Below are 72089 nucleotides of genomic sequence, written 5' to 3'. Positions count from 1 at the left end.
TAATCATTCAACAAGAATTCATAAAACGCTAAATATCAATTTCAGGTAGAAGGGATTGCGAAGAATAAAATTTTGCTAAAGTTATGATGACAAGGGTCAAATCATCCCAGCTCATCTGTAGTAAGTGATGCACTCTGAAACAAACATTAAAACAAGATGCGGTCTCAGAACTTCCACTACGAGACACAATGCCCTCATTAGAGTCGAACAAACATAGGAGTGATCCTAGAATTTGTCAGCCACATTACTCTATTTTTGTTTGTTTCTAACTCTAGTTCCAAAACATGACAGTAACTCTAATTAAACATAGAGATAATACAGACGCCAGTACAGGTAGATGTCTGTTTTACAATCAGCTTCTAAGTTGTTTTTAGACCGACCATACGATATTGATCTTACAGGTTTTACATGAGTCAATGACACAAATAAAACTATAAAAACCACGACGTGATGTTTCTTGCATACATCCATATCTTAATAAAAATCAAGAGTTGACAATTAACTTCACCATATCAAATCCGTGCTCTTTCCTATATTTATTTTTTCTTTCTAATAAGGCAGGAAAGTGCTATCTGATTCATTGTATTAAAAGTGATATCTGATAAGGTTTACCTTTCTGTCAGCTCTAGCATACCCAAAATATGGAATCACTGCAGTAATGGTCTTGGCTGATGCTCTTCTGCACGCATCAATCATTATCAGAAGCTCCATAAGATTCTCATTTGCTGGAGGGCATGTAGGTTGCACTAAAAATACATCACATCCCCTGACACTCTCTCGTAATTGAACATATATCTCTCCATCAGCAAACCGTTTTATCTTGATCTTTCCAAGCTCTAAACCCATGTAGCATGCAATTTCCTGCAAAATAAAGAAACATATGGTCATACATAATAGGCCTCACATGGTTTTCAGTGCCAAAGGGGAGGAGTTTGAGGTTTGAATTCTCAATCCCATTATTCAACTAAACCAGTAAAACTATTCGCAAAGGTACCAACAAACCAATTTTCCAGCAGTCATGTAAAACCAGCAGATCATGATATTCATACCCTACTTGAAGCTTGTAACCAGCAATGGGTAAACAACGGGATAATATTTTAAATAGACGGGGTAATGGGGCACTGAGGTCTCTGTGTCAGCACATAGTCCTGAGATTACAATTTTCCAGACAGTCATATAAACTTGGTACTATTCATAGACTCCTTGACCCAGCAATAAGCCAACAATGGCATGAACTTGTAAAGCACACGACGTACTATGGCAATGTGGGCTCTGCTTGTCCACCCTTCTATCCCCATATTTGAACCCAATAAACTAGAATTCCATATTATCAACCATTCCAAACCAATGAGTTCTTGAACTGATTTCACAAGAACCCATATTATAACACACACACTGGTCATACAAAATCCCAAGATTTTTCAGTATCAAACAAAACGAATGAGTTGAATTTCTCAATCCATCACTCTACTAAACAGGAACAATTATTCACCCGAGTAAGACCAACACTACAAAATACCATTCAGTCAAATAAACCCGAAGTATCCACGCTATTCACACCCTACTTGACCCGGAGCCAGCAATTAGCAAACAATGAGACAAATCTTTAAACACAATCAAGAAAATACAAAAATGTGGGATACTCTTGTCGCCCCCTGTATCCCCACTCCAGGTTAACATAAGTACAAATAGCATTTCTGAACCCATGAAACCACTACTTAATCTTGTAATTAGCTCTACTACAAACAATCTGTTCCATACAATCAACCAATTCAAATCACTAAGTTCCCGAACTGATTCAACAAGACCCAATCCAGTCAACTAAATCCAGAAATGAAAAAATTAAGCAGTAAAATTTCACCTGAGAAAGAGCAGGATTGGCGGTACCAGAAAAAATCCTCAACCGCGTATCATTCTGATTAGCTAGAGTTTGCGGATATCTTGAATTTGATGCCAAGTAATTTGGTAAAGACTGTTCATTAAGTACCGGTATAAATGGTTTCCCATTCTCAAATCCCAATGGCTCTATCAAATTACACCTCTTTAAACACAAAATTAAATCAATATTAGTATCAGAATATGAAACCCTAGATTGTCAAGTGAAATGAAAAAGCCCTAAAAATGAAATTACTCACCACAGAGTTATTATGACTACCAGTACTTCGAGTAGAGATACTGAAACGGGGCTGCTCGTACGAGAATGATTTAGAAGAAGAAGAAGAAGAAGAAGGAAATACGAGTGAAGACGATGATGAGAATGATAGAGCAGCAGCCATTGAAATGGAGGAATCGATTTTCAGAGAGAGAAATCGGATTAGGGTTTTTTATTTGGGGGCGTCATTGTTATTTGGGGTTTGATGGGTTTCGGGGGTTTTACAGATAATTCTGATATTTTTGTTGGCCTTTGATTTTGTTGGCTTTTGACTCTTTGACTTGTGGAGTGGACCAATGAGAGAGGAGGTGGAAGCCGGTACGGTGTGTATTTTCTTGCCGTATCATTATCATATAAACTCTCACATGGGTGGTTGTCCACCACTTGCATTTGTGGCAAGTAATTTGGTCGCATCACCCTTATAAAGCATAAGTTTGGACAACTCAGGTAAATTAAAGAGCCGCCAAGATTCATCTTTGACAAAGTTAAATCCATGACTCTGATTGTTCACATCATTATTGTAATCTTAATAAATATTTTATTAATCTCTTATCATAAACGATGTATCATAAATGTCTTATAATTATCTTAATAAATATACTTTCGTTAGATAATTAATAAATGTGTTAATAAAGAATCATAATACCTTTTAAAATTCTTTTCAACCCATTACATTTTTCTAAATATATTTTTTTGTAGTCTTATAATTATCTTAATAAATATACTTTCTTTAGATAAATAATAAATTTTTTAATAAAGAATCAGAATAATTTTTAAAATTCTTTTCAACCTATTACTTTTTCTAAATATATTTTTATTAAATAAATAATAAATTTATTAATATTCATATACATAGAAATTAGGGATGACTCAGGTGGTGTTTGAGATTGGAGATGCATGGAGTCGGTGACAACAATGATGGTGGTGGAAAAGGTAGTGGTAATTAGTGGTTTTGGTGGTGGGTTGCCATATGAAATGGCTCACATTTATCTTTTCAGGGTCGAATGGGTTTCCATCTGAAATGTCTCGACGTTTTATGATATAGTGGCTTAGATAAATGAATTAGTATTTATTTGTGTTATTCAAAATATAAGAACATACGATGTAATATGTACCGTAGAGTCCATTCAACATTTTAATCTTTTTGGACCATTTTAGAATGGGACAAAATAAACAAGGATTCTAAGCGAGTGGATAATAGTAGTAGATAATAATAGTTTTTTCTTGTTAGTGAGTTTTATTGACCGAGTAAAAAAAAATCTTCACAAAACATGCAACATTGAATTGTGAAAGATGTAATTGGTTGTTTTTAGCACGATTGATAAGGACATAAACCAAATATTTCGAGGATGATACTAGAACGTATAAGACAATATGGTCATGACTGTTGGATCACCGAAACGGTATCCGTAAGAGAACATTATCGCTCTCTCAAGTACTATTACATTCTTTTTCCTGAAAGACCTTCAATGTCGAGTTGTTTCGCGATAACTACCTACAAAGACAACAACTTTCACTCAATTCCCGATATAAAACCTTATTGACCGAGAAAATGTATTTGCATTCTAAAATATTTTTTTTTGAAAATTATGTTTGTTCATCAAAAAATCATCATAAAAAACTCTAAATCATAAATCTAAATTTCGCCTCCGATGTTTATAGAATATTTTTTATATTTTACATTCTCAAATCATGCGACCTCTTGATTACAAATCAACAATATCAAATTACGGATCAATATGTATAGGTTTCATTCACTAGATTAGAAGGTATAGTAGATACAGATGGATAGATCACACAAAGCAGAACATGGATGAGAATACTTCAATAATTTGGTCAAGAAATAAAGTCAAAAATTTAAGATTAACTTTCTATAGGACTAATTAGATCGGCTTCGATAGGAGCTGACTAAAATATGGATTAATAATAATTTCCACGTAAGACAATTGCAAAACATAGTTTGGCTAACTCTGCCCATGTAAAGAATGGTCAAGATTTGTCCTTCCTTAATTGCTATGTTATGTGAGAAGAAGGTGATAACTAAGATTGAGGTACAATTCAAATCTATTATATTCGTACCATTTACAACTGGACGCCTTAAAAAAATTGACGTGTTATTATTATTATTACAGGTAAGGGATACATTGACCACATTTGCACAAATAGCTTTAAACTTTGTAAATAATTGGTGTTGCATGTACTGTCTAGAATGCAACGAGGAATTTGAGGAAACAATGCACCAGATGCAGTGTCCAGAGTATTTTGGATATAGTCACTTAGACCCGATGTAATACTTATGTTTTTTTTTTAGTTTTTCCACAATCTATTTATTTAAGAAAAATGAACATTGCAAATACATAACATCAACAAAAATTAGACAGATTGCGTTTGACAATAATGGCTACTGATGGTCCGGAAACGGAAAAAAAAAAGGAATTGTTATAGAAGAATTGTTGGGATATACAAGGGATTACTTGATACAAATGAAAGAGGTATAACTATTTCAATTCTGAAATCACATAAAGTTCACAGTAGAAGATGACATCAAGTTTAAAGTTAGTAACAAACATAATATGGCTAACTAAAATGTTAAAAACAAACAGGATATATAAACTTAGAAAGCCGAGGGACTTGAAGAGGCCAATTTTGAAAAATACAATCTTAGAAAGCAGCGATCCACAATACCATAATTTTCTTTTATAAATATTCAACGTAGAAGATGTCAACTTTTGGTAAAGGATCTATTGACAACGTACCTATTAATTTGAAATAGAATCATGGAGTACAATATATGTCCAAGGTTCTTTATGAGGTAATGTGTCGCCAGATTGTATTCCAAGTGAAGGTAGGAACATATAGAAGTGACAAAATATCCAAGACTTTTGAAGTTACCAAAGCCTTCGTTAAGACGAACTGCTGGGCGCAATACTTTGTTGAAGATTTAATGGCAGAGGTTTGCATATATACAATCCCTTCGAAAAAGTAATGTATAGACATTTTAAACATTGTCATCTAATGAGTGTTGAAAAATTACAGGAAAATCATGTCACATTGGAGATTTTGTATCATCCGTTCGATGCAAAAAAAATACTATTTTCTGCCTATTTGGAGGATTGACAACATGACCATGATAGATGAGTCAGCTGGAGCGAAATAAGAGCATGGGGAGACTTTTATGGACGATATATTAGTTGATTTCACTGAGATGAGCGCTGCTGACGACATATTTCCAAAAAATATTTAAACTTCCATGTTCATGTAGAGCATTATCTCATTATAAGCAATGAACCTAAATAAAAAAGTGTCTGCAAGTTAAATTATATTTCTTTCGTTTGAGCAAATCTCCGGCGGTAAAATATTAAAGGAAAAAAACAAGAAAAAAAGAGAGGAAAATCCCAACTATTTTTATGACAAACCCATATTAATAAGGAGTTGATTAGTATTCGGGACACAAATTATACTATATATTAAAAATGAACCAACATCATGGCCCGTGCCGTAAGGGCTAGTTATGTTTATAAAAATATGATTTGATATTGGTATTGTATTTATATAGGAAATATAAAAGATATGATATGATATTTTGTTTGTGTAGAAACTAGTTATTTGACATGATATTTATCTATAAATTAATAAGTATTAATTTATCAGTTAATTAATATCTCACTTAATTAATAAGTTTTGATGGTCCCGACAACATTAATATATAGAGTTTCTACTTGCTAAGATTTTCATCATTTATATCGGTCTTTAAGGTGTTTCATCAATTTAGGGAAACAAATATAGCTAATTAAAGGAAGGGCTGAATAAGAACGTAAATCTATATGATAATTTGATTGCAAATTGTCCATATAAAGAAGGATAGATGTCGACATCTGATTAATCCCTCATGTCCCCTTCAAATATTGCCCGCATCAAAAATTTCTCCGCTTTCATTGGGTTATATATTCAATCTGGGAAAGTGATTACAAAAAAAATGTATAGTATTTAACATCATAAATATGTACACATCCCAATGTAGAATTTAGAAAATAAAAATATCTTTTGGAAAGTGATTACAAAAAAAAAACACATTGCATCCAATTGCATTTTTAGCTCCCATTTTGATAGCATAGTAGGAATTCTTTCGGTCATCCAACAATAATGTCAGCAAAGTATGGCAAAGTTGTGAGTCGTCTCAAAGAAATAATCAGAAAGTTAGCCTAGATATATGTCCATTTCGCCCGAGTTAGTACTCACACATCAAGCTAGATAGATCCTTGTAAGACCAACTTTTCACGCTCAACTCGGAAACGCTTGGTACCCCAGAACTTTCCTTCAAAACCTTCCCATGGTGTGTTGCTTTCCTGTTGGTTCAGCCGGGATCCATCACTTTCCAAAAATATATATCACTTCCAGATGAAGAGTTTAGATGGGAGTCAGGTATGATGTATTAGGGAAATAAATGAGAAAACGATTTAGGGTCTCAAGCAAAGTCGATATATTCACCTTGTTGCATGGTTTCCCCATATATAGACACTGCCGCCACCGCATGTTCGAAAATTAGTAGCTCTAGCTCTTCTAATCTCTCTGTTTCTGCTTTAATTGGATATACAAATAAATCGATGGTTGCATCCATTATTGCGATCATCATTAAAATCATCCTTTAGCTACTTCAAGTATCAAGTTTCTTCTACAACTTGCTGGAGAAGGTATATCTAAAGCAACAACAATTGATTACATATCTCGAACTGATCAGTTTACTTCTGACTAATACTCTTATGGGTTTTTTTTTTGTCAAGGTTTCAACGAGGCCACACATGCGTACCAACACCATACCACTCTAAGAATCTTAGATGTTCTTATCTTTTTGTTTTGTTTGTTTTTATCCCATTCATGTAATAACTTTTAATGTAAACAAAATTATTCATAAAAACCCAAGGTGACCGAACTTGTGGTACAAAAACCCTACTCAAATGTTGAGATCGATTAAAACCCCATCTTAAACAAAATTGATACAAAAACGTCAAATTTTTAAAAATTGATACAAAAACCCCAAATTTCAAAATTGGTTTCATCAAATTTTATGATGTTTCACCAAATTTTATAATGAAACCAAAATCGGTTTCATCAAATTCTTTGGTTTTTTTTGTGTTACTTTTGTTTTTTGAGGTTTTTGTGTTACTTTTGTTTTGACGGGTTTTTTGTGGATGGATATGACACCTCTAGAGTTATAACTCGCGGACCGTAATGTAAATTGAATATTCCAATAAAAGGAATCCTACGACTCTTTTGTGAAGACTAACAATTTGTATTTTCATGTGTGAAAATAACAGCTAATAGTAAACTTTGAATGGCCAAGACCTACAAAGCCACAATAAAAGTGTGGACAAATCCATAGAGCCTCCGATAAAAAGAAAAAAACCATAGAGCCTTAAATGAGTGATACTTGTTCCCTATACGATTTCAGTTATAATACAGATTCTGGAAGGGGTAATTTGTGTTACCTCCCTCGCAAAGATCATAATTTGAGTGACCTCCCCTACAGAGATAAAATTAGTGAAACCTCCACTAGTTACATTTTTCGTCCAAGGCTGGTTATTTGAGTCAGCAGCTTTGTATACGTGGACCAATTTATACACGTAGACCTTGAATTTTCGAAAATACCCTTCTATTTTTTGTTTTTACAGAAAGTATGACCGGAACAAAACAACGACCATAGATGAACCCTAAATTTCATATTGGCAAATCTTACAGAGATTAATCTCAAAAATTAATCTCAGAAACCTTGTTTTCAATCTTACAGAATTTACCTGATGAAAAACTTGGTATTGTTTCAGTTCATAACGACATCTTTTGCCTATCCACAACCCAAATGAAGCTCAGCTACACACTATTTTCAGCTTCTTATCCGTGCACCAATTCAGCTGTAATCATCCACCACATAAATTCCAACACTTCACCTACAACTGCAATCACAGACCTTCTTGTTTCACAATCAAATTAAACTCATCATTCAGTTATTGTTTTCAACTTTCAATCCAAACCCTAGAATTATGATCCATCAATCAATTCAAACAATTATGTTACCGATTTCAGATTCTAATTTCAATAATACCAGAGATATCAATTTTCAATGACAGTAAAACCATCTTCTAATTCCTAATTTCATCTACATCTTCACTTCCATTCGAACCCCAAACTCCATTTCTTATCCCTGATTTTTCAATAGAGAACTCAACTAAGCTATTATAGAATCAACATTACCAGACCCGTATGAATCTTCTCATAACTCGTAGGAAACTCGAGTTTAAACAAAACCCATATTCTGAAATATTTTTTGCATGTTATTATGAAGACCGACATCGATGGAGATAAAAGAAGAAGACGATTCTGGCACGTTCTTCAATATGATTTCTCAGTTCTAATCTAATAACAAACTTTGACTTCTTCTCAGTTCATCGATCTGATTTCTAATCTAATAAAAAGCTTTGACAACCATATCAATGGAAGCAGTAGCTCATCCTGGTGGCAAACCTTTACCGAAATTCTAATCGCCCATCCATGGATGTTGCTGATGGTTTGGAGAAGAAAGTGATTATATTTTTAATTTTTTCAAAAATAAAGAAGAAGGCGGAGATTGACAAGTTATGGGTATTTTTGACAGCTGAGCACCGCGTGTATAATTTAGGCCACTTGTACAAAGCTGTTGACTCGGATAATCAATTTTGGACGGAAAATGTAATGAGGGGGAGGTTTCACTAATTTAATCTCTGTAGGGGAGGTAACTCAAATTATGATCTTCACTAGGAGAGGAAACACAAGTTACCTGATAGACGCATTTATGTGTCTAATATGTCTCAATTGTATGTATTGTTAGTGCTCGATTTTGTATTTATATTGTTATTTTATATCTTTGTAGGTATTTATAGAGAAATAAGCTCTTGCAGCAAAATTGACTCGAAAAGTGGTGTTTTACACCCCAGGATAAAGTACTAAAGAAACCCCAGAAATATTACTATTTATGCCCAAAAATTACTATTTGCACCCCATAAGGCAAGTGCTAATGGGAAACCCGTACAGGATTAGGGGGAGGAAATCTTCTTCTCAAATTCAAAACCAATTTTGGCGGGAAAACATTTCACTTCACTGGAAGAATTTCGATCGAATGTTTGGAGGAGTTTTTGTGTGATTCAATCGCTGAAACTTCATGGGTGTTTGTTTCGATCAAATTTGGATGGATTACTTGGTTTAATCCAAACAGGTAGTTGGAGGAAAAACATGAGCTTGCACGAGTTGTGAGGAATTTAAACGTGTACCGCACGTGTTTGGAAGAGTTGACCGATATTCTGGAGCATGAAGAAGATATAGAAGGAAAGAAATACAGCTGCAGACGCGTAGGAAAACGATTTTTGGAAACAATATATTTTCGAGAATAAAAGAAATAAGGGGATTAAATAAAGAGATTTTGGGAGATTCAATGTGGTAATGATGTATAAATAGGTTCCTAGGATCACATAGAAGGGGACGGAGAGTTTGGGGTCGAGAGGAGAGCTCAGGCAGCGTGAATTAAGAGTTTTCAGAACTCTGTTGCTGCTGCTCGTGAAGAACAAGGAAACAACGACGGTTTCTTCATCCGTCGTATCGGTTTCTTCAAATGTTTGTCACAGTTTCTTCAACTGGTTTGCAACATTTATCTTCATTGTAACAGTTTCTTCAACTGGTTTGCAAAATTTATTTTCATTGTAACAGTTTCTTCATCCTCTTCTGCAACATTTATCTTCATATTTGTAACGGTTATCTTCATCATAACTGTTGAGAGTTGAAACAGTCGGTCTGCAACGCGCATATGATGTTGCAGATTTCATGTTTCACTATTTTCTCTTCTTGTAAACTCTCTTTGAGCTACGAATACATATTTTGAGTGTGTTTCCAACATGATGATCTAAACCCAATCTTTCGGGGCGATGGAGGAAGCCATTCTTCCAAAAGTTATGTGGTAAAATTTATTTGAATTTATTTATGCTATTCTTTTATGATTATTTGGACCGAATGAAAATTGAGTAATGATTTTTATTAATTAGTTATGTTTTCTCTTGATGAAGTATGATTAGTTTAGGTCTTTGGATACTTCATTCTTGCGATTAACAATTGGTGTTTTGAAAATCTAATTTAGGCAATGATTAGAATCACAATTTCTTTTGATTGGAGTTATATTGTCTAGAATTGCATGATAAAAATTAACATTAAAATTACATGAATTTTGGTGAATGGTGAAATCCTGAGCCCCGGTCTCTCTAATATAATCAGTTTTAATTTGCTTTATTTTCTTTAGTTTTAAAATTTAAATCTAAAAGAACAACCTTCTCAAGTCTCGAACGAACTCTATTATTTATTACTACAACAACTTTGAAATTACATCAAATTTTTGGCGCCGCCGACGGGGACTTGTCTTTAGGCTAGAGTTTTTAGATTTTTTTTTATTTGTTCTTCTTTACGTTTTTGGGTTTTTGTCTTTTTCTTTCAGATTTTGGAATTTGGAGCGAAAGAAAATTTTGCCAAAGCTTTTGGTGAATACTTAAAGACTGGAGTAAAAGGCAAGGCGAAAGGAGCGAAAGAAGAAGATTTTTTTTATATAAAAAAAAGAGAGAAAAAAAAGATATAGACATTTTTATTTTTGTAGATTTTTTTTTCCAGACTTTCTTTTTCTTTTGCACTTTATATTTTTGGACTTGGGACTTTAAATTTTGGGACATTATTTTTTAAACCCTACGGAAGAGTAGTTTAAATATAAACTGTTTGCAGAGAAGGACGTTGATTACAATATCACCTCGGCCCCTCGGGTTCGTACATGACATAGGAGTCGTGGCCCGAGTCGACTACAAAGGTTCATCCCCCGTCTGGTACGGGAGGTAAGTTTGTCGAAACACTCGTGAATCCCCTGTCAGCGAGTTACTGTCTTCCTTCGTATGCATATATGTTGAGGACTTGAAAACGACTGCTTTAATTTCCTAGTAAAGGGCAAGGACTGGCCATACAAGATAAGGGTTCGGATTTCATCACCGTTCTCTTCTTGCCCGCCTTTGGAAAACGACACCAAACGCGAACCTAAGCCTAAAATTTTGACTAGAACGAGACCGATAAGATAACGATCTTAACAGGAAAGTCATTCGAAAAATATTGGTTACTATTTTAAGCATACTTCGAAGTTCTTGACGGTTTCTGTAAGTTGAATGCGTGACTGCGCCTCCTTGTAATACCGGTGAGGCCTTGGGTATCAAAGCTCCACCGATCTTCCCTAGCCTCTATTCAACTTACTTTGACTCGGATTGATTCCAGAGGGGTTTGCTTAAATTGTAACGAATTCCCGTTCGAAGGATTCGAAGCTGGTCTTGAAACAATCTAAGTGGATCCATCATGCTTTTTGTTTGTTAGAATCAGTTGGTTTGTTGTGGTGGAGTCATCCTTGATTGTGTTTGCATAGAACATCCCTTCCTTTTTAGGACTTTTCTTTTTTATTTTATTTTTCTAGTGTATGCCCGAAGTTTTTAAACGGGCTTGGAAAAGAAACACTCTAGGTCGTTTGATTAGTGAGAAACCTAGTAGTTCTTCTTGTGAAAGCGGGGAGCTCGAAGACTCTTCTTTTGAGAGCCTCGTTTTTGGAAACTTCAGTTTTGAGAATCTGTCTCTTCGTGAGGAAAGTACCCCTAGTACTCCTAGTCCTTTGGTAGTGCCAGAAATGGCAACTTTGAAAGCTTTGCTAAACCCAACTAGGACCTCTCGTCCGTCTTTTATCAAGTTAGCTGAAATTGAGGAAAATTATGAACTGAAACCTGGGACTTTACAGATTCTCCTAATGTTTTTAGGGAAGGAGAATGAGAACCCCTATTTTCATGTTAGGGAATTTGAGGAAGTTTGTAGTACTCTTAAAATTAAAAACCTAAGTGATGATGCGTTGAAACTTAGGTTATTCCCCTTTTCCATAAAAGATAAAGCCAAATCTTGGATGTATAGTTTGGACTTTGAGTCAATTGAAACCTATGACCAACTTACTTCTGCCTTTATATATAAGTTTTTCCCAAGGCATAAAACATCGTCTATTAGAACACGAATATGTACTTTTGACCAACAAGAGGGAGAATCTTTATATAGGTACTTAGAAAGGTTCAATGACTTGATATCTCAATGTCCTCATCATGGTTTGGAGAAGGTTAGTTTAGTTCAGATCCTCTACGAGGGTTTAGATTATTCAACAACAACCATGGTTGAGTCCTTATGCACATGTGGTTTTGAGAATAAAACTGTTGATGAAACGATGACATTTTTGAATGTAATCGCCGATAAGACCCAATAATGGGAAAATAGTAGGGAACCCCAGAAAACAACTCTTCTAAGTAGAGGAAATGTTAATAGGGTAAAAGGATCTCATGAGTCAGATGCCAAAATAACAGCTATAGTCAAAAGGTTAGAAGCCTTAGAATTAGGTCATTTTAGTGGTAGTAGTGGAAGCAATGAGCCTTTTTGGGAAGGCCATGTTGTTGAAGAGCAAGCCAATGCTCTTTATAACAACACTAGGTTTGATAACCGACAGAAGTTTGACCCATATTCAGAAACCTATAACCCTGGCTGGAGAAACCATCCAAACCTTTCTTGGTCCAAGGGCCAGAATCAAGGTCAGTCTAGTAATGCTCAGGTTCCCCCAGGTTTTGGTTATACTAAGAATCCTTCAGCTCCGGCACAGTTTCAGAACCCTTCGGATAAGAAGATTATGAGTTTAGAAGAGTTTCTTGCTTTGTTAAATCGTAACACTGTGCAATTTCAGCAATCTGTTGCTCAAGGTTTAGAAGAAAATAAGAGAATAGTTCAGGCTAGCTCCCAGGCTATTTCCGAGTTGAAAAACCAGGTTAGTCACATAAATGAGTCTTTAAGAGAAAGAGGTAAGTTTCCTAGTCAGACTCAAACTAACCCTAGAGGAATTAATGAAATAGGTGAAAGACCATCTGATCATGTGAATGCTATTAAAACCCTTAGGAGTGGTAGAGAGATAGACAACAAGGTTTCCATGCCTGATAGTGAACATGTTGTAGTTCACCCTTCTGAACCAGAAAATGAGGAGACTGATAGAGTCTCTAAAGAGACCAATGAGGGTCATATTGAGCACGTCTTTGTCCCTAGAGCCCAATTCCCACAGCTGCTAGTTCCAACTAAGAGGGAGTCCAATTTTAATGATATATTGGAGGCTTTTAAGCAGCTAACTATCAACCTTCCACTATTAGATGTAATTAAGCAGATTCCCTCTTATGCCAAGTTTCTCAAGGATATGTGTACGCGAAAGCGAAAGCTTAATGTCCAGAAGAAAGCCTTTCTAGCTAGTCACGTGAGTTCTATTATTCAGAATACCACTACTCCTAAGTATAAAGACTCAGGGTCACCTACCATTTCTTGCACAATAGGTAAATACCGTGTTGAGAAAGCGTTGCTTGACTTAGGAGCTAGTGTGAACTTATTACCATATCATATGTACCTTAAGCTAGGACTTGGTGAGATGAAACCTACCCAGATGACACTTCAGTTAGCTGATAGGTCCGTTAAAATTCCTCGTGGTGTGATCGAGGATTTTCTCATAGAGGTTGAAAAGTTTATTTATCCAGTGGATTTTGTTATCCTAGATACCCAACCTGTCCCTGACCTAGAGACCCAGATACTGGTAATTTTAGGTCGCCCGTTTTTATCTACATCCAATGCGATCATTAACTGTCGAAATGGTATTATGAAATTGTCTTTTGGTAATATGACTATTGAGCTGAACATTTTTAATATTAGTAAGCTACCCTCCGAACTAGATGACTCGAACATAGAAGAGGTGAACATGATAGGAACATTAATCGAGGAGTCATTACCAAACACTTTGTTAGAAGATCCATTAGAGAAATGCCTAGCTCACTTTGGGATTGATTTTGATGATGATAATGTGATTAATGAGGTGAATGCTTTGTTAGATTCAACCCCTTTGTTAGATACTAGTAATGGATGGAAACCTAAAGTCGAACCACTACCAGTTTCTGAGTCTACCCTAGTTCCTTCGTTAGAAGAGCCTCCTAAGTTGGACCTAAAACCATTGCCAGATTCCCTGAAATATAGGTTTTTAGGCCCGTCTGAGACTTTACCTGTGATTATTTCTTCCGTCTTGGATAGTGACCAGGAAAGTAGGCTAGTAACCGTCCTTCAAAACAACAAGGAAGCTTTAGGGTGGACCATAGCTGACATTAAGGGTATAAGTCCCACTGTTTGTATGCATCAGATCTATTTAGAGAGTGATACCAAACCTTCTAGGGAGATGCAACGTCGACTAAACCCTAATATGAAAGAGGTAGTTCGAAACGAGGTCCTTAAGTTGTTAGATGCAGACATTATCTACCCCATTTCAGACAGTAAGTGGGTCAGCCCCGTTCAGGTTGTTCCCAAGAAATCCGGTATTACTGTAGTCCAGAATGATAACAATGAGTTAATCCCGACCCGAGTGACCACGGGTTGGCGTGTTTGTATTGACTATAGGAAATTGAACAAGGTCACTAGGAAGGACCACTTTCCCCTTCCCTTCATCGACCAGATGCTAGAGAGATTAGCTGGATAGTAAGTCACTACTGCTTTTTAGATGGCTATTCTGGATATAATCAGATCGTTATTGCCCCAGAAGACCAGGAGAAAACCACTTTTACCTGTCCCTTTGGTACCTTTGCGTATAGACGCATGCCTTTTGGGCTTTGTAATGCCCCTGCGACTTTTCAGCGTTGCATGATGAGCATATTTTCTGACATGGTAGAACGGTTCTTAGAGGTCTTTATGGATGATTTTTCAGTGTTTGGTTCGTCTTTCGATGAGTGCTTGCATCATTTGTCACTAGTGTTGGCTAGGTGTAAGGAAAAGAATTTAGTGCTTAATTGGGAGAAATGTCACTTCATGGTTCGTTCAGGAATTGTTTTAGGGCATATCGTATCTTCTAAGGGTGTAGAGGTAGATAAAGTCAAAGTTTACCTGATTAAAACTTTACAGGTCCCAAAAACCGTAAGAGATATTAGGTCATTCTTAGGGCATGCAGGTTTTTATCGTCGATTCATTAAGGATTTTAGCTTAATTTCTGGACCTCTTTGCAATTTGCTTGCAAAAGATGTTAAGTTTGTCTTTGATGATGCTTGTTTAGAGGATTTTGAGAAGCTTAAGAATTTACTCACTACCGCCCCCATAGTCCAGGCACCCAACTGGAACCTACCCTTTGAGATCATGTGTGATGCTTCAGATTATGCTATTGGTGTAGTGCTAGGTCAGCGAGAAACCAAATTACTTCATGTTATTTACTATGCTAGCAAAACTCTGAATGATGCCCAGTTAAACTATACCACTACTGAGAAGGAACTGTTAGCCATTGTGTTTGTCTTAGATAAGTTTAGACCCTATCTCTTAGGTTCTAAGATCATCATATATACTGATCATGCTGCTTTGAAATATCTTTTGACTAAGAAGGATACAAAACCTAGATTGATTAGGTGGATCCTTTTGTTGCAAGATTTTTCTCCAGACATTAGAGACAAAAAGGGTGCCGAAAATGTTGTAGCAGACCACTTGTCTAGGCTAGTTGTTAGTTCCCTTGATGATTCCCTTCCTATAAGGGATAGCTTTCCTGATGAGAATTGTTCTTTGTTACCAAATTACCTTGGTATGCGAATATAGTGAATTATCTTGTTACTGGTCGAATGCCCCAACATTAGGGTAAACAAGATCGTTCTAGGTTTTTAGATGAGGTTCAACACTTCTTCTGGGATGATCCTTATTTGTTTAAGTATTGTCCAGACCAAATTATTAGGATATGTATACCTGAGAGTGACCAGTCCAGTATTATTTCCTTTTGTCATGATCATGCTTGTGGGGGTCACTTTAGTGCTAGGCAAACTGCTGCTAAGATATTGCAGTGTGGATTGTATTGGCCTTCATTGTTTAAAGACTCCCATAGTTACTGTGTGACTTGTGAACGTTGCCAGAAATTAGGAACCATTTCCCGTAGGAACATGATTCCCTTGAACCCTATTTTAGTTGTGGAGGTATTTGATGTATGGGGTATTGACTTTATGGGTCAGTTTCCTAATTCTTTTGGTAACATATACATCCTTTTCGTTGTAGACTATGTCTCTAAGTGGATTGAGGCGGCTGCGTGTAAAACCAATGACCATAGGGTTGTGATTGAGTTCTTGAAAAATAATATACTTACACGTTTTGGTACACCGCGAGCTATAATTAGTGATGGAGGGTCGCACTTTTGTAATGGACCTTTTAGGCTTTTGATGAAGAAATATGGTATTACACATAAGGTAGCTACCCCGTATCATCCACAGACTAGTGTTCAGGTAGAAGTTTCCAATATGGAGATAAAACGTAAATTAGAGAAAACAGTTAATCCTAATCGGAAAGACTGGTCGTCTAGGCTTTCTGATGCCTTATGGGCTTACCGAACTGCGTTTAAGACCCCCACTGGAATGTCACCTTATCGACTTGTGTATGGCAAGGCATGTCACTTACCTGTTGAGTTAGAACATAGAGCTTATTGGCTGTTAAGCATCTAAATTTTTCACTTGACAAGGCAGGAGCCCATAGGAAACTCCAGCTCAATGAGTTGGAAAAGATTCGTAGAGATGCATACGATAGTGCTAAGGAGTATAAGAACAAAATGAAACTTGTGCATGATATAAATATCTTAAGAAAATCATTTTCTCCAGGTCAAAAAGTTCTTCTGTATGATACCCGCTTGCATCTTTTCCCTGGGAAGTTACGTTCTCGGTGGACGGGTCCTTTTATTGTTCGCACTGTCTTTCCTCATGGAGTTGTTGAGATCGAGATACCGGATGGTAGTAGTTCTTCAAAGGTTAACGGTCAGAGATTGAAACCCTTTTTAGAGCCCTTTCCTACAGATGATATTGAGGAGGTCCCTCTGGAGGACCCTGTTTACCCTTGATTGACCATCGAGGCGATTGTATGTTGTTGTATATTAGTTTTTGATTTCTCTCTTCACCCAGGTACTATCTTTCCGACTTCTCTCTTTACTAATTCCTCATGTTACTTTACTGTTTGATATTGCTCTTTCATTATAAACATTGAGGACAATGTTAGATTTAAGTTCGGGGGTAGGGAAGAAACTTTTTGTTAGCTTTTAGTTGCAATGAATAAACTCCAGAGCCTAGAAATTTATGCCTATTAAGGATGGCACTAACTATAAGTGGATGGAAGCATTTTGGTTATAGGAGTTGAGGAACCAATCTGACTAGATGGCAACATCTAAAGAGTCTATTCATAAAAGCACAGAGCTCAGGTGTTAGAAATAACATGATAGTTTCACGATATCTCGTTGAGTCCTTTTCACTTCTGTTTTTATTTTGTTTTGTTTTTAAACTATGTTTCTCTAAGTGATTAGGTGGGGCTCACGATTCAAGTTGTTACTAATGCTAGGGTGAATTAGAGTGATTGAGATACAAAAATAAAAAAAAAAGAAAAAGAAAAGAAAAAGAGACCAGACCATTAGACCAACTGGAATAAATTCAATAAAGTCGACCACTGGAACCCTTGTATATGCCAGTTATGTTGACCTAGAGCTAGGATTATCGACCACTGGTACCCTTGTATATGCCAATGTGCTGATATTAGTCAGATCGGTATCTCAGTCCATCAGGATAGGTTCATTTTGGCGGAGGCCTTCAGACAGATATGAGAAACACCGTTCACCTAGTAAACATCAAAACCATCTATGTTTTTCTATATCCATCTTCTTGATCTATCCATGTGATTAGTTTTGACTCCGTATATTGATGTCCATGGTGCGACTATCTGAGTAGATCTCTGTCACTTCATATGAATTTTAGTATGCTTGAGTGCAAACTCGTGTACAACAATTGGAATTTCGCATCAGGGTACTTCCTCCTGTAATCAATAAGTATGCCAACCAAGGAGATTCTTTAGTGCCTTCCAAGGTTCTGCGTAGATAGCTAGGGTCTAGAGTAAAGGTTTTGTGGGTACACCTCTGGTAAACCCTCCGGAGACAACACTCCGCCGCTAGGGCCACCTAGCGGTTTAACGGCTTTCTGCACGTGCTAAGTGTAGTCATTTTTATTTTGTAGTTTTGATTTGCTCGAGGACTAGCAAATAATAAGTTTGGGGGTGTTGATAGACGCATTTATGTGGCTAATATGTCTCAATTATATGTTTTGTTAGTGCTCAATTTTGTATTTATTTTGTTATTTTATGTCTTTGTAGGTATTTATAGATAAATAAGCTCTTGCAGCAAAATTGGCTCGAAAAGTGGTGTTTTACACCCCAGGATAAAGTACTAAAGGCACCCCACAAATGCACCGGAAGCACCCCAAAATGTTCCGGAGAAACCCCAGAAAAATTACTATTTACGCTCAAAAATTACTATTTGCACCCCATAAGGCAAGTGTTAAAGGGAAACCCGTACAGGATTAGGGGGAGGACATCTTCTTCTCAAATTCAAAACCAATTTTGGCTGGAAAACATTTCACTTCACTGGAAGAATTTCGATCGAATGTTTGGAGGAGTTTTGGTGTGATTCAATCGCTGAAACTTCATGGGTAGTTGTGATATGTCCTAACAGAGCTAGTATGGGTGTTTGTTTCGATCAAATTTGGATGGATAACTTGGTTTAATCCAAACAGGGAGTTGGAGGAAAAACATGAGCTTGCATGAGTTGTGAGGAATTTAAACGTGTACTGCACATGTTTGGAAGAGTTGACCGATATTCTGGAGCGTGAAGAAGGTATAAAAGGAAAGAAATACAGCTGCATACGCGTAGGAAAATGATTTTTGGAAACAATATATTTTCGAGAATAAAAGAAATAATGGGATTAAATAAAGAGATTTTGGGAGATTCAATGTGGTAGTGATGTATAAATAGGTTCCTAGGATCACATAGACGGGGAGGGGAGAGTTTGGGGTCGAGAGGAGAGCTCAGGAAGCGTGAATCAAGAGTTTTCAGAACTCTGTTGCTGCTGCTCGTGAAGAACAAGGAAACAACGACGGTTTCTTCACCCGTCGTATCGGTTTCTTCAAATGCTTGTCACAGTTTCTTCAACTGGTTTGCAACATTTATCTTCATTGTAACAGTTTCTTCAACTGGTTTGCAACATTTATCTTCATTGTAACAGTTGCTTCAACCTCTTCTGCAACATTTATCTTCATATTTGTAACGGTTATCTTCATCATAACTGTTGAGAGTTGAGACAGTCGGTCTGAACGCGCATGTGATGTTGCAGATTTCCTGTTTCACTATTTTCTCTTCTTGTAAACTCTTTTTGAGTTATGAATACATATTTTGAGTGTGTTTCCAACATGATGAGCTAAACCCAATCCTCCGGGGCGATGGAGGAAGCCATTCTTCCAAAAGTTATGTGGTAAAATTTATTTGAATTTATTTATGCAATTCTTTTATGATTATTTGCACCGAATGAAAATTGAGTAATGATTTTTATTAATTAGTTGTGTTTTCTCTTGATGAAGTATGCTTAGTTTAGGACTTTTGATACTTCATTCTTCCGATTAACAATCGATGTTTTGAAAATCTAATTTAGGCAATGATTAGAATCACAATTTTTTTTTGATTGGAGTTATATTTTCTAGAATTGCATGATAAAAATTAACATTAAATTACATGAGTTTTGGTGAATGGTGAAATCCTGAAACCCGATCTCTCTAATATAATCAGTTTTAATTTGCTTTATTTTCTTTAGTTTTAAAATTTAATCTAAAAGCACAACCTTCACAAGTCTGGAACGAACTCTATTATTTATTACTACAACAACTTTGAAATTACATCATTACCCAAAAAAAATTTGTAGACTTTAGACTTCCAATATTATAACAATGACTTATATAAGATATATCTTCCTAATGTGAGTATCCTGTAAATACTCTATTTCTTGATTGATGCACGGGTTTTTTTTGTTTTCCACATGGATCCCTAGACTTAAGCAAAGAAAGTTGTTTTGAGGCATATTTAATAAGAAACTAAATAGACCCACTAGGTAGCAAAACTAATATACATTTATGATTAATACTACAGCTAATAATACATTCTTTTTGTATTATTAGTAAAACTAATAATACAAAATAAAGTCACTAGGTAGTAAGACTAACTACCTCTCTACCATATTTCAATTATTACAGTAATATACATTTATGCTTAAATTTCTATAATTGTTTCTTTGTTTATAAAAGCTTATGTGGTGACTAATCCAAATACATAGTATAATTATCTTAAAAACTCCGTCTCTCTCTGGAGCATAATTCTCACTTTATAGGCAAAAACTGATATGAAGGTACTGTACACGTGCTCCTAATGTTTTTTGTAACAAGGCTCTTGTCATTAGGAGTACAAGTATACTATTACAGTGAGGTTTATTTAGGCAACTACTAATCATCTTTTGAGGGCAGTTTGGTTGTGCCACGACATTGTCAATGGTGGATTCTACTTAGCGTTACCCGAAACCCCCATTGTAGTGTCTTCGGCTCGTACCGAATCCGGATGCTTACACTATACACTATACGAGTTCCTTCTTCGAAACACTTTAAAAGCTTAAATCAAACTTCACTGTGGCTGGTTGTATATAAACTACATTCTCCGTTGTCATTTTTGGCATCAATCAATCCGACCTCCTTCACCTTCTTCAGTACTATTTTCTCTTACTTCTAGACTAGTGGTCCCTAAACTACATCCAAACTCCTTAAATTGGAGTGGATTTTGGCAATTACAGGATTCAAACCTCTACTTCCGCAATGGGAGGGAGCATGTCAACCATCAGATCACTTAGCTTCACTGTATTTCCTATTAATCGATTTCATTGAAAAATAGTCTTATCGGGCACCCCCACACACTTACAAAATTGCACTAGATTGTTGGTTTGTATAAATGATTTTTTTTGAGTCGTGTTATTGGGAGGGAAAAAATGGATCTGAGGAGCGAAAGATTATGAGGTGGGCATTAAAATGTTTGGGAAAGGATTGACTTCCTGAAATAGAGATAAAATGGCAATCACGTCCCTAAATGAAAAATTCATCTTCTTCAATAAAATCACGAAGCTATGTTCTTCTCGATGCAAGCAGTAAAGCAAGTGCGAAGAAAAGGTATAGAAATGAAAGAACCAAGGAACCTATATCACAATTTTAACCGTAATTCATCTATTATGTAACTGCTGATGTTATCATCTCCACTATAAAAAGAATCAATCCCTTTGATGGAGATCATGAAATTGAGGAGATTTTTTTCACTCATACGTTATTCAAAAACCGAAATTCTTTTTGATATTATTACCGGATCGACAACTCAAAGGTTTGATTAATAATTCTTAGGCTCTGAATTAGATTCTAAAAGTTCAACCCTTAACGATTGAATTAAAGATTTAATATTTGGTTGTAAAGGAAAACATGAAACCAGCTTCATCTAATGTGAATTTGGAAAAGGGATTTTAGTGTTTGGATGTAGACTTGTAAATGAATTTGTTCAGGTTTTTGAGGGTATCATTGGTATTTCAAAAATAATATTTTCTTATAATTTCGTTTGACCTTGACTTAACAAAGACCAGAATTTAGTTAATTTTTTCCCTCCTCGAATCCATTCTTTCCCTGCTATTAACATGACTCTTTTGTTTTAATCGAGTTTGAGTTATCTCTAAAACTTACTACGAGGATGAAAACAAACATGAGCGCTGAAAACATGTGAAAGAGTCCATATTCATGTCTTCCACGGCCCACAATTATTTTCTCACATATTTTAAGGCCAGTGACAACTCAGACTTTTTTCGACCACTTATCAAGGAGAAACATCTTATATCCTCCGATGCTTCAAAGAAATAAATAATCATAATCTTATATCCTATTTGCAAGCAATCCGAATATACAACTCGTTTCAGTGGTTCAGCCATTGTTTCGTTATATACAAAGGGTAACCTGCCTTCTCCCTTTATTCATCGTGATATTACCCATCTCATGCGGACAATCTGGAAAAGTACCTAATATGGTATCATACTTCATTTGGGGACTTTTACAACATATGTAAACTCCATTAGGCCTGTCTCTTTTGACATCATTTCGACCTTCACCTTCCTCACTACAATTCCCTCACACTCAATCTGTTAATTAAAATAATTAGGTGACTCATACATCATATTAGGTGGAACATGCATGCACAATGATATTCTCCCTATAAAAACATGTTTACTGTAGAAACGGAGTTCATAAAGAGAGGCAAAGCCAAAGAAAGATACTACTAATTTGGAAGGCTAATAAATGATGTTATTTGCTCTGTACATCCCACCTTGTTCAACCTAAATTCATCATAAATTGAATTCTATGTATCTGTATTATAAGTTTTCCGCCTCCAATAAAATTTCACAAATGTTTGGGTTATATGTGAGTGATCAAAGACATAGAAGAGGCTCTCCTAAGACCAGAATTGGTTCAATTATTTCAGGTATTTATTTATTTCATTTTCTTATTACATTTAATCTTTTCCCTTAAGTCTTATTCTTCAACCATTATTTTAACGTATTTGTTGTAATAATTTCAGATATTAAGATATGCTGCTTTGCTTTGAGATGTTGGTGAAAACTAAAACTTGTGATCGTATGTTAGTGATTGTACCATCTTGTCGCAGATAGGCTAAGCATGAAGGAAAAGAGAAGAAACTTTAGGAGATACAGAAATTGTATAATCTCTTTAAAAGGGAGTGAACGTGGAGATGATTATAATCACTGGCGAATCTAGAACAAATAGGAATATAACACTACGGGAAAAATCATCATTGACGACACAAGATAAGAGTTGTAGTACCCCCACGACAACTCCATTTCATGCATTGTGGAACGGGGGTATTGTAGAAAGTCCAAGATTTTCTACAATGGTTGACAAGTGTTGTAAAGGATGATGTGATTCATGGTTCGACAATAGTTTGTCAATGTTGTGATTCTCTTTCGATTTTTTTTGATAACCTAACACAAATCTTGCTTGTATTGTAGAACAATCGTGGACAACATAAGTAGCATATCGTAGAAACATATGCAACAACAATTACCAGTATTATGAATAATATTTGCACATCACTTGTATGAATTGTCGAACTATCTTGGACAACACAAACTTATGTTGTAAAGCAACTGTTTCGTAGTCGAAAACTTGAAGACAACATCGATTAGTATTGTGAATACTACTATCATTACACTTCCTAGAGTTGTACAACTATACTAAACAACTCCTACTTATGTTGCAAGATTTGTTTTTACAATACCCTTAACAGTTGTAATATTTGAAGTAACAACTTCTGTTTTCTGTAAATGAATGTGTAACTACAACTTTTATTAAAAGTTGTGTGCATAAAACTATTTTGAAAAAAAAAATTACAGCTGAAACTGGCAAAAGTATTTCACATTCACATTAACCTGCCAGTGCAATACACTTACGTTCATTCAAGTTAACCTACTAGTGTTAACCACATACATTCAGTGATACAAAAGTTTAGTTTTCTAAACACACTCCAAAAAGATTATGAAGATGTCTATGGGAACACTAATCGATCCTTGGGCCATGTAATAAAACTTCCGACAACATTACTAACATACTTGAACTCTGAAGTTGGCATGTAGACATAAGCATCATCCACATGAGCAGTAATCACACACTGTATGCCAGATCATAATAAATCTGGAAACCGCATCCCATTCAAGTTACTATCATTTGTGTGGGAACTGCCATTTCTATTTCGGTAGGAGCCATCATTGAAGGCCTGAAGAAGTCTTCTTCAACCTTAGGTTGGTGGATGGTAACATCAGGCAATGAAGTCATTGGACCATTCTTTCCTTTAGGATCCTAATCCAACATGCCCTGCCATTTAAGCTTCATGTAAGCTGCAGTATCTATCATCCATTCCTCATCTCCACCAGTCCTCCTACAACAAAACAGTAAAGGTCAAACACAGCTTCTTCACCCATACTGAAATAAGCACAACATCATTGCACAAAGCAATACTAGCTCCCTTAGCAGTATCATTGTCCTAGAAGTGGTTATGTAACTAAGTTGTATTGTTGCCGTAACTCTTGAGCATGTAAGATTGGCAGGAAGAATCAACTATAAGTTGAAATTAGTAATCTAAAGAACTAAGAGAAAGAGAGAGACAGAGTGAGTTACCTAAATTCCTTTTTCTTAACTGTCGTTTCCTCGCAATCATGTTTTCATGCGCCACATCCTGAAAATTGGGACTATATGTAGCCATGCAAAATCCTCTTATCTTCTCCTAAATTCTCAGATTACACATGATCAGTAACTCTAATTCCAAAACTTTGTACCTACAAACATTTTCCAACATATCTGGTAAGTAGTACGAAAGAGTAACACAAAAATATCAGAACATAACATATTTAATTCAGCTGTCTCACTATACTGAGTTGTATGCTTCTATACTAGATGAAGGAGACAACTTACATGGTCTACCAAGATGGGAACTGCATCAGTTGGCTCCGAATAAAGCTCCTAAATCAAAGACCATTGGTTGCAGTGAGTAGAGAATACGATTCTCTTTAGCAGGCCCAAACCTGTACATTATAATCTACATTTTCTTGTTCTGCTGTATTTATCTCAATTGTTGATCTACAAAAGACATATCCCTAAAACCATTAAAACACAACTATATGGTTCAGTGAAAGCCCAAATTTTTCTACATAACCCCTAATTTCACAACAACAAAGAAAAAATCCCATTGCCTGTTAATAACCAAAGAAAATAATAAATTCTAGCAGTTACATTGAGATACCTGTGCAGGGAATTGAGTTTGCTTGACCACCTTCACTCCATCCATATGTGCTGATATTTATTTCCCCATTGCTTGCAGCTTCATATATTCCATGGATTTTTCGATCAGAGTAATTGAACAAGAATATTGGCAAGCCAGGCTTGACGTAAAAGCATCAGTTGCACTGGTTTTGTCTTCTCTTGCTTATCTCGCAGCTGTAAAAGCATCCATTAATCCCGCGAAGAACTCTTCTAACTCTCGGTCAATATCCACCACTACTGCATCACGCCAATAATCACAACAACATCCTCCTTTTCATCTGCACATTATCCAACTTCCATTCTCAGTACCACCATTTCAGCATATAACCAGTACCACTTGCATCAACATTACATTCTTCCATGTCTTCTTGTTCATATCCTGCTGCTATAAACACTACATTACCATCATCTTTCACAGCTTTAACCTTAATATCAACCTCTCTAGAGATTCTTGAACATAACCAAGCCCCTACTGCCTATTTCATATCCATCTTATTCTTTGCATCAAGTTAATATCCTGTAACAGCAACATTCCATTCATGCACATATTTGACCATGGCTATCACTCAGCTAACTCCATTATTTGTTTCAAACAACAACAACATGCCCTCAACATGCTCAAGTCGAACACCAAAATCAGCTAACTCCATTCACTTCTTCATTTCTTCATCACCAGTTCTGTCATTTACATCCTGAATCTCCAAAACTTGTTGTTTTTGTTCTCAACTGATGGCAACAGTTAACACCACCAGTTACATTCATCTATAGCAGCAACAGTCTTCAAAACTTCAATATCAAACCGAAACCATGAATATCAACATTATACTTCTTTATCTGAACCCTAACAACAAGCACACAACCACACAATTACCACAAAACCCATCTTCTTATGATTGAAATCGAGCTCAGCTTCCCTTTTAAGCAATTCAAATCTTCAAATCTATCACAGAATCATACATCCAACACAAACCCTAGATCTGATTTTATCAATCCTCCAACACAATAGAACCCTAGTTCTTCATAAATCTGCTCATGTCTTATATCTATCTGAGGAAATCAATCGAACCCATCTCTGTTTTCAGTTGAAGCTCAAAAACCCTCATTTCGATTTCCATCTCCTCCCTGAGTTCTTCATCTGCGTCTATGCTTGAATTAACTTCAAAAACTCTTGTCTTCTCTCAAACAGAACCTCACAGACCAATGGTACCATTTACTGCCAGAATTCATCCAAATCACCCATAGAATTTCACTATTTCGGTTGTCTACTCAGACTCTACCCAGCTAAAACATCAACCATTCAACCACAAACTCATCGTCCCCAATTGAGCTCAGAGATTTTGATTTTGAAATTTAGGGTTTGTTTTTTTCAGCTCAACAGTGAGATTCGGGGGGTTTTTTATTTTTGTTTTGAAATCTAGGGTTCGGTCATGGGAATTGGGATGAGGTTCTAGATTGAGAAGAATACTTTGATGAATCGAGAACTTCTAGAGATGGAAGAATTGAGTTATGTGATGAAGATTTTAAGGAAACTTGAGTTAGGGCCGCCGTTGATTGTTACCGAGAAGAAATTTGGTTTTGTGTAACTTGAATCAGTGATGAGGTTGATTAGAATTTGGTTCAGATCTGGATTTGATGAGCTGCTACTATTGACTGTTGCGGATGAGAGAAAGAGGGAGTTAAAGAGAGAGATTGAGAGAAGATGATGAAGATAGGGGTGATGGAGCGTCGCCGTCATCTGTGGAGTAGAGGTGTTCTTAAGCGGTGGTGATTAAGAGAAAAACAGATAGGAATTGGGTTCGAGTGGTTGAAGGAGGGTTATGCTTCGGAAAAAAAAGAAAGAAGAAAAGAGTGAATCCGAATGAAAATGATGGACGGTTGAGATTGTATTTGAGATGCTCATACGGATTAAGAAAAGATCTTGACGGTTGAGATTGTATTTAGGATGCTCATGCGGATTGAGAAGTATGTGTTTCATTTTGTGCTAATACGAGCTCATGTATTCGGTTTGATTATCAACCTTCGACACGAAAAAAATCCAAAAAAAATATGAATAAATGTAGCACATTCTTATCGACATTTTGATATAAAAAAATCCAAAAAATGTATAAGAATAAAGTTGAAAAATAAGAAATCAATCTAATAATTGGTGTGTTTCTTTGTGCTTTTGTGCTTCCGGTTTGAATTTCGACTAGTTACATAGGTCATGAAGTAATTTTGACTAGTCATACATGTCATGAAGTAGCTTTAGTTTACATTAATAGCATGATATATCATCGAAATCGATAAATATGAAGCTCAATGTCGATTCAAACTTCAAATGTGGTATAACGACATACAAACTATGAACCAAGAAGCTCTGAGAGGGTTCTCACTTCAAACTTAGCATGATACATCATCAAAATCGATAAATATGAAGCTCAATGTCGATTTGAACTTAAAACTTGGTATAATGGCCTATAATCTATGAACCACGAAGCTCTGAGAGGGTTCTGACTTCAAAATTAGCATGATACATCATCGAAATTGATGAATATGAAGCTCAGTGTCGATCCAAACTTCAAGTTCGGTATAACGACTTACAAACTATGAACAAGAAGTCTGAAAGTCCACAAAAACGATGAATCCAACCATTTACTGGTAAGATTCCATGGAAATATTCTACGAAATCTTAAACACACACAAAACTTGGTAAGAACGATGAATCCATCCATTTACAGGTAAGATTCCTTCGGAATATTCTACGAAACCTTAAACATACCCTATTTCTGCACATTGGATGCAAACCAGACTCCGAGATCGAAACCTGGCAGTGAGTGGACTACTCTAAGTCAGAAACTTGGTAAGAACGACGAATCCATCGATTTACAGGTAAGATTCCTTCGGAATATTCTACGAAACCTTAAACAAACCCTATTTCTACATATTGTATGCATACAAGTCTCCGAGATCGAAACCTGGCCGTGAGTTGACTACTCTAAGTCAGAAACTTGGTAAGAACGACGAATCCATCCATTTACAGGTAAGATTCCTTCGGAATATTCTAAGAAACCTTAAACAAACCCTATTTCTGCATATTGTATGCAAACCAGGCTCCGAGAACGAAACCTGGCTGGGAGTGGACTACTCTGAGTCAGAAACTTGGTAAGAACGACGAATCCATCAATTTACAGGTAAGATTCCTTCGGAATATTCTACGAAACCTTATACAAACCCTATTTCTGCATATTAGATGCAAACCAGGCTCCGAGATCGAAACCTGGCCGTGAGTGGACTACTATAAGTCAGAAACTTGGTAAGAACGACGAATCCATCCATTTACAGGTAAGATTCCTTCGGAATATTCTACGAAACCTTAAACAAACCCTATTTATGCATATTGGATGCAAACCAGGCTCCGAGATCGAAACCTGGCCGCGAGTGGGCTACTCTAAGTCAGAAACTTGGTAAGAACGACGAATCCATCCATTTACAGGTAAGATTCCTTGGGGGTATTCTACGAAACCTTAAACAAACCCTATTTCTGCATATTGTATGCGTACCAGGATCCGAGATCGAAACCTGGCCGTGAGTTAACTACTATAAGTCAGAAACTTAGTAAGACGACGAATCCATCTATTTACAGGTAAGATTCATTCGGCATATTCTACGAAACCTTAAACAAACCATATTTCTGCATATTGTATGCAAACCAGTCTCCGAGATCGAAACCTGGCCGGGAGTAGACTACTATAAGTCAGAAACTTGGTAAGAACGACGAATTCATCCATTTACAGATAATATACCTTCGGAATATTCTACGAAACCTTAAACAAACCATATTTCTGCATATTGTATGCATACCAGGCTCCGAGATCGAAACCTGGCCAGGAGTGGACTACTCTAAGTCAGAAACTTGTTACGAACGACCAATTCATTTACAGGTAATATTCTTTCGGAATATTCTAGGAAACCCTAAAAAAAACCTTATTTATGAATATTGCATGCAAACCAGGCTCGGAGATCGAAACCTGGCTGCGAGTTGACTACTCTAAGTCAGAAACTTGGTAAGAACGACGAATCCATCAATTTACAGGTAAGCTTCCTTCGGAATATTCTACGAAACCTTAAACAAACCCTATTTCTCCATATTGTATGCAAACCAGGCTCCGAGATCGAAACCTGGCCGTGAGTGGACTACTCTAAGTCGGAAACTTGGTAAGAACGACGAATTCATCCATTTACAAGTAAGATTCCTTCAGAATATTTTGCGGCTTAGTCACCTGAGCATTTTTTTTGGACATTGTATTTTGTTTCACAACTCTTATAAAGGGTTGTCTTAAAATTAGTATATTAAAGAACCACAAACTTGACAGAACTTGTGATAGTGTAGGAATGGTTAGTGTTGTAGGCTTTCATGCAGGAGGCTGAGGATCAAATCCCCCCATCCTCATTTCTGCCAATGTTCCATATTTTTACTTCAACAACACTTATAAGTGTTTTTATGCATTTTTATTAAGAAAAAAAAACAACCAAAACTTGTGAACGGTAAGGATGGTTGATGAGCTAGACTTCCATGCAGTAGATTCATGTTCGAATCTCCCTTCTAATCTCATTTTTTCCAACATTCTATATTTTTATTTCAACAACACTTATAAGTGTTGTTATACGTTTTTATTAAAAAAAAAAAGAAAAAAAAAAACAAAATTTGTGAACTGTAAGGATGGTTGATGAGCCACACTTCCATGCAGTAGGTTCATGTTCGAATCTCCCCTCTAACACTATTTTTCATCATCATATTTTGGTGTTCTTCAACAACTCTTGTGAAAATTGTGATAGGCTTAGTCACTACCTTTATGGAACAGAGTTGTTATAGCTAAATGTCGTCACAACGTTTTTGCTTAAGGAGTTGTCGTTTGTTTTCTTAGCGCAACCCCTTGTTTCCTAAGGGTTGGAAGTGATGATATACGACAACTCTTCCTTTGAAACCAGTTGTAAAACATATGACTTTCTACGATGTTTAGCGAAGAGTTGTAAATTTCCAGTTGTAGATGTATATTTTTCCCGTAGTGTAAATGGGATTGTATTTTTGAAGATCATATATAACTAAAAATGTAATTATAAAATTTTTCATAAGAAATATAATGTTCTCCTCCTATGAACTATTCAAATTTTAAGGCCTCTTGGATCTGTAACTGTACTCCCACTATAGAGCATTACACACTAATTTAAGTATGTCATAGGTATATCTCGGTTTATATAATACAAGGTCCTTTTATGCCCGTGCGTCATCAATGGGCTCGATCACATGAAGTTTCTTCTTTAGAGTAGGTTAAACAGAGAATCACAATGTTATTAAAATGAACAGAATAAGTACAATACTTAGTCAAGCAATATTGTTTTCGATCCTAAAAAACCAATAACCCCTTGTTTAAAATCAAATTCTAAGCGCCAAAAACATGAAAATAAAAGATAATAGAAACAAACAAACAAACAACGATAAAAGCAGATTATCTTCCCGGTCCGAACTCTCTAACCATGTAGGCAATGGTTACACTTATCTTATGCTAGTACCCTTCCCACTATTAGTTCGAAGTAGTTAACTTGCCAATGCTCTTCTTTTTCTTCTTTTCTTTACCCAATTATACAACCCCTCGTTCACAACATATTCATTTTTCTATATCCTTTCTAGTAATAGAGAACAAATTTGTGCAACCCTTCAAAACCTGCGTCCCGCTGCGTAGAAAACTAATAGACTAAAGAGACCATTATCGTCTTCCTCTCTCACATCCGCATTTCTGAGTGTGTAAAAAGATATTTAACACACTATTAACATCGTACAAAGATATTGATCAAATTCAGCATATATTTCCTTTTTAGAAATTAACCTCTAATTAATTGACTCTAGAAACCAAATCACATATTCCCTCGTACAATATTAGCGACTATCACTTTAGTTAAAAAATTATTGATGGATAAAGAAATAGAAATTGTCTATCTTTTGAGTTGGATTTTGGCCTCTATTTATAGGAAAAACCCTAATCTAGTTTGATAATAATCCTATATTTGTAGTTATCCAAAATAACCACCAAGGTTTGTACTTATCCTTTAATATTTGTTTCTATCCATGAAAATCCATGTTTATCTTGAAAGATCCTTGTATATATATTGACAAGATTTGAGTATTTCTTAGAAGATCCTTGTTTATCTTCACATAATTTGAGTATATCTTGGAAGATCCATATTATCTTCTCAAAATTTGTTTATATCCCTACAACATTTGTATCTATCTTGAAAGTTCCACGTTTATCTCTTCAAGATTTTTAACTATCTTAGAAGATCCTTGTCTATCTTTCAAGATTTATGTTTATCTCAAAAATGACTTCCAAAATAAGTTTTTTGGGCTTCTGTAATAAGCTAGACTAGACTTCTATCTTAAGCCCTGATTCCTTTAATAAACCAACCAGGTCCCTTTATTAAATCATCTGGACTTCCAAAATAAGCCATGTAGGTATCTTTAATGGTCCAACGGGTTTCCACATCAAACCAAACGAGTTCCTCTAATAAACTGACGGGTTTCTTTAGTAAACCAAACGTATTTCTGTAATAAACCGATGAGTTTCCATAATAAACTGTACGGGTTTTTGTAATAAACTAATGAAGATACCGTAATAAATGGTTTTTCACCATAAACCAACGTGTTTCTACCATAAACCAAACTGGCCTTCCACAATAAGCCATGTGGGCTTCCACAATAAATCCACGGGTGTTTAAAATAAACTAACTGGGCTTCTACAATAAACCATGTGGGTTTCCACAATAAACCCATGGATTTCTACAATAAACCATGTGGGTTTCCACAATAAACTCAGTGGGGCTGTTTGGTAACCATTATTTTAATTGATTATCATACCATAATCCATTATGCTGATTATAATTGATTATACATGTGTTTGGTAACCATTATAATAATTGATTATTTTAATCATAATTGAAAAAATCCATTATTTTCAAAAACAGAAAAAAGTTGTTTAAAAATTATTATAATCAATTATTTTTTTTAATAAAATTGAGTTGACTTTTTTCTTCTTATTTTCTATAAATTATCAAGAGAGAGTTAAAAAAACACTAGAAAACTTAGAAAAAAATTCTAGATCATTGTTTTTTCCACTCCTTTTCGAGAGCATTTTTCAAAGATAATCATTTATTTGAGAAAGGTGTTTGTGAAAATTTATTATACATAATCATAAACTTTGCCAAACAAAGCCAGTGGTGTCTAAGATAAACCAAACTAGACTTCCACAATAAACCATGTGGGTATCAACAATAAACCCACAGGTTTTTACAATAAACCAAATTGGGCTTTATAATAAACCATGTGGTTTCTATAATAAACCAAATTTCCTCGGAACCAAATAGCTTGTGCAGTACGCACGTTGTTGGAAATATATGTTTAAAACAAAAATGTATTTCCATTTATAACTTTTTATTAAAATATTTTTAATAGTTTTAATGATCTTCATGAAAGCAATTTATTTTTTGTTATAAATTGCTTGACCGTTTCATTTTAAAAAGTAAATGATTCTTACTAAAGTAAATAAAAGTTTTCATTAAATGTTTTTGAAACTCTTGAGAACAAAAACAGATTTGTTGGAGAAATGAAATGAGAGTTTTCATTTTAATGTTTTTTGGGATTCTAAAGCTAAAATAAGAATTTTTTGAGAGAAAGAAAACTAGTGTGTGTTCATCATTTGTTTTCTACAAGTTTGATTCTGAGCAAAAATAGAAGTGTACAAGTATCACATACTCTCAAAGTGCAAGAGTGATTGTGAAAGAGATTTACTCGGCTTTTTTATCCTGGAGACGACGCGACATGGAAGGACTGTTTGCACAATCTTGGGGAGAGCCGCGAAAAGTCTTAAAGAGAGCGACATGGTCGTGACTCAGCCATAATATTCTTATTTGTTTGGTTTTGTTTGTTTTGCAGGCTATTTTCAACAATTGTTCCAACAATTTTAAGACGTATATTCTTCCACAGAAATCAAAAGATAATGATTGCTGAAAGCGATAAGTATCATTGTTTTATTTCGTTTTATAGAATTGTAATCGGTATAATTTTTCTTTGACGATTGAAAATGACGCTTGAGATTTCAGGTAACCTAATGCCAAGAGTTAATTTTATGTTATGGACTAGGATTGTAAAATGGATGATATCTTTTCATGAATTTTTAGCATAGAAAAATAGTGTTGAACATACAAGAACGTTTTTGACATGTTATAGAGTTTTATGTGCATCTCTTTAACGAAAATGAATTGGGTCGTGAAAGTTTAAAAGAGTATATTAGACATCATTAGTATCCTCACGGTGCAATTTCAGAATTTTTGGAGTCAGAAAAGTATTTTTAAAGTATTTTAGAAAACTGACAATGTGTCTGAAAAATTCTGACGGGCAGAATTTAATCTTGATTGAACGTTTTTCCTAATCTTTGTATAGATAATTTGGATTCGTGTAAACTGAAATTTATAGATCCGGAACTAATCTTCCAAACCCAATTTGAGGTTTTCCTTTTGGATTTTTAGTTTGAGAAATGTAGTGATTTCAAAATCATTGTGTATGTTTGTTCAAAATATAAGACATGATAATTGAGATTGGAGAAATGTAATAAATTACATTAAATTTTTTTTTGGATTTATTAATTTCTTCATACTCTTGTTTTGGTAATTAAAAAAAAATTTATTGTTAGAAATCAAATTAATGCACCATATGTGTTTGATAATATGCTTAGTAAAAAGTTAGGATTATATGCAGAAGTAGGCCTGGTCTGGACCCTCACTTTCATTTCTAGGCCACTTTTTTTATTTCTTGCAAAACTAGGCAAGTTAAACGGATTCCATCCACTTTAACCATCTCGGTCAATTTATCGCGTTGACTTGTCAATATCTCGCCAAAATATCATATAGGGAGATCTCATACATGTGGTAAGATTACTGAAATGTCATTCACACGTGTGTCAGTCACACACGTTAAGATGTCCACGTGTTGCTAAAATGGGCTTTCTACAAATCTAAAAGGAAAATTCTCCGAGTCGATTCAATCTTTATCATTAAAACCGAAATATGAGTATCAATTAGCACTCGATTCGCCGATATTCAACATGCATACAACCCTAAAATCGACATCAACTCGATTTCAATCTCCTACTGTACTTTAAATTTAATCGATTATAATGTATGAACCAACATTGTGCTGTAATTGACTTGAATCTATGAGTGTTTATGCAGAGATTGAAACAAGAAAATGAAGATCTCAGATGTTTAATGATGAACAGAGTGAATCAATGTTGCTGACGGTCTAATCAATGTTTTCATTAATGGGGTTACGTTGATGAATAAGAAGATGGGTTGCTCAAATTGAGTTTGAAACCATAAGATTTGTTGATTTCAGAAGGATGTTTGATTGATTGTTAGTGCAGAGAAAGATAGCGTTCGCTGCAGAAAGGGTGGTTCATGTCGAATACAAGCTGAGAAAGGGGTTTCAATTGTGGTTGTTATGAATTTATTATAGAATTAGAGTGAAATGGTTATTGTGGAGGTTGAGATCGATGGGATCTGTGCTGCGGAGGTTGAGATTCAGGTTCAGTTTGTGAAGAAAGTATTGATGGTGTTTGGCAGTGATGGTTTCGATAATGGAAGACTAGGGTTGAATTCGAACTGAAATTGGGTTCTTGGTGCTGGTTTTGAATGATTCTGCTGGTGTTGATTGTTCGAATTGGAGATGGATTGACAGAATATGAAGTTAGGGTTTGGATTGAGAAGCTGAGAAGTAAATGAAAAACTGGGTACTGTTGATTTGGTGGATACCGTTTGGATTGAATGGAAGAAATTGAAGTTCTGTGTGTGTGATTCAATGTCAGGTCAATCGAATAAGGAAAAGATACTGTTAATGTGGATTAAGAGGAATCTAATGCTGCTACTCATTGCAGTGTGACATGAACTGAAGTGTAGAGATTTGCAGGTGGTGATTTCAGTTGAGGTTAATGGTTTGGTTGCAGCTGCAGTTGAGTGCCAGATGGTTTGTTGGTGGTATATGAATTGCGAGAAAGGTGTCACTGTTGTTGGAAATGAGCTGAGCTGCTGGTGATGGATGCTGTGGTGGTCATGTGTTGAGTTGCAATGAAGCTGAGAAAATAGCATTTGGGTTGTTGTGCTCCAAGGATTGGTGGTGCTGATGCTACCAAGGGTGAACTCAGAGAAGGTTTAGGTGATGCCTGAGGTTGCAGTTGAGCTTGGAGATGCAGGGATTTGAGTTTGGCAGCAAGGGGATAGTGTTGGTTGGCCTAGAGAGGAGCAGAAAAGTAGAATTGGAGCAGTAAGGTGTTGTGTTTGGTACACAAGAAGGTGGTTGATATTTTTGGTGTTGTGATTTGCTCAAAAGAAGATGGGTTTGCAGTGCTCTTGAGGTGTTGATGCTTCTGGCAGTCGATTGAGCTGGTGGATTTGAAGATATGGTGGTGGCAGTCCTGGTGATTATCAAGTTACTCAAGGGAGGTGAATTTGTGACAGTGCGTTAAGATGTCTGGAGTTGCAGTACAGGTGTATGCTGAGCTTAATTAGAACCTGAGAACAAGATGGAAGAAGTGAAGTGCAGGCAGTTGGAGTTGCTGCTACAGAAGATTGTGTATGAAATGTTGCAAGTGGATGGATCTAAGTAGATGCATAATAGAGAAGGATGGAGTTGTTATAAAGTATTGGTTGTGGCAGTGATGGTTGAAACTGTTACAAGAGGAGTTGTTATTGCAATCTGGTGGTGCTCAAGTGGATTGATAGTGGCTCGAGGTGAAGCTGACTGCTTGGTGTGGTGTTGGCTGCCCTGGTGGTACAAGAATAAGTGATTTGTGAATGCTTGTACTGCCTGGGAATGTGATGAAATTGCAGTGCAGCTGAGAATTACAAGATCAGCAGGTGGAATAAGAGATTAAGCTACAAAATGGCAGTGGTAGCTGCAAGATAGAAGAAATGTTGAGCAGTATAGGTTCAAGAAGCTACTGCAATGAAAAGAAGGGATTAGTGGTGTTTTTGTGAATGAGGTGGCTTGAGCTAATAATGGCAGTTATGGCTTTGAGGCAGTGAGAATGAGCTCAGGTTGCAAATAATGTGTGCAGTGTTATGAAATGGAGGTGTTGAACAGAAAATGCAGTGGCTGCAAGAATGAGTGTGGTGATGTTTAATGTGGTAGTACATATGAAGCTGATTCAGGTGGAATGAAAGGTGCAACACTGGTTAGGCCTTGGCCTAACTTAGCTGACAAGCTCTCTGACTCAGGTGGGTAAAGTGGAGAATTCGATGATGATGAATCTGATAGAATATTTTCTTCAATGGAGATCATAAAAGAATCTTCTAAACTCAACATAGGTACAGATAGAGCTGGCAAACCAAGCCAAAACCCGCGGGTTGGCCCGTCCCGTCCCGTGAAAACCCGCACCCGTCCCGGATGGTAACTAAACAAGACGGGCGCGGGTTGTATAATTAGTGGCTTGTGAAGAAACGGGTTAACCCGTCCCGTACTGTGAAACCCGCGGCTGGCCCGTAAACCCGTAATTTCATTCCCGTCTGCAACCATTTCTTCCCTGAAAATTAAGATCCACAGATGAAAACCAAATTCTGATGAGGTAATACCTTGGTTTGAGATCAATATATCAAAGCTACCACAAAAATAATGTGTTCAGAATCTTCAGATAATTCATCTATAGCTATAGCCTATAGGTTGTTGTATTTATAGAAATCACTGTGAAACATATTTAATTTGAAGAGGCAAAGACTAGTAAGCCCATCGTGATATAAAAACTACAGGTGGAAAGTCCGATTTACTAGAATAGGATAACCATACCTTCCAAAGTGTGCAGTGTAATGCAAAGCCGTCCATCCACGAGAGTCGTGGAAATCCAAGGAGAAGCCAGAACGTGAAAACGGTCGAACAGCCCAAGTATAACCTAAAATTGCACACAAATGAATTATCCCAAGACCTTGATGATCACGAGCACTGATCTTTGACCCCTGAATTACTCTTTCCAAAAGCCACTCATGTAATTTGTTCTTCAAAATGATCTCAAACAAACTTTTTTGCGCCTGTTAAAATGAGATATCATTGTTCATAGCTGACTTAATCAAATAGTCCCAATCTTTGATAATGGATGAGGTTGAGTGTGCAAACTTTTTTTCTTCCTTTAACACAGTTGGAGATGCCTTGTTTGATAGGATGCTCAGGATGTTGCTTGATGAGAAGAGCCTCTACCATTGGCTCAAAGCCTTCTTTCTCGACATTTGAGTTTGCTTGAGTAACCACAGTCTGAAAGTGTCCACCGGTTGGAAGTGTACCATCAATTGAAGGATGCATAGAAGTTGTGTTTGTAGAACCGTGAAAGGATGAATTGTGATTATTTACATTGTCAGATGGAAGAAGGTCGCTCTGCAATGAAGAAGTATAGCATGGTTAACACGCTACTGCAGAAAGAGCAACAGATCCAGGCTCCAGCCTCTTCTTCGACAGAAACAATCAATCACTACCTCCCCCATCCATTGTTCTTTTTCCCACTGAGTTCCTCATATCAACACCACTAATTTGATTCTATGAAATCTCGTTCTTGAACTGAGCTGCAGTATCAACAGCACCACCAATCGAATCTCCTTCTGCAACCGATTAAACCCATTTCATCTTCACATCATCGACAACTCCTTCAATTCCTTGACAATGACTATGAACCCATCTTGATTCTTCCCTGAACTCTTGATTCAAACCCACAATTCCTATGGCTTCTTCTTCTCTGAATTTCATATCTCAGAAACAATCGTAACAGATAAAATTACCTCAAACCCATCTTTCAATTTCACATACACATGAACTCATCACTGAACATCAACATAACTCTAACTACAAATACATGCAGCTCCACTCCATCCCAAACTCAAGCCTTAGTTCCATTAGTACCAACAAAACTCGATAATTGAAACAACTCGATTCAGAAACTAAAATTAAATCAACTTAGAGGCTTACCCAAGCATTAGCGTCTTCTGAATTGTTATTTCCCTAATTCATCTCCACTGAACCCTAGAATTATCATCTCAAATCTTGAAATCGATCACCACCATAAATTTCTTCACTTGAAACTTGACTTCATCAGCAATTCTAACCTAACTCATTCAACCTACTCAATACGCATCCATAATAAGCAACTGTACCATCTAAAACAACCCTTCCTCCCGATCTGTGATTAACTCAAAAATAGCAGAAACCCTAGTCTTCAAATTCGTAATCCTACTAACACCAAAACATCAATTAAATGAGAACCCCTTTGTTCTTCATCTATCATCACTCGATTAATATCAATTTCATTCAGTTCCCAACTCCAATCTAAAAACCCTAATTAACTGAGTAACATCATCAGCTTCTTCCTTCCCGAACTCGATAAACATCAACACCACCACCAACCGTCAATCCTTAACATAACCCCTACGATGGTCAATCTCAGAACCTAGATTTCTCTCAAACTCGCAGAGAAGAAGAAGAAGAAGAAGAAGGAGGAGCACCCGTAACCCGTTTCTCGATTTTGAGAATTTATGGTTTTCTTTATTTCTAGTTAACCCGTGAGCACCCGTGAACCCGCGAGTTTTACCCGGGACGGGCACGGGTGGGATAAATGACCACCCGTGAAGAATTTCAACCCGCGAGCTCAGGCTTGTATTAACCCGTAACCCGCGGGTTGGTCACAAGCCAGACCCGTCCCGCCCGTTTGCCAGCTCTAGGTACAGACCTTTGCTTCTGTTCATGAGTAGTGATACCTTATATTCCAGCAATTTGGAGAGTATTTTGTACTGCAAAATCTTCTTCAGGGAGAATTTTTGTTGGCAGGATGGGTATAGGTTTCAAAACTGGACCTGCAGAACTTTTTTGAGTGATTTGGCATTGCGTTGAAACCTAATCCTAGGTGCACACCAAGTTTGTTTCATTGGGGACTGTTGATGGTTGGCTGTTGTTGAAGCTGCAGTAAGGTTGCTGTTGATTTAGGCTTGTGAGTGGATTGTGCAGGCATGAAGCTACAGGTGATATTGGTCTAACGTCGATGAAATGGGATTGTGCGGTAGTGCCACGTGTCAAAATGTTGACGTGTACAGAGTCCACATGACATATTCGAGTCCAGGTGTACCAAGTCTGCCACATGTCAAAATGTTGACGTGTACAGAGTCCACAGGACATATTCGAGTCCACGTGTACCAAGTCCATGCTGACTTAGCCGAGTTAAATCAGTGACACAGACTTGAACGAACGATTCAAAGGACTTTTATGTCTTTTTAGTTACACCTAACGGTGTTAACTTTCCATCCATCACTTTTGGTAAAAACTTGCCTAGTCTAGCAATAAATAAAAAAAAGTGGCCTAGATTTGAAAAGCACCAAAAAAACAGGCCTATTTCTGTAAAAAGGCCAAAAAGTTATAACTATATGTATGATGTTATAACTATATAACTTTGAGTCGTTGTTTGAAACTTAAGAGAAACATGAAGTGCTATGTTTTATTTTATTTTCAAGTAATTATGTAGTGCATACTTTATTTATTTTATGGTTTCAAATGCTCACATGTAAGTGGTTGTGACAGGAATTCACTTACTTAAGCAAGTTTTTATTTTCCAATGAAATAAAAATTGCGGGAGATCAATCGATGTGAGGAGCAATGGGGTTGTTGATTTCTTTGTCGGCGCGCAAAGAATGGACAATGGTTTATAACCAATTGAGCTTTAAAAGCAATTGAGGTATGTTTGGTTAACTATTTGTAGTTATTGTAGTGATCAAAATTGACATTCTAAATTGAATAAATTGATTCTTCAATCTTAGAATAAATTTTAGGGAAACAAGATATTAAGAATTATTATGTATGACAATAAACATGTAACTCATATAAGTTTGCAACTTATGAGATGGAATTTTATAAGAACCCAAAACCGAAACAATTAGAAACCTAGTCAAAACTAATGTGAATATCAACTCTCACCAAGAAATGAACATAATATTGATTATGAATTATTTTATTTTATTGCACGGCATTGTAAGGATATCAAATCTTATTAACAACGCTTTTCAAGCTAAGTTAATGTGAATTGTGGATACAGTGAGCGGTTGGTATATATTGGTGTTTTACACTATGTTTGTTTTGATAGGTTATGGTTCAAAAGTTAAACCGAATAATTTTGAAAGAAAGTGGTGTTGAGATATACTCACATAACTAGGATTTTCTGTATTGGTACGATCTCGAAGTTTACTTTGGGTAGAACAATCTTGTTAAAGATGTTCATATTTCCAAAATGAGAAAGAATTCTAGTTTCCGCCTATTTTTTTATTAACAAGATTGAGATTAGAAATTTGTTGAATTTGATCATTGCACTACTACAAATGATAAGTTATGCATAAAATGTTTGAATATAATATTACATTTTTATCATAACATGAATTGGATTTTGAATATTTGAAATATGAGATTTTGTCATGCTTTTTAAGAAATCAATGAGTTAGTGATGAATATGAACATGTTATATTTTCTTATAAACTTGGTGAATTTTTTGAGTAACATGTATGTAATCTTACCTAATTCATAAAAGCATGTACACTTTCAAATCTTACACAAATTGCAATGATATTGGATAAAATAAAATATTTGAGAATTTTATAAAGATGCTTCGAGTAACTTGTCTTGATATCAAATATGATTTTTGAGTAGTGAATTAGGTAATATTGATTTGACAAAAATCGTTTGAATTTTTATTCGCTATATTGTGTAAAACATTTTGCCTTTAGATCATTGAAATTCATTAGTTTTTCACAAATTTTTGGGATTTTTGGATATTATTTTGAAATTCTTATTTGAGTCAAAAAATAGTGGGGGTTCCATATCCTATGTTTTACCAACTTTGATTTAAATTAGAGGAACCAGAAATAACGAAGGTGACAAGTAATTTACTAAGAATGAACCTAGAAAAGCATATTTATAGTGAGACTAAAATGTAGTCATGGATATTTTGTTGCTTTTAATTTGAAAGATAACCTCTAATAGAAATTAACCTTGTTCTTCAAAATTTAATCTTTGGAAAAATAAATTCGTGAGCCTATTGTTTTTAGACAAGAAAACAGAAATTGTTGAAACTTGCATTGATGTCGCTAAATTAACTTACATGCTTGTTTTGTTGATGTTCTTTCTACGATGTATGATTTTCCATTGTCATAGGTAGAAAAAATATACTTTTGTTTAAGTTAAAGATGAGAATCTATGTAAACTAAGCATGGAAAACTGTGTAGTTTCTACAATAAAAGAAATCATATAAGTTAGATAAGTTATCATTTATATTCTGAAAAAAAATTAAAACAATTTATAAAATAAAAATTGTTTACTTGATTCATTCGAATGATTTCAGAATTAATGAAAGTGAAATGCACAATACTCTTTGTTTTGTATGCATAAGTGATTTGTTGAATTTTTGTTCTAACTTAAATGATGAAAATGAAATTGGGAACATGCTTAGTTTACTATTTCATATGAAAGTTTTGAGTGAAGATGTGTATGTTTTTGAAATGAATTTTTTTTTCTTTGAATCTATTTCATTTCAATGGAAATAGAATTTTAAAAGAGGTAAAAATGTATATAGTCTGACTGTAAATTAGTTTTCACTCATTTGGTTTAGTGCTAATGCTTTTGAGATTGTGTGTGATTGCACTAGACATGAGTATGGTAGCCTAGTATGCTTATTTGCTACGTGATTGACTATATATAAGAAATTTCCATAGTGGGGGTTTAATATATTACTTCCATAGTGGGGGTTTTTATATTCAGATTTACCAATCCTAGTATGGAAAATTGGTAAAATTTTGAAAAGGTTATGAGGTGTTTCAAACACATCTTACACCTAGAAATACATTATTTAAAATTTTACCGAAATCCTTTATGGATATTGTGAAACTGATTCGAAATACTTGCAGATGAATCCTCTACGGGATGGAACAATTCATTTCTCTACTAGATAGAGGAAGAACATACATATTAATGCAATGCGATGGTACCGCGGATATTGCAAGAGTTTAGAACCGTTAATTACAACGGTAGAGTCGACATATAAAGGTGATAGAAAACATTTTTGATGCTATGAGAAATGGATTATATATGGTCTGAAATAAGTTATCGTTGATCCTTTGACGAAAGGATTGATAAGAAGGTGTAAATACATCTTATGGGATGATGTTGATGCCCATTGAGAATTGAGTCATTTGTGATGGATACCCACCTAGAAATAGGTTCAAAGGGAATAACGATTCACAAATGGTATGAACATAGATGTTCGTGATGGACACCCAACCTATAACTCATGATTCCATAAGTAGCTTCAAAAGGTAATCCCTACCTATAAATGGAGATCCCAAAATGTAGGTTCAAATGGGACTACATCATGGATAATATATGTAAGCACATAATAATTTCTTAGAGAATTCATCCCATGACATGATATCCTGAAGCGAATTGATTAAGGTTGAGTTTTAATTTTTAAAAACTCTTAATGATGTTTATATCTCTAGTTAGAGTGGATTACTTAGGTACAAGAGTACTCTTGATAAACTCACCTATATGGATGTGAAAGTGTGGCCGCTTTCTATGAGAATATGGGCAGTTCTCTAGATCATTCATTAAACCGGGATTCAAGCACAAGGTCGTAATGTGCTGGCTTTAGACTTTGCACTAGTATAGTTGTGTGTGTTAAACAATATTTTTATCTCCTAGAGTTCAAAGACTTATGTTCACTCTATGATTGTTACCACAAGCTTTTAATAATATGGCCGTGATCTGTCATTACGTGCGACTATCTCCACTTTAGATTTTGAGAGAGTCTAGCACTATGTAAAGGTTCAAAATCGAAAGATACCTTTGCGTATGCACATCACTATATAAATCTTGCTCAATGTTTTAAAAATATAAGTGGAGGATTGTTGGAAATATATGTTTAAAACAAAAATGTATTTCCATTTATTACTTTTTATTAAAATTATTTTTAATAGTTTTAATGATCTTCATAAAAGCAATTTATTTTTTGTTCTAAATTGCTTGACCGTTTCATTTTAAAGAGTAAATGATTCTTACTAAAGTATATAAAAGTTTTCATTAAATGTTTTTGAAACTCTTGAGAACAAAAACAGATTTTTTGGAGAAATGAAATGAGAGTTTTCATTTTAATGTTTTTGGAGTTCTAAAGCTAAAATAAGAATTTTTTGAGAGAAAGAAAACTAGTGTGTGTTCATCATTTGTTTTCTACAAGTTTGATTCTGAGCAAAAATATAAGTGTACAAGTATCACATACTCTCAAAATGCAAGTGTGACTGTGAAAGAGATTTACTCGGCTGTTTTATCTTGGGGACGACGCGACATGGAAGGACTGTTTGCACAATCTAGAATAGAGCCGCTAAACGTCTTAAAGAGAGGGACCTGGTCGTGACTCAACAATAACATTCTTGTTTGTTTGGTTTTGTTTATTTTACAAACTATTTTCAACAGTTCCAACACACGTGCACCACTTAATGCGGTACAAAACAATAGTAGCAGTGACTTCCAATTAATATACTCCATTTTTTGATGGACTCACGAGTATCTTTATTTTCCACACAAATCTCTAGACTAAAGCTAAAGGAAGTAACCATTCTATAGTCCTATATGGGTATCAGCAATCCTATTTAAAAATCAAAAAAAATTAAAATTAACTATTCTCCTTGGTTGTTAAGCCCGGTCCAATAACCCATGAACCATATTGTTGGTTCAATTCATACCCAATCCCACGAGCTTTCATGCGTGAAGAACATCCAAAGCAAATTAATAATGGAGAAGTGCATAACCCATATTTTATTTATCATGGACATCTTCTACAGCTCATTAAGTGAACACTTCACGTTACGCATTTAATACAAACTCAACAAAATGAAACTCCAATCGCTAAAGAACCACCATTCTTTGACTTTCTTCGATCGTGTGGCTTTTATCTAACAATAATTTCCTCTCCGTTCACAATAAGTTCATATAGAGTGGACAAGGAAAAGGGAGACAAGAGCAGGCTGTTCTTGATTTTTTTTAGTTTCAGGCATCGCTCACACTGGATCCTCATTAGTTTCTTTTTTCTCAGTGTTTGATATGAGAATGGCGGCAAGTGATGTTGCACCGCACGATAAGAAGGCACTTTGTCTTTTTCTTTGTATTTGGACAGTCTATTATTCCAGGTGAATCTTCTTATATATCACTTTTGCATCTTTCCTTTTGAAACGAGAATTCCTATATATGTTCTTCTCCTGGTATTTGCATTTTCTAATGGCATTTTTATTTGAATGACTGAAAACATTGTAACAGGTTTCAAGCAGTGGGTTATTCCTTTGTCCCTTGCGCAAATTTTTCATCGTCAACATTTACATGGACCTCGTGCTGGTCCACTATGGTATGCACACAACAATTTCTGAATTTACATGTTGCACGCAAATAATGTTAATGTAGTATATTGATTTGGTGTATTGCAATGACAATATTAAGGTGGCAATCGTCATGTCAAGCAAAACAATGAAGAGGCTAGTATCGAATATCTCACATTCTTGGTGGTTCGGTAGCCTCGATACCACCGAATACAAGACTAGTCATCTGGTGTTGGAGCTGCAACAACGGATGGTAAGATTGAGGCTTGAACTTGAGAGAAACAAATCTTCTGACGGAGTAACTAATGATGCTTCTTGGTTAGCGAGCACGGGGAAGAAGGGGTTGGAAGCAGAGGCGTGGGTCAGAGACGAAAAGCTTCGTATTTCAGAAGAGGAGGAGGTTGCTTGGCTAAAGCATGAACTGGATAGAACCAAATCTTATTTGAAAGTAATCGAAGCCCAGGCAACTGAGCTGAAAGTTGAGAACCGAATGCTGGAAATGGATGCATGTAAACGTGGTATAGAGATTAGGGACTTGAAATTAGCCATATCTGACGCTAACTTAAGATTTATTAATGAAAATGCTCAGCTACACAAGGTAATATTAGCTTTAGAACAGGGACATGTAGATCTAGAGACGACACTGAAGACTTCAGAGATGAGGGTACATAAATTAGTGGAAGAGTACAAGAAGCTCGAAGGCGAATATATTGAGTTTCGAGTGCTGCAGAGGAACCGTGCAGAAGAGATGGATAAATATCTGATAGCGAAGATTGTAGAGAGAGGGAATTGGGTGGATGAGAATCTCCTTGAAAAGGCAAATTTTGATGCGATGAGAGTGGAGATAAATGAACTGAATGCTAAGGTTAGTTCGTCGGCGACTGATTTGGAGACTAGAGATGAAAAGATATGTCAGATGGAAGAGCATTTGGATAGGTTGCATATGGAACATGTAGAGTTGATATCAAGATGTGAGGCAGCTACAAAATATGCTGCGGAACTAAAGAAGAAACTGAGTCAAATGGAGAGGCAAGTGGAATGGCAGAGAGGGATGATAATTGAAGGTGAGGAAAAGAAGAGAGAGGCAATAAGGCAATTGTCTTTCTCTTTGGAGCATTTCAAGAATCGTTACTACGAATTCAGGGAAGCATTTATTCTTCTTAAGAGGAAGTCACCATTATTAGACATAGCTTACTATTACAGGAAGTAGTAGTAGTAACTAACACACTTTGAGAGAAACCTTAATTAATTAGCTCTCCCTGTCTTTAAATCATGGAATTGAGTACATACCAGAGTTTTTTTATGTTTTATATTTATTGGTAATTGTGCTCCAAAGTAATGCACTTTTTTACATGCCTCCTACATGTGTAAGGTTGTAAGGTTTGCCGTACAAGCATGAGCACAACATATGTTAAAATTTGACCACAAAACGCCACCGAACACAGGATGGGATGCGAGGATAAAATACCCGATCATCACACATAAGCATCACATGATAAAAAAGGTGAGAAAGATACATCAAATAAGAGCCCAAAAAATGATTACATCTGAACCAAGATATCTACCACTTCGCCTCATGAAGGAAGCGTGTAAGGTATAGTCAAATCACACCGACGTTAAGTCTAAACGGAGAACAATGCATTTAATGAGAATCAGAATAGATGCAATACAGCCGTGTATGAAGGTACGTCGTGTCAGGGACTCGGGCGAAGGGTGATCAATAATGTTACCCGAAGAAGGTGCAATGTGATACATCTCGGAGGGGAGTAATAAAGTGCCAGTCCGCGCGATGAAGAGGCACCATATCATCATAATCCCAGAAACACCCTATCATTATCGATTGCTTATAAATACCAATCCATCTAGGGACATGTTTTTTGAGAGATTATTCCAATTGGAGTTAGAATTAGATCTTAGAAGCTTGAGTAAGAGAAATATTTGTAATCTTGAGAAAGGGTAAGACCTTGAGATAATAATAAAGATGATACTTTCCTACAGTGGATGTTGGTCTACATGCCAAACCACGTCACATAGTTGTGTTTTTACTTACTTTTATTTTCATTAAATCATGTATTTTCTTTTAATCTTGAATGTTTATATTTTATTAGTCGTTAGATCTTCATGGTTGCGGTTTGTAAGAATTATGCAACTACATTTTGGCACTAGAAACAAGGAGGTATGAAGATTTTCTCTACCTCCCTTGAATTCTTTTTTTAAACCCTAATTAAAAGTTCTTTACTTTTCGTTGATTTCTATAAACTTAACGATTTGATATCGGACACAACGAGAACTTCGTGATTTCACGGATGCAAAGTCTTGTAGATCCTTCAAAAAGTGGATGACCTAAATCAATATTGCTTGTTCTTTTCTATTAAAGCCTTTTAAACCTTCCTAAAGATGCTCACCAAAGTTGATAGTTAAAACATCATAGATGTCACTGACTTCTTGCAAAGGACACAAAACCTCATTCATGATTGAGTTGGGAAGAGATATGACCAAGTAGACTTCGTAGAAGAAAGACATACTACGAAAGTAATAGATGCTAAGGTTATAAAGGCTTTTTGAGGTTTTTTTTCCTATTAAAACACTTGACAATCCAAAATCCCTTTTAGAAAAACTCAGATCTAAATATGAAGAAAAGTTAAAGAGTATATCATCACTCACCAACAATGTAAATGTTGAAAATCAAAATCTGCGGTCATTGAGAAACATTTTCAAAAATGAAAAATATACTCAACCGTCAAAGATGTTTTTTACCATTAAAGGTATGCCGTGCAGGAGATAATTTACTCGAAAAGAGATAACAAGAAATGCCATTTTCCTGACATCAACACTTTATCTATTTCAAGGTAGCGAAATGTTTGATTTCGCCGCGACGGAATATGGGCGGATTCTTGGTTGACTCGGCTGGAATTGCCCGAAAATTTTCTATGTAATTTTTGGAATTTTTACGGATCTTGGTTTTCTACTATTTTAAACGAAGATTTGTTTCTTTTCGTTAAAAATGATGGTATTTTATTATATATATGTGAGGAAAATGTTTGATATACATATTATACTGTATAACTTCTATAAAATAATAATAGGCTTGGGACCAAAAAAATTTATTATTTTAAAAAAATATTATATTATCGTTAATATATTATAATTAAATAATATATAGCTTGGAGGTTTGTTAATATTTTTTGGTTAAGTAAATTATCTACTAATTTCGTAAAATCATTATATTATTGACTTATTGCAATACAAATACAGACACTCCAAGTATTAATGACACTTCAAAATTACTTCTTGTTGCAGTATAAGTTGTAGCATAACAACGTGGCCCCAGGTACCTTGATTGCATTACAAATTATTGGGGATGAACTTCAACTTGACTTGAGTTCTAAAGAACAATAAACCAATATTAAATCATATTTGGGAAAGTTTAATATGTATGAAATTAATTTTTTATTTTTCTAATAGCATTATTATTTTATATATTATTTGGGAACTCATAATCGGGGAATTTTTAAAATTTATTATTTTATGATTTTATCGAATTTATTATTTTAACACTAAAGGCCTGAATCGGGACCATGAAATTTTATTATTTTAACGAAAATATTACATTATCGAGTATTCTTTTAAACAAGTTATACTATAGATATAAAAGTCGAAAACGAAATTTCGGTAGTAACTCCGAGATTTCAACCGAGAATATCTACGAGATAAAACTGTTCCAGTATCTCAGTTCTGAGACGGACCGAAATCCAGAATTGACTACACTGTTCACGTCAGGGTTAAAAATAGGGAAAATTAGGCGCAGGTCCAAAAAAATAATATTCTTATTGTCAGGCCCACAATTAATTTTAGATATCGCGACACCCAAAATTATCCGAAATTATTAAGAATCAATAAATAACTCGTTATGCATAGTATTTTCCAGGCATAACTCGTTATGCAGCCTAATTTTTCAGGGGTTTAATTGGCAACGCAACTTGGATATAACATATCTAATAAACCGCGCGTTGGAATTTTACAAATTTATACCGTTGGAAATCTTTTTAAGAAAGCTATGCAACGAGTACAAACAACAATATCAAATTTTTGTTTTTCACGAAAATATCGGAGGTGATCATCATTTTAGGCAAAATTTTCGAAAACTGACTACATAACCATTATGCAGTGACCAAAAAAGATGAATAACACATTCTGCAGACGCATAACGAATTATGCAGCCAATTTCTCGACTGCATAACAAATTACGCGTCTGCAACCAAAACAGATGCATAACAAATTATGCGTCCATAACAAGTTATGTAGCCATTGTTTTGGTTGATTTTAGTGCTTACATAAAAAAATTGATGCATGTATGCAGCCGTATTTTGGATGCATATCAGGTTATGCATCCATTTTCTCGACTGCATGATGCATTATGCATCAATTTACAATTTCACACAAAATAACAAAGATGCCGGATAATGTGTTATGCACCCATAACAGCATCATCTTCTTATTCTTTGTTGTTCATCATCCCAACTCAAATAAGCTTTATTATTATTCCCTGTATTTTCTAAATCTCAAATCAACTTTTCTTTCCGTTCTACTTGATTGAAACAATTATAAACCGTATCTCCATCTCAGAACACATCTCAGATCCATCTTTTCAATCATAATACCTAATTAAAAAAAACATTCATACATATTTCAGAAATAACAAATATCAAGATCTCGATTCATCTCAGAACATCACCTCAAACCCTAACTTTCGATTCCATTCATATATTGTTTCCAATCTTCATTGTGATCATACTTTCTATCAATATTATTGATCGTAAGTCACAGTTGGGAGGAAGAAAAGAAAAATAATTGAAGAAGAAATTCCCGTGAAGAAGAATAAGAAGAAAAGATGCAAAGAAATCAAATTTTATAAATTGTGGGTTTGGGAGAAATTTTCTCACGAAATTGAATGCGCGCGTGAATTTTTCCACCCGCGGGTTTCACAGTTTAGAAAATCTGTAGAGTGGGTTTCCCTGTAGTTTTCACTTAAAAATAAAATAAAAAAGAATTTTACCACATGTTCGAACCATAATATTAGGAATACCAAAAACTTTCAAGGCATACAAAATAATTTTCCCATCCTAGGTGACCATATAAGGGGTGTCTATTGGGTAGTTCAATTACCTATATACCCTTGAACTTAAAATCAAAAAATAAACTATCCTAAACATCTCTTCTTCTTTCTCTAGCTAAACCTCCTTCCTTTTCTCTCAGATTTTTTTCATCACTGTAATTAATTATCGATTCGTGAAAATTCGATCATCGGTTAAATTGAACTATATAATGGATCGACAAAGAAAAAAAAGCAAACGTCAGGTGCTCTAAATCCTCTTCCAATCCATGAATTAAAGAAGAAGAACCAATTGAAGATGAAGGTGTAAAAACTATAATTGAACCGGAAATTCAACCATTTGAAGCTCCAAATACTAAAATGAGGATAATAAGGTATTCCCTACAAACCCAGTCTTTTCTTTGTTGTTTTTCATGGATTGAATGGGTTAAATTGCTAAAAACTTAGGGTTTTTGACGGTTACATTAGCGGGTTCGGCTGATAATTGAGTTGAGTTTTGAGCCGAACTGTTCTTGAAATTTCTCCCTGAAAGTGTCTATGAACAGTTCGGCTAAACCGTAAATGTCAATTTCTAGCCGAACCCCAAAATGTGTATTGAGTACGTCCCAGAACAATGTCAGGTTCGTCTAATACCTTGCAAACCTTCCCGGCCGAACCTGAGAAGTGAAATTTACCCCAGGTGGTTGTCAGGTTCGGCTGAATCGATTAGATCACTTTCAAGCCGAACCTCTCTATGTAAACACTTCGAAAATATTGATTTGCAGGCTCTAGGTTCGGCTATCTCGTGTTATTGAGTTATCAGCCGAACCTTCTCTTTGCACACTCAAGTTTTTCGATCTTGTTTTGTCCATAACTTTTTTGTCCGATGTCGGAATGACCTCATTCTTTTTGCGTTGTGTTTGTCTTTTCATTCTCTTGAAGTTGAAGATAAGATCTAATTGATTTTAATGAGTTTAATATGGACCTTGGTATTCTCCATATTTATTAGTCTTGTACGTGCAATTCAATATAATAACTTGTGGGAAGCATAGAGCCAATTGGGCGCATTCCGGGTGGGCAAGGAAAAGGTGTGACTACGTTCACAAATCATTTCAAACCGATCCCATCGGCTTTGTTTTCCTTTAACTAGTACACAATTTATCTTCATCACGTGTTCCTCAAGCCAATCCAGAACTTCTGGTTTAGTTTTCCATATCTACGTTCATTCCAAAACAAGTAATTTGTAAGAAAAATTTTGGAATATTCCGACAACATTAAGGTAAACAAAAGGTTCTTACATACCAAATCATTTTGGAAATGATCCTTGGTATCCTCGTGAATTATGTCTACTGGATCAGGTTGATTTTCCATGGGTCCAAGCACGATCTACAAAGAATATCACAAGGCACATTCGATAATCACATTATGTGCCGAACTATAAACATTTACAGGTTTCGGCTTATACGATATCCTCAATATGTGCCGAACCACGAACAATATTTTAACCCAAAAATCAACAAATTCATGTTCGGCTCAGACGATAATCATATTATGTGCCGAACCTTGAACATAAGAGGTTTCGGCTTATACGATATCCTCAATATGTGCCGAACCACGAACAATATTTTAACCTAAAAATTAACAAATTCATGTTCGGCTCAGACAATAATCATATTATGTGCCGAACCTTGAACATAAGAGGTTTCGGCTTATACGATAATCCTCAATATGTGCCGAACCACGAACATTATTTTAACCCAAAAATTTTCAAATTCATGTTCGGCTCAGACTATAATCATATTATGTGTCGAACCTTAAACATAAGAGGTTTCGGCTGATACGATATTCTCCATATGTGCCGAACTAGTAACAATATTTCAACCCAGAAATTAAAAAATTATGTTCGGCACATACGATTTTGGATATGTAAGCCGAATTAGTAATGATTCTATTCCGGGCTATTCAGGATGTTGTTCGGCTTACTATGAAACTTTCATAAGGGTTGGAATTGGAAATTATAGGTTCGGCGCATGCAGTAAACAGATTCAGTAAGCCGAACTGTTCATCAATTGGTAGATTCGGCTCATAGATGTGAGCCGAACCTCAACCTGTTTCGCCGAACCTTGATTCGAAAAACCTAACTTTTGATAATTGAGAGCTATAAAAGTGAGATTAAGTATATGATATAAGTGTAACCGTGTAATAGAAGCATTGGGTTCCTCATCAATGTCTTCATCATCAGGATTTGGCTCATAAAAATCATGATCTTGAGTTTGTGTTTGAGTTTGAGCTTGAGTTTGAGTGGGTGTAAAATCATTCTCATAATCTAAGAAATCAGCCATTTGGGAATTATTGGTGTAGTTGATGTGCATTTTCCTAGGTTTTTTAGATGATATATGACCCTCCTCATCCTCCATTGAATCAAGAATTAGAATTTTCTCACTTTCTCCTTCTCTTACTCTCCTTCTTAATCCTCAAATTTTTCATCTAAACAACTCTTATAATTCTGAAAATTATTTTAATCACTAAACAAAATATTTAATCACTAATCAAGATTATTAACACTAATACGTAAAGGGCAGATTTGCCATTAAAATTTTTTTGGGTTAAGGGGTTATCTGATTTTGCTATTTCACAACCTTTTTTTGTCTTCATTCAGTATGCCTTGGAAGATTTTGGTATGCCCAATATTATGGTTCACATGTTCACCTTGTTGTTGCCCAGAGCCCATAAGGTCTTTTATCTCTGCGTGGGTGTTAGCACCAACCGCGTGTTGTTCTATCCAGGCCCAACAGCGAGCATCAGTTTCTCCAGCTCTTCTTCTTCACATTGGATGTTCCAGACCCTCTCCCTCTCTCTCCCTGGTTCTAATTCAATACAGAAAAAAATCAAAGATGGCATCGCCATTATTGAGAACATCATCATCAACATCATCACTACCTTCAGCTACTTCGAGTAGAATCAGGGTTTCATCTTCAACAACCAGAGAAGGTACAGCTAAAGCAACAGTAAACGAACATTTATCTCAAGCTATTCAATCTACTTCTAATCTCTTACAACTCATGCAACAATCTTCTCCTTCCCAGGTATCATCACCCCCTCTCTCTCAGATTCATTCATGGGTTTTTTCTTTTAATTTGAAGATTTCCAATCTAGGGTTTCATTCTTCTATAACACAATTGGTTTCTATTGCTTTAAAATTGGATGAAAGAAATTGATAAAGTTTCAATTTTTCTGATCAAGATAGGGTCTTTTACAGAACCCATCTGCAAATTACCAGTTCTCAGAGTTTTGTATTGTTGAGTAATTTGGTGTACAACCAGTCCCATTTGGTGATTTTGGGTGGTGGTGGCGGTGGCGGTGGTGGGTGGCGGTGGTGGGTGATAATTGGTCCTGCAATATAGCACAATTTTTCCTAGTTCCGTTTGTGGATCTCTTTTGATTGCTTAATTTTGTAATGTTTCATTTGCAGGCTCATTTGTTAAAGCTTCCGAAAAATTTATTGGCGAAAACAGCTACAATCAAGAACACAGCACAAGTATGTTGTTCCTGGTACTCAATTTTCTTTGTGGAGCGAATGAATCTGCATTGTGGATAGCGAATCCTGATCACTCTTTTGTTTCCTTTTGTTGTGGGTGTATACGCAGGTATTAGAACAGATGCCTCGGGTCATTTCAGCGCTGGATGCCCATATGGAAAGTGGACTACAGAGGTCAGTGTTTTCTCTTCTCTGTGTCAAGGACTCGAGTTGAGAGGATTACAATACTAGTCCTTGTTGATTGAATTAAAATAGGATTAGAAACGTGTTAATGTAATCCTAAGCTAGTTGTTAGCTTCCTGTGATGTCTGCATTACATGTGAGTTCAGTTCAAGTATCTTTGTGTTGGCTAGTGTCACGCTCTTGTAGATGTGTATTTATTGGAGGTTTGGTTGCCGCCTGCTGTTCACTGCCAGACTACTTCATAAGCTTCACAGAAATTTGTGTTAAAGGTATAGGTGAAAGCCCATAAAAAGGCAGTTACTACAACCCCCGTCCCAGGAAATGTGTTACTTTCACCTTTTCAATCTGGCCTATTTTTTTAGGCAGAAATGAAAGAGTGAAAATATCACTTTTTCTGCGACGGAGGTAATACTATTTCGCATCTGTCCTATGTTCCAGATGTACTAGTTGTAAGATAGTAACTGTCTGTTGCCTTCTAACTATAAAGGGTTCAAATTAGTTTACGAATGAGTGCCCAAGGCCAAGGACCATGACTGACTTAACATTTAGGTGGAAGCTAATCAGTATTATTCAATTAATTGTAGTTGATCCTTTGTGAACAGCCTAGAAACGAGCAAGAAAGTCTATGGGACGTCTAATTTGCTTTAGAAATGGTTAGTGACTTCTCAAGAGAGTCTCCTGCAATTGAATTTTTTTTTGTTATATGTCAGCAGTCATTCTGAAGAACTTGTCAGACACAACTATGCCAATTTGCTCTTGTTTAATATTTTAATCATCTATATCACGAACTTTTCCCAATTTTAGTTTTTGCTGTATTTTTTTTTTTTTTTTTTTTTTTTTTATGTATTTTTTTTTTAAGTTAATCTCAGTGTTCCACATTTGAAGACTGTGACACAGTTACTATCAACGATGGAAAGCACCCAGCTTCAGCATTCCCTACGTGTTCGTCAGCCTCAAGAGGTATCGTCCATCCCTTAGAATTCATCAGCAAGTCCCATCCTTCTTCTACTAGACATTTCTTTCCCCTGTAGACGTGAAAGTTCTCAGCGTTCTCCTCAATTTGCTCCTGAAACTTGCACTGTCTTTTCAGATATTAAAAACTCCAAAAACTTCTAATTGCATCCTTACAAACCTTTGCAGGTAGCTGGGGAAGCCGATAAACTTACAGAACCACATAGCTGAGTATTGAGTAGGGTTTGGGAAAAGTAGTCCTCTAATTCCCTCGACTCTTATACGTGATCAACTTGCTCAAAAGAAAATTATACAAGGTGTGTTATTGTTGAAAAAGTTATCTGAAGATTGGCCTTTTATGTCAAATTGTCTTACTCCTCCAGAATTGGCTGGTTTGCTCCCTCTCATGTGAATCATGTAGGATAGAAATAGAAACCATGTTATTTTTGAAAAAGCTATCTGAACTGGTTTCTTGGTCTTTGCTAAGTCAAATGATTAACACATCTGAATGAACAATGAAAAGAGAATTCAAGCAGTGAGTGTTACTTTGGGTGTACCATTGTCAGAAATCATACAGAATGTGTTCAAACATAGAATTAGGCGATCCTTTGTAACCTTTTGCTGTAGTCTTGTTGGGCGTTGGAAGGAATACAATATGACATGATGTTATGGTCAATGTTGTGAAATTAGTTCCGACTGGTTATGCCGAAGTTTGTTCTAGTATATGCTTGATTGTAATCTTCTTATGTTAGTTTTCAAATTGCAGTCTCTTTTCAATTATCTGCAGATCGAAAGGTATCATATTTGTTCAGTCACTTTTATGCAGACAGTTAACAATTTCATGTTGGAATTCTTTTTTTTGAAAGGTTGGTTGGTGGTGCATTCCATCATACAGGTTGTCAGGTTTGGCATGTTGTTGTCAAATTATGGCGTGGGGTTGAGTGTGTTTAGGATAATGGAATTCGATTTCTGATACCCACCACTATCCACTACCTAACCCAGACATGGCCCCATTTGACCCGTCCATCAGCCTTGAACCCTGATAATATCAACCCAAAATGTTATAAAAACATAGCGAGTCGGAAATGTTACCGGTTTTCCACCGGTCCTTTTTCTTTTCTTGTTTTGTTTTGAAAGGTGAAGGAATCGAACTCTGGACCTCTACCATTACCTAATGGTCATGCAGTGGTACCACTTGGTTAGTTGTTGGGATCAGAATTTGTTGTTGTTGTTGGGATTAGTTGTGCATGTACTTTTGAATTTTCTCCTTGTAATCCAAATCATGTCTTGTCGACATACCAAACAAACAATAAAACAAAAATATGCACCTCCACTTTTCCCACAACAACAAATCTTTCCCCTAATTCCCATTACATTACAAACAACTAAAAATGGAGTTAAGAAAATCACAGCTTAACACCCTTTCACAAAGAGATATGCCAGTGGCAGTTGTCCCACCGGAGATCGGATCGGAAGTTAGACAAATTAATGGATCGGAAGTTAGACAAATTAATTTATGATATTTTTTGCTTCCAAAATTCAAAAAGTAACTTCTGAATGTATATCCAAACGCGCTATTGATGTTCATGCACATCTAACTTTAACAAATGAGAACCAATCTTTTTGAAAAGTCAATAGTTTTGATTTCTAAAAGCTAAAAAGTCAGAATTGAAGTCAACTTCAAAAAGACAAACAAAATTAACTTTTTTGTGAAGTAGAATTATTTTTGCATTCCATTTATGGGATTGACTTCTCTTCTACTAACCAGACACCCTAACTTTCCATAAATCTGATTATTACTTCTGGTATCCGAACGCCTGTTACATAACCTAACATCACGTTTATTTTTTCCTCTATATAGGTAGAGGGTTCTACGTAGACGTTTACCTCTATATCTATATAAATATCACTATATAATTCTCTTAAAATCATGTTTGTTTGACCACTATCTAACAACTCTATATTGTGTAGCCAATTTTATATATTTCTCATTTTATCCTTATAAAATTCAAAAAATCCATGAATTCCCATTACAACCAAAGATGTCCAAAATTCCAAAACGAAAAAAAATGTATTAGAAAATACAACCAAAGATGTTCACTTTTTCTGAAACGGAGGGACTTTTTCTGAAACGGGGTAAAAATATCACTTTTTCTGAAACGGATCAAAAATATCACTTTATCTGAAACGGGCGAAGGTATCACTTTTTCTAAAACGGGCGAAAGTATTACTTTTTCTGAAACGATGCGAAAGTATCACTTTTCCGAAACATGCGAAAGTATCACTTTCTCTGAAACGGGGGGAAAGTATCACCTTTTCTGAAACGGGACTAAAGTGTCATTTTTTCTGAAACGGAGCAAAATATCACTTTTTTTCTGAAACAACACGAAAATATTCCTTTTCCTGAAACGGGCGAAAGTATCACTTTTTTTGAAACAGGGGAAATTTTAGATTTTAAATTAAAGAATTATTTTTGGACATTATAAATTTATTCAAGGGTATATTAATCATTTGAAGGTTTAATAGAGGTATAGGCTCAAAAATAGCATCTCACTGGTGTTATTTGATTTATAAAGAGGGATACCAGTTTTACTAAGTGCTGATACCGTTTCATATAGGACAAAAAAATCCCAACGATCCTGACCGTTGGATCGATGAAATGATATCAGCAGTTAGTAGGACTGTTATCCCTTTATAAATCGTGTCTACATAGAGGAAAAAACAAACATGCTGTTGGTCGGATTGTTTTACAAAAAGAAAAAAAAAAAAGTTGGCCGATTTCGTTTTGCGTGAACAAAACAAAACAAAATCCACTAAATGCTGATACCATTTTCCTTTGTAACAGGACGACGATGATGATGAAAAATTCAAGATGAATTGGAAAAGAGCAGCTATGACTAGCGGGTTTGGCTTCGGATTTGTTGGTCCAATTGGCCATTTCTGGTATGAAGGTCTAGATAGACTGATGAGATGACGACTAAAATACCAACCAACATCGTTACGATTTGTTGCCGGGAAACTGGCACTTGATGGTTTGATTTTCGGACCACTATATGGGATCACATTCTTCACTTACATAGGATTTTCTACTGGCAAGAGTGTAGATGTTAAGAGGGATCTTATCTTATACCCGCATTGGCTGTAGGAGTTGCATTTGGACCAATGGAAAGCGGAGCTGAGCTGCAATTTTCACTTCATTTACTGCTTCAGTTTCCTCGTGTTTTTTTTCAAGTCTCTCCAAACTCTAACCGACATCATCTAATCTCATCCGAACCCTCTTTTTCTTGTTTGTCTTGTTTCTTAGACAAAAGAAATAAAACAAGAAACCTTTCTTCATCATCAGATTCATCTCAGTTGACTCTCCCTAGTCCTTCCCCGTTTTCTACTCTTTTCTTTTCCTTTCCTTTCATTTCACTCACAGAATAGATCTCTATCTCTTTCTCTCAATCGGAGCTCAGTCAGTCATGGAAACCCTGATTTCATCTTCAATTGTAGTTCAGGATAATAACAATAGCAGTAACAGTAACTCTAATTCAGTTACTTCTACACCTTCTTCATCACCACTGATTACTAAATCTGCTAGTGCTCATGCTGCTGGTGCCGGTAATCGTTCTGAAGCTGAAGCTTCTTCTGATGATGTTGATATTCTGGTAAGTTTTTTGAGTTCAATTTCGTGGGGTTTTGTAATTTTGTTTGATTTTTGTGAGTTTTTTTTTTTTTGGTGCAGTTTTCACCTTCTTCTCCTGGGTATTTGAAGAGTGAAGAATATAGGCTTTTGTTTCGATTACCTTCTGATGAAGTAAGTCAATTGGATTTGAATGGATTATTAATTGTAGTTTCTGGAATTTAGGGATTTTGTTTTCATTATTGGATTTTGAATTGCATGTCTAGTAATTAGGGAAATTTTGTGTATAAGATTAACAACCCCAATTTACCCACAAGTTTGGTGGTGAATGGTGGGAGTGGTGATTATCACCCATCACCACCACCATGTCCAATTTATTCACAAATTTGATGTGGTGAGTGTTTCATGGATGTTGGTGGTGAGTGGTGTGGTGGTCATGCCGGAAATTACAACTACCCATCACCAAGTGCCACCACCATCAACATTGAAAATTTGAAATTCAGGGCTAGTGGGTGTAAAGAAAGAAAAATGCCCCCACCCATTGCCTCTCCAATACAACTACCTAGTACCTAGTGGTCGACAAACTCAATTGCTGTATACTTGCTGATGCAGAGCAAAGAGCTAGTTTTGTTTTTTAATTAAACTACTGTTTTGATTATTGTGTAGGTTCTTGTACAAGATTTCAACTGTGCATTCCAAGAGAATATTCTTCTTCAGGTATTTAATCTATGAGCTGTTTGATGCTGTATCCCGAACTAACAACTGTGGGTGCTGTTATTTGACAGTTTCCAGTTGCTATTTGCATATTTTGTAACTACTACATTTTGGATTTCAGGGTCATATGTATCTGTTTGTTCGCCATATTTGCTTTTACTCAAACATATTTGGATACGAGACTAAGGTAAGTGCTGAACCTACTCAGTGACATTATCTCATATTAAGATTTTTTTTGCGGGAAATTTGTAACATGTATTCATTATGCAGAAAGCAATCCCCTTCAATGAAGTAACATGTATTCGGAAAGCAAAGACAGCAGGGATATTTCCTAATGCCATTGATATAATTGCTGGGGGAAAAAGGGTATGTTATTTGTTTGTCATTTTATTTGCATGCAGTAATAGCATTTTGTTATTTGATGACTAAATACCGTAATTGCAGATTCTGGGTTCACAACATGTTATTGTAGGATCTATGTCTACTGGGTTAATGTTTTTGCAACCATCCATACAAATAAGTTAGGAATTGGTCCTAATAAACCAATGTCTTACTCCTATTTTTGGCAGTATTTTTTTGCATCGTTCCTGTCGCGCGATGAAGCTTACCGGGCCATTGTTGATGGATGGGCACAACATTCTGATGGTATTGAGGACCGCATAGATCGACAGGTATGAGATTTGCTGATGAAAAGTATGTACTAGGTTTTCCTAATTCACCTGATCAAATCTTTTTGGAAATAGACGAGTTTCTGGGTGTAGATGGCTAGATGCACTTCTCTTCTTTTTTCACTTTATCTCTATGTGACAACTGTACCGTGGATGCTATTTCCATGATATGTTTAGTTGTCGTTGTAACATTCCGTATGCTAACAGTATTCATATAGAGTTATAACCTATTGATCTTCGTTCTAGTGATGTCAACCATCCAATTATCCGAAGTCTGTAATCTTGAATAGATAAACTCGATAGTCAATAGTTGAAATGAAGCTGAGTCGATGTTTTTTGGCTGTTAAGTGTTTTTAATGTGTTGTTTGTATATTAGGATTCAAAGTGTGAGATCAAACTCCTCCTGGACAGTCTTCCTGCTACTCCGGACCGAACCCCAGACAACGGACTTTCTACACCAGACAGGTATCGTGGGGGGAAATTTTGTTTATCAAGCATGATTCTCATAGCTTCTAATAAGAGAGGGATTAAATATTTGCAACTCTATTGTGCATCAGGAACACTGATGTTCTTCTTCAAGGAGGACATGAACTCTCGTTTGGTGGTAGTAACGGAATAGTTGACGTGAATGTAGCAGCAGGAAGACCTTCAGAAGTTGAAGAAAATGTTGAACATATAGAACCAGTTGTAGTTGCTGAGCCTTCATCTTCATTACCGTCTTTGAGGTGGACGCCTGAGGATGCGGATGCTCCTCAAGGTTGGTTGACTCTTTTATTTCCAAATTAAAGACAGGTTTTAATAAATTCTTTGCGTTCTGCTTCAAACTAATTGCAATTATTACAGTTGAAATGAATGCAAATAGAGTATTATTCCCCAGAAACATGCACAAAGAGTTTCATTTTGAAATCTGCACTATGATTGTAGGCATGCAGCATACCATCACATGAGCCAATTGTTACTGTTGCTAAAGTTATGGATACCTGTCTCCTTAGTATGTTGCTTATTTCGACTTTGTATATTTTGGTCAAAGTTTGTACTCTTAAATCTATGAATATTCTTTCCCTTTACAGTACCGGAATTCTTTACTAAGGTTGCCGAGTCAAAGTTTGAGGTAATGTTGTGTTATTTGCTACTGGTATATCAAAAGATGCACTTTCTCCTTGTTCAGAGTATGATTTGATTTTTAAAAATTTCTGCAACGTGAAAAGTTACATCTGAAGTAAAAGTTCATGTTATTCCCCCAGATTCAAGTAGAAGAGTTTTTTAATCACTTCTTCTCGGACGCCGCTGTTGGTTTTGTTGAATCCTTCCATAAAAAATGCGGCGACAAAGGTAGAATGACTTAAACTGCTATTAAACTTGTTGTAAGCTAGTTATTTATTTTGTTAGTTAGTTTACATTGAAGATAAGCTTCCATTGATGTGATGAAAAGCTCCACATGGCATTGGGCCAGTTAACAGTTTAATTGATCTTCTGGGTCACCCGGTATGATGGAGGATATAGTAGGGCTAAAAGCCTAAAACCATTTTTCGGTGTTAATTGATATTTACCTAATCGTCTCTCTATTTCTGGACTAAACTAGTAGGGAGATAGGGAAAAAAGTAGATTTAACTTGACATAGTGTCTAAATAATTAAAAAAAAAGAAGTAAAAGGTTGACATGGGAGTATATAGAGAAGAAACGAATTTACATGGTAATCAGAACGACATGTGTATCATGTATGCTATGGGGTCCGGGATTGTGGATGGTGAACTTGTACAACCAGATGGTAGCAGCTGATTTTGAGTTTAGCTGCATAGTGTCCAGATTTATATGGAACTCCCTGTACATTCGTTTTCCTGTATATGTGATTCTTATATTTTTCAGATTTTAGGTGCTCTTCTTGGTATGAGCATGAAACAATTGGGCATGCACGTGATGTATCATTTTTGCATCCAATCAAGTTATATTTAGGTAAGCCAATTTTCAAGGAGGTCAAATTTAAATCTATATGCCTGTACAGTTTGAGTTGCAAATTTAGTTTAATTGATGATTTATTGGATTCAAGGTGCAAAATTTGGGCAGTGTCAAGAAGTCCAGAAGTTTCGAGTTTACCGAAACAGGTAAATTCTCTTAACTTAGTTTTGAATTTCATGATGTTGGTCTTTATCGAAAATTTATTTTCTGTGCTCCTACCTAGAGTTATATTGGAGAACAACCAACACAGCCTTTTTATTGTTGGTGATGATACTATATGAAAATGGTACTATTATACTTGCAAAATCATGGGTCATTGTTCGAATTTTCATATTATATCTGTCAACTCTGGGTCAGATGATTCTGGGTTTAATTTGTTTTTACTAATGACAGTTAATCAGAAACAGAGTTATATTAACTGCAGGATATCTTTGTGGCTTGCTTAATTTTGTGATTATTTTTTTGTGCTTCAGTCTTTATCAATCATGTATCGAGCATTGTTGAATGTTTGCTTTTTAGCTCGCTGACCGTTTTATCCCTCTACCAGCCATTTGGTGATAGAGACATCACAAGAAGTTGGTGATGTTCCATACGCAGATTATTTCCGTGTTCAGGTATTATATTATCTGTATCTGATTATTATAATTTGGTTGCGTGGAAATAAGGTGTCTTTGTTTTCATATTTGATTTACAATTACTCTGTTCTGCTGTCAAAAACATCAGGGCCTTTGGGATGTGAAAAGAGTTGGCAATGAGACAAATTTGTGCCTTGTGCGAGTTTATGTTAATGTGGCATTTTCTAAGAAAACTATGTGGAAAGGTATTTTTAAGCTCTCCCTAGTCAACAAAAATATCTTCTTGTGCTTTGCATAAACAGTGGTGGATTACCTCTCTGGAACTATTCTCTAAAGATGTTGGAACTTTTAGATTTACATTGTTAAGTTTCACCTTCGTTAGATATGCTACACTAGCAGCTTTGCCATCTTTCAAAGTTCTTCCTGGTTCTTTTATTCGTATGTTGAAAGTCATTTGTTCTTCTTGGTGTTACAGGGAAAATTGAGTCTAACACCATTGATGAGTGCCGAGATGCCTATGCTATATGGATGGAAAATGTATTATTTTCTCCTTCTATCTAATGTTTTCTGGTTTATTTGTGTTTATTCTGTTTAGACCCTACCTAATATGCTGAACTTACTTCAGGCACTTGAATTAGTGAAGCAAAAGGCACTTTCTAAACTAGAAAGTGGCGTTTCCAGTGCAAGTGTTAATCCTACTTTGAACGCAATTCCAAATGATGAGGTTCAGTTAGAAACTGTGGGACCTTCAGAGTTAAATGACAACAGTCTTGAAATTACCACACATGCGGCAACTAACACCAAGCACTCAAGGAATCGCAGTCGTAGACGAGAGAGTCCTGTGCGCAGAGATGCAAGTGATGCGTCATCAACCACATCTTTACTTGGAGAGATACTGGAGAGGTTTTTTGTGTATATGAAAAATCAAAACCGCCTTCCACTGATTTTGGTTATAGCTTCTATTTCGATCCTCATTCTGATGCAGGTACTAACTTATGATATATTCGTAATCCTGGAACGTTTTCTTTGTGCAATCACTTGATTTAGGAAAAGTGCTAGTTTTATCAGTTATTTATTTTCCTTTCTCATTGTCTGATGCTTTTAGTTGCTTCTCTTTTGGTTGTCCAGCTGAGCATAATCGTTCTTTTAGCAAGGCCTCCCCAAGTCCATGTGATATCTCAAGTGGATTACATGAACAGTTTTGGAAACAATGGTGGAGACAAAGCAGAAGCTGTAGCTTGGTTAGAGAAGCGAATTCACCACCTCAAAGATGAAATGCTTATGGTCGAGACTCGTCTGGAGAAGATGCGGCACGAACATTTACTCTTGAAAACTTATCTAACAGGCCTTGAAAAATTTAAAAGTCAGAAAACAGAATAACCTGTAGACAGACTTCTTTCTTACTGGTGACCTATAACTGTATATATTCACGAGTGTCTATTTATTGTATAACAAAAAGTAATGACCTGAGCATATCATCCATGCCATTTTCTGTAATATGAACAGTTTTTCTTCACGAGCAATTGGATGGTTCATTGTGATGTTTTAACTGAAGTAAAAGCGCTAAATACTTTCCTGTTGAACTTGAAAAACTGGATTCATTTGGAGGAGATATTACATGCTGGGATATGACTGTACAGAAAGGAGGAAGTAAGATGAGATTTTTAAGTACTAATGCGATCTTCCTCTCGCTTCAAGGATTCGACCTCGAGTCTCTGTTCGACTGCAATCATGGTTTTTATTACAGAAAGACAAAGAAACCTGAAAAAGCCTGCGTATCATCACGTATTTGGGGACGGAATTTACCATCCGGTCAATTCTGTTCCACTTAATCCCACTTTATGGCATTCCCCTACTTCCTAAAGAAGGTGAAATGGGAGTTATCTCAATTCCTGTCCGGTGAGTCTTCAAAACCCTTTAAAATTTTCCGTATTTTTCTTTTCTGGTAGCTTTTTTATTTTGAATGATGATTTGTGTTCGATTCTTATGAAATCATTTCATACAGTCGCAACACGGTGGGTCTTGCTATATTCAGGTGGTGGTGCTTGTGTAAGTTTATTAGCAAAATAAAATAAAATGTATATATATTCTTTTGTTAAAGGGAGTTGTACTTGTACCTCATCACCTGAAACTTAAAACGTTCAAACCAGACCTTAGCTAATCCTCTGAGGGCGTTATGGTGATGATGGCAAGTATGATCGTCCATTTTCCAATGTCATCATACGGATAAAACCAAGCAAGGGGCACTCTTATTTGCTGAATTTTAACAATTAGCTAGTTTATCGTTTTAACAATCTTGAAACTTGCAACTACCTACCTCTCGCTATCTTATTAGCTTGTGGACTTCTGATTAATTTACTGTTTTTCAAAATATTTTCATAGGTGACAGGTTCACGCGCATTATGATTGTTCGGACAGGGTCGCAGGCTGTGAAACGGTCTTTGGAGAAGATCAGGTAACATGCCCCTTCACTTATAATTTAGCTTATGCATTTTGTAAGTATTCAACCGAGAAATGGCATTTTAAACAATCGGCAGATAGTGACTGCTAAAACTAATGAATTAATCTTTCACAGATGAACATGGCTGACACAACTAATAAGTTTATGAAGTAATCATGTCGAGACAACAAGATTGTTGATTAAGTAATATACAACAACTTGGATTATTCAAATTATACATTTATGTAAGATCCGAATCTGAGATTTATGCCTTGGGCTAGTTTACTTAATCACTAATTAGACATTTTCAACTATTTCTTATATTATATTAATTAGTAAGTTTCTTATCAAACCTTCCATATATACATAAATTAATGTCAAAATGCTAACCTCTACCTTACACATAAACACCTATCGTATCCAATAAAGTTGTTTTAGTCTTCTGCAAATTTTTATTTCCAAATCATTCAAATTTCCTTCAATTGTTTCTTCTTTCATATACACCTTATAACTATGGAAGATATTCTTATGAGTGGTGCAACAGGAATTCTTAAAAAGCTGGTGGGTGCTGTTTCCAAAGACATTGCTTTGGCTTGGGATGTCAAAGATGACTTGAAGAAGCTTCAAAGTACCTCGGAAACGATTCTCGCTGTGATTGCTGACGCAGAGAAAAGGCAAGAGAAGGAAGAACTTGTAAAACTCTGGTTGAGAAGGCTCAAGGATATTGCTTACGATGCTGATGACGTGATTGATGAGTTCTCCTATGAGGATATGCTTCGCCGTGATAGAGTGGATAGCTCGAAGCATAAGGTAATCAATTTCCCTTCATCTTCTTCAAAACCTTCACTTGCTTTTCGCATAAAAATGGGTAAAAAAATCAAAGATATTAATAAGAGATTAGAAGAAATTACCCAAGATATGGATAGGTTTCAGTTGGAAAGTACTACACCTACTCCTGATGGTGAGATTACTGAACAACTGGACCGGCAAGACACATCCCAATACCACATCATCATCATCATCTTTTGCCAATCCTAATGAGTTTCCTGAAAATATTTCTGTAATATCCATAGTAGGTATGGGGGGCTGGGGAAGACAACACTTGCACAACTCGTTTACAAAGACTGTTTCAGCCAAAAATATGGGTTCATGTCTCGGAAAATTTTGATATTGAAGTCATCTTAGTAAATATTATGGAGTCCATTACTGAAGCTAAGTTCCATAAGCCTTCAAGTATTCATGTACTAGTAGATATGTAAAAGAAAAATTAGATGGAAAGAAATATCTTCTAGTACTTGATGATTTATGGAATGAGGATTCAGAGCAATGGGGGAGTCTCATGTGTGTGCTGCTCTCTTGTGCTCCAGGGAGTAAAATATTAATCACTACACGCAATGACCAAGTTGCGTCTGTTGTTTGGGGGAGTATTCGTCCTTACAATTTGAACCAATTAGAAGATGATGCATGTTGGTCTATTATTAAGCACAAAGCCTTTTCTCCCGGTGGAGCATTAAATGCTCCAAAAATGTCAGAAATAGGAAATGAAATAGCAAAAAAAATGTTGTGGTTTACCACTTGCAGCTAAATTTGTTGGCAGTCTAATGCGCTCAAAAAATAAAGAAAGCGATTGGATAAAAATTAGAGATGATGATATCTGGAATACTCCAGAAAGCAAAAGAAAAATCTTACCAGTATTAAGATTGAGTTATAATTACTTGCCATCTCATTTGAAACAATGTTTCTCTTATTGCTCAATCTTTCCCAGGAATTGGGAGATTAGCAAAGAAACTTCGGTTCATCTTTGGATGGCAGAAGGATTTCTCAAACGATCTGATTTTAGGCACAAAAGATCAGTTGAAGACTTTGGACGTGATTAATTCGAAATTCTGGCACGGGCCTCCTTTTTCCAGGATTTCAAAAGGAACGACTTGGGCGATATTCAGATGTGCAAGATTCATGATCTCGCAGAAGATGTTCTTGGGGAAAATGAATTGGTATCTCTTAAGGTAAGTGAGCTCAAAGATGTTTCTGAAGATCGTCGATTAAAGTTAGATCTTGATGAAGACATATCACCAACATTTTGGAAAAGCTTAAGTGATGCAAGGAAGTTGCGGGCTTGTTTTATACCCGAAGGTTCTAATTCGAGTCCTCTCTTGTCTGAAAATAATCATCTGCGTATCTTACATGTGGGTCGTGCACCAAATCTTGCTTTTCCAAAGTTGTTTTCTTTGAATTTCAAGCTGAGTACCTTTTCCTTACCTCTGTTGATCTTCGGGAATAAGTGGATGAGCAGTCCATTAATAAACTTTATAATCTGGAGACATTGGTATTGAATAACATAGCCGGTGCTGAAAATCTTCTTACAAACATTCAGTGTTCACAAAAATTAAGATATCTTGAACTCTCATTTACCGATATGGTAGAACTTCCTGACCCTGTCACAAATCTTTGTAATCTGCAGACATTAGATCTCAATAACTGCGAAATAAAAGTTATTCCTGATTCTATTTCTGGTCTGAAATCTCTTAGATTTCTTTATTAGTCATTTAACCCAATCCAAGAATTACCTGTTTCTGTCGCCACCCTCTCCAATTTGGAAACATTAGACGTCAATACCTGCAAAAACTTAAAATCCTTACCAGAATATGTGGCAGGTCTTGCTAATTTAAGGATTTTTGATTTCAAAAACTGTCCATTACTTGAAGCATTACCAGAAGATATTGGAGCATTAACTCAATTAAGATACCTCAATTTAATTGGTACTCGGATCAAAGTGTTACCCGAGTCTTTTGCTAACCTCAGCAATCTTGAGGTTTTGGAACTTTTCAAGTGCAGGTTTCCCAAAGATGTCACAAGTTGGACAAAACTTAGACATTTTGTTTACAAACGGCAGAAAAACCAAACAATATTAGGCGTAGGAAAACTAGTTTGCCTTCAGATGTTGACTTACATGGTGCCAAAAAATGAACCTGAATGTATTGATGGTATTGAAGAGTTAGGAAACCTAAAGTGTCTTGAGGTGCTAGCTATTGGGTGTCTTGAGAACGTGAACGACCCAAGAGATGCTGAGAGAGAAAATTTGATAGGAAAACAGAATCTAAGTCAATTGCTACTACGTTGGAGTGAGAAAAAAGAAGAGACGGGCATGAGTTGGGACCAGTTCGTGTAATTTTCAAGTATTTGAAGCTCTACAACCTCCGGCCACTGGTTTGACAGATTTAAGTATTTATAACTTCATGGGGCGGGACTTTCCCACGTGGATGTGTGTTCCTTGTAGTTTCCCAAAATTGGAATATTTGGAATTTAGGAACTGCAGAGGAATGAAATAACTACCAGCTTCTGTTGGGCAGCTCCCGCGTCTCTACCGTCTTTATCTTACAGGAGTGTCTTTGAAGAGTTTAGATATTGGCCGATTTCCTTCCTTACTTCTCGTCAAACTTACAGATATGTTCCTCCTAGAAGAATTGTGTTATTCATATGTTCCTCCTTGTCTTTGGGATCTGACGATTAGTGGCTGCAAAAGTTTAACAGAAATCCCTTCGTTTCCTTCCTTGGTTAATCTTGAACTTAATGATATCTTCCTTCTAGAAGAATTGGGTGGTTCATATCCTTGTCTTAAGGATCTGAGGATTAGTGGCTGCAAAAGTTTAACAGAGATCCCTTCGTTTCCTTCTCTGACGAAATTAGTTTTACAGAAGGTCGACTACAAGTTAGTATGCTCAGTTGGGAGATCTTGCCAGACATCTCTAACAACCCTAGTTTTGAAGAACACTGAGGAGCTTGTATACTTCGCAATAACCATACTTCAAAAAAATTGTAGTCTTCAAATTTTGACGATTACAAACTGCAATCAGTTTGAGGGATTTGGTGTAAATGATGATGACGATGAGGTGGTTGCTCTAGATGGACCTGAACTCTACAGTGGTTCTCTTCGAAATTTTTGTTTCATTGACTGCCCAGTTCGTAAGTTTCTTCCAGATTTATGAGGATGGACTTCTCTTGAGGCATTAGTAATGTGGAACTGCCCACAAGTGAAGGAGTATTTAACCTATGATCTAAACTCCCTCTCATTTCTTAAAGCATTGTATTTGATTTTATTCAAAGAGACGACCACGACCTAGGAGATCCATCTGATGTGGAGGACTTGATTAATTTAATGAAGAAGTAGCATGACTTGCATGAGGTACTCTATCTCTCTCTCCTTATATATAATTTCCTGTTTGGTCTATGGAATTGTATTGTATATACTATTGTTATTGTTATAAACTGAATTCTGGAGTGTAAATTAGTCCATCTCAGGCGTGCGAGTTGATTTTTGGTTCTCTACTTCTCGGTTGGGTATATTCTTGCATTGAACGAGATTAAATTGTGTGATATACAAAGATTTTTGGCAGCGTAGGTATTAAAACTGAGATGATGGTTTGGGTTGAGATGCAAGTTCAGCAATACCACCACCACCACCACCACTTTAAGAGTGATTGATCAAGCTTTGGAAATCAGAGGGTAATATTTACCTAATAACTACTCACTTATCATACTTAATAATGGTATCTATTGCTAGTAAGACGTAAGACACATGATTCTGCTTCAATGTTTTGTCTATTACACATACATATGAAATCTTATGGCAGATTCTGCTTTTGTTTTCAGTGTTACTACTTGGATTCTGCAAATGAATGTTATGCCCGCATGTTAAGATTATTAGTCCCATAGTGTATGGGAAGTTTAAGATCCTGCAATTACTAGGAATTTGTGTCCTTTGATAAAAGACTATTTGGTTTATGAAATTATATTTATACGTATTGGTCTCAACTGAGTCCAAGAGTGTGAATTTAGTGATTATCAGTACTGTCTCAGGGATGCTGAGTTGATTCTCTACTAGTTGGTTGGTTGGCCTTTGGGTTTTTCTTTTTTCTTTTATATGAATCCTCATGAGTAGAGGATGAATGCCTGCATTGAATACTTTTGATTTAATTTGTCTTTCGTTGTACAGCTGCATACAACTGCATTGCATGAATATTACATGGGCAGTGGAGATATTAAGCTGAGACCAGGATTTGGTTGATTTAATGTTGAAACCACTTAGTTCCTCTGTTGTTTCCGAACACCTTGGATGGTTTTGTTCTTCCAAGAACATCTGGATCTAACTCTTCTATTTGTTGGTACGTCTCGGTTTTCAGATATCCATTGGATGTAACATTTTCATTGTTATTAGCTGCTTTATAGCCCGAATAAAAGAATGCTTGATTTGATGTCGTGCCTGAAAACATTAATCCTATGTTTCCTAGACTGTTTTGATGTTTTTTTTATGAACACTTGGAGAGATGGTCGGTTAAATGAAATGCTATTTGTTTCCTTCCTTGTAATCGACTTGATAATAATCGTTGCTAATTCTAAGTCGAGTTAGTTGCCTTGTATTATTACTAGTCTCATGCATGCGTTGATAAATGAACTTTGTAAATATTATTAACCTTGATGTATGAAATTTTTAAAACAAATAAAATGAAAGAGAGACATTTTAAATCTTACTCAGCGTATTCAACCACTGTTAGAAAATTAAATAGAATTTTCATATGAAAGGAAATCTCTTTTCTAATACCTTATGGAGTTGGGATTTGGAGTTACTTGGATTTATCATGATCAAACTTCTGGTCCGTTTGGTCAAGGTAGTTTCAGTTTTTGGTTAAGGTAGTTTCAGTTTGGAAACCAAACGAAATCCTTCCGGAAACGTGAAAGGAAACAACCTTTCAGGGAAGACCCTTGATGGAAACTCAATGAAGAACCGTGATGGATTAGCGAAAAGGGATGTTGGGGAGTAACAATTAAAAAAATAACATATCAAAAAACTAATTAATATAAGAGACACTTATCTGATTTTTGTGTCGTCTCCGATTCAATTGTTGATATCTTGAACATCACTGTTAAACACCATAGAAAGATAAAGCTTGTAATGGTAGATTGAGGCACATGTTCAACATGTTGTCCTTAAGTCAAGAATGTCCGGCTACACTCTGAAAAAGATGATGTTATAGCTCTACTTGACATATGCCTCCAGGATTCAACAATCTCAATAAAGCTTGAATAGCACATCCAGACCTTATTCTACTAGAGCTTGTCAGCCGAAAGCTCATCGATCCAAAACATAGATGGTGAAACTAAAATCTACATTTATTTTTTGTGATGCAAAGATTTTAAAACCGATATATGTAAGTCATGAGCGTCAACCGAGATGGTGAAGAAGTTAAATCAGGAAAATTCTTAAATGCTAATTAAGTTTGTAATTCAATGAAAATTTATATCTCATAAAGATTGGGAGATAAATTAGGAAGGTATTTTATTCTTCAGAAAAACGTTTTATTATTAATTTTCATTCACTAGAAATTCTATTTTTCCAACAATCCCTCACATGAATGAAAATCCAATAAAACACGAAACACATAGTAGATCTTGGTAAACTCATTTCCCGACACCACAACCTGACATGACCGAATGGATTGACGGGCCGTGTGTGTGTCAAGCTCATACTAGCCATTCCAAGGTTCTCTCCTACACACAAAGGTGTGTCGACCCCAGGGTCATACTATCGTTCAAAAATCATAGTAGTATCGAGAGATTTCATCTTTAATTCCCTTAAGGAAAACTAAAGGATTCATCCACCAAAGTGAAAATGGGCCAGTGAACCCTTAGTGACCTTTCGGTCCTAATAACCAGTAATACCAAGACCATAAAACTCATTCTATTCAAATTAGTTAAGCATTGATAAAAACAAAATCACATTGAAAAACATCAAATACCATTATACACAGAGGTGTCCATGAGGTCTTGAACCTTCGCTTATTGAGAGATTACCGGAAATGCTTGCTAGAGACAGTGAACGCGATGTCTTGAACTGCTAGCGTTTGGTGTAATTCGCGATAATAACCACACATGATATCTCTAATATTGCTGCCAAGCTCACGCCGTTGTGTCCTTTTTGGCCCTGGACGTATCCCGTTTCTCAGAATGCTCTAGAGAATCATCTCATATTCTCATAGGAAGCGACCCACTTCCTCATTCAGATAGGTGAGTTCCATCAAGAGTGTTTACTGCTACACCCCATTCAATCTTAAATGGAAACTATAGAACTCATTAAGACAAATTAAAAGTCATCATTCACATGCAGTCACACTATCACGTCTACACCATAGGGAAGGGACATAGAATATAATTCTCTGATAGTATTTACTTTTACCCACCACAAATTAGTTGTTTCATTCAAAACCTTGATCTTGGGATCTCCAATCATCAAGGTTGAGTATCCTTCATGGAAAGTTTATTTTATGAGATTAAGTCCCATCCTCCTCAATGTATAATTACAAACTATCTCTCTAGATAATTCTTTCGTCAAAGGATCACTATTTTTTCCATTGACTTCATTAATTCTATAAAAATTACTTCATTAAAGAGTATAGTTGTCTAGACTTTGTAATTTCTCATTTACTTTAGACTCACATAGTCAATTGAATTTCTGCAATGATGGCCGCAAGCTTCGACCACAAAGGAATATCTTCTAATAAGCATATGTTAATAGACATTCGTCTTCCTCTTGCGCTTGAGTTAAAGCGCATGAGCTTTGATTTCGTAAAAAATCAATTTCATAATTTTTTTAAGGACTTCCTTAGACAGACACTCCTTAAGAGGGTACACACATAGGCTAAGATTTTTCCTTAGCCTGAAACAACAACATCTCTTAAGGTCAGTACAATATGTATACACAATTTAAGATGTACCTCAAGTATCGGATGTCTCTGATCAGATCATCCCAGTAATTCTTTTGAGATACTAGTGTATTCGTATACACCTGCTATGCTGCACATTTACAACACACATTAAACTCATCGAGTTTGACA

General features: G+C 35.8%; 5 protein-coding genes across 7 annotated transcripts in view; 4 read left to right on the top strand and 1 right to left on the bottom strand.

Annotated features, from left to right (window-relative positions):
* LOC113329996 (ribose-phosphate pyrophosphokinase 1-like) overlaps positions 1-2383 on the bottom strand; it is a 5139-nt gene extending 2756 nt beyond the window's left edge. Inside the window, exons 1-3 of the mRNA XM_026576849.1 lie at positions 2136-2383; positions 1862-2041; positions 613-861 (exon numbers count right to left, since the gene is read on the bottom strand). Of these exons, the coding sequence (XP_026432634.1) occupies positions 613-861; positions 1862-2041; positions 2136-2276 (570 nt within the window). The 5' untranslated portion in view covers positions 2277-2383. The remainder of the gene's footprint in view (positions 1-612; positions 862-1861; positions 2042-2135) is intronic.
* A 41812-nt stretch (positions 2384-44195) lies between these two features.
* Positions 44196-45668, top strand: LOC113329623 (protein NETWORKED 4A-like). The gene is made up of 3 exons (XM_026576479.1): positions 44196-44275; positions 44403-44487; positions 44544-45668. The coding sequence occupies exons 1-3, from the start codon at positions 44196-44198 to the stop codon at positions 45666-45668; spliced, it is 1290 nt and encodes a 429-aa protein (XP_026432264.1).
* Positions 45669-52348: 6680 nt separating this feature from the next.
* LOC113329531 (tobamovirus multiplication protein 2B-like) lies at positions 52349-55037 on the top strand. Of its 2 annotated transcripts, none has more exons than XM_026576389.1 (5): positions 52349-52636; positions 53023-53088; positions 53198-53262; positions 54169-54231; positions 54412-55037. In XM_026576389.1, the coding sequence occupies exons 1-5, from the start codon at positions 52445-52447 to the stop codon at positions 54413-54415; spliced, it is 390 nt and encodes a 129-aa protein (XP_026432174.1). In that variant the 5' UTR covers positions 52349-52444; the 3' UTR covers positions 54416-55037. The 2 variants fall into 2 exon arrangements, with proteins under 2 accessions (XP_026432174.1, XP_026432173.1); XM_026576388.1 differs by having other exon boundaries at positions 54141-54231.
* A 2332-nt stretch (positions 55038-57369) lies between these two features.
* Positions 57370-63343, top strand: LOC113329530 (protein VASCULAR ASSOCIATED DEATH 1, chloroplastic-like). The gene is made up of 17 exons (XM_026576387.1): positions 57370-57872; positions 57950-58021; positions 58514-58564; positions 58683-58748; positions 58832-58927; positions 59131-59232; positions 59606-59694; positions 59787-59986; positions 60300-60340; positions 60474-60561; positions 61096-61182; positions 61277-61331; positions 61733-61799; positions 61909-62005; positions 62236-62297; positions 62386-62745; positions 62889-63343. The coding sequence occupies exons 1-17, from the start codon at positions 57687-57689 to the stop codon at positions 63138-63140; spliced, it is 1971 nt and encodes a 656-aa protein (XP_026432172.1). The 5' UTR covers positions 57370-57686; the 3' UTR covers positions 63141-63343.
* Positions 63344-64624: 1281 nt separating this feature from the next.
* LOC113329532 (putative disease resistance protein RGA4) lies at positions 64625-69565 on the top strand. 2 transcript variants are annotated; one of them, XR_003349929.1, is made up of 3 exons: positions 64625-65010; positions 68161-68383; positions 68490-69565. XR_003349929.1 is itself a non-coding variant. In XM_026576390.1 (2 exons), the coding sequence occupies exons 1-2, from the start codon at positions 64714-64716 to the stop codon at positions 69263-69265; spliced, it is 369 nt and encodes a 122-aa protein (XP_026432175.1). In that variant the 5' UTR covers positions 64625-64713; the 3' UTR covers positions 69266-69563. The 2 variants fall into 2 exon arrangements, 1 of the variants encoding a protein (XP_026432175.1); XM_026576390.1 differs by lacking the exon at positions 68161-68383 and having other exon boundaries at positions 69194-69563.
* Positions 69566-72089: the final 2524 nt, after the last annotated feature.

Source organism: Papaver somniferum, unplaced genomic scaffold (assembly GCF_003573695.1).
Source record: "Papaver somniferum cultivar HN1 unplaced genomic scaffold, ASM357369v1 unplaced-scaffold_117, whole genome shotgun sequence".
NCBI lineage: Eukaryota > Viridiplantae > Streptophyta > Magnoliopsida > Ranunculales > Papaveraceae > Papaver > Papaver somniferum.
This window is presented reverse-complemented; position numbering and strand designations above follow the sequence as displayed.

Bases quoted from the DNA above. Each gene is read 5' to 3' on its own strand.
- LOC113329623 (XM_026576479.1), top strand. From the start codon at position 44,196: ATGGCGGCAAGTGATGTTGCACCGCACGATAAGAAGGCACTTTGTCTT. The intron at 44,276-44,402 runs GTGAATCTTCTT...ACATTGTAACAG, and splicing joins TGGACAGTCTATTATTCCAG to GTTTCAAGCAGTGGGTTATT. The intron at 44,488-44,543 runs GTATGCACACAA...ATGTTAATGTAG, and splicing joins CCTCGTGCTGGTCCACTATG to TATATTGATTTGGTGTATTG.
- LOC113329531 (XM_026576388.1), top strand. From the start codon at position 52,445: ATGGCATCGCCATTATTGAGAACATCATCATCAACATCATCACTACCT. The intron at 52,637-53,022 runs GTATCATCACCC...TTTCATTTGCAG, and splicing joins AACAATCTTCTCCTTCCCAG to GCTCATTTGTTAAAGCTTCC. The intron at 53,089-53,197 runs GTATGTTGTTCC...GTGTATACGCAG, and splicing joins CAATCAAGAACACAGCACAA to GTATTAGAACAGATGCCTCG.
- LOC113329530 (XM_026576387.1), top strand. From the start codon at position 57,687: ATGGAAACCCTGATTTCATCTTCAATTGTAGTTCAGGATAATAACAAT. The intron at 57,873-57,949 runs GTAAGTTTTTTG...TTTTTGGTGCAG, and splicing joins CTGATGATGTTGATATTCTG to TTTTCACCTTCTTCTCCTGG. The intron at 61,800-61,908 runs GTATTATATTAT...CAAAAACATCAG, and splicing joins CAGATTATTTCCGTGTTCAG to GGCCTTTGGGATGTGAAAAG.
- LOC113329532 (XM_026576390.1), top strand. From the start codon at position 64,714: ATGGAAGATATTCTTATGAGTGGTGCAACAGGAATTCTTAAAAAGCTG. The intron at 65,011-69,193 runs GTAATCAATTTC...TTCGTTGTACAG, and splicing joins TGGATAGCTCGAAGCATAAG to CTGCATACAACTGCATTGCA.